This window comes from Triturus cristatus, chromosome 3_2, assembly GCF_964204655.1.
Source record: "Triturus cristatus chromosome 3_2, aTriCri1.1, whole genome shotgun sequence".
NCBI lineage: Eukaryota > Metazoa > Chordata > Amphibia > Caudata > Salamandridae > Triturus > Triturus cristatus.
Window position 1 is genome coordinate 707,147,142 of NC_140584.1, and position 72,089 is coordinate 707,219,230.

Sequence of the window (72,089 nt, forward strand, 5' to 3'; positions counted from 1 at the left end):
TGCCACCACAATAATTTCGCTCCCTGATTCCTGACCAACTTCAAAGGGTTTAGTTTTTCTACTTTCTTTTAACTGACGTAGGTGATCCTCCCACACAATATTGTGGTGTATTTTTAGATGACTTGCTTGTCCTCCGGTACCATAGTTTGTACCAAGCTTACCACGCCGAACACCTTGCCGACAAATTGCGCATATAGCAACGTTCTCCTCCTTGGCGCTAACAGAAAAGAAGTCCCAAACTGGGGAGGAGAACTTTCTGGCACTGCTGGATGTGCCACTTTCAACACCAGATGAACTTGAGGGGGTGCTTGAAAATATGTGACCCTGTCCACCTACACTGTAACTTTTACTACCACTTCCTACTGAGATGGTTGAGCTGGATGTAGGCCCCTGGATGTAGTGCTGGTGTAACCTGTGTTGGTGAGATCCGTGGTACATCCCGCTCAGTAGCAGCCTTTCTGGATAGGGTGAGAATGTCGGTCTCCAATCCCTTTGGGGCGGGAGTAATGTGCGTGATGACTGGCTCGTCTTCATCAACATCATCACCCCCCTCTTCTACATCTACCTCCATAACTCTAAGTTTTTCTGGGACCTTCCTTTTCAGAAGCAATGTCTTGTGGCGTACTTCACTCTCAGACCGAGCTGGTGGGACCCAAGTGTCATCACGATCATCAGAAGCGGGGCTTGAAGAAGAAGATGATGGACTAAGCCTCCTTTTCCTTGCTGGTGGTCTGGAAGACAATTGATCTTCTGAAACAGTGGTTTGACTTCGCTCCACTTTGTCTGCAGGAAGCGCGATTTCCTGAAATGCCCCTACATCAGGAGCAACAACTACTATGGTGGGCTGTTGCGGCGGCTGCTGCTGTTCTGGTTGCGGCGGCTGCTGCTGTTCTGGTTGCGGCGGCTGCTGCTGTTCTGGTTGCGGCGGCTTGACACTGATCTGCTGAGTTTGCGCCTGCGTTGAACTTGATTGTGTACTACTTTGCGGTAATGACATTTCTTCAACATCGCTGCTCGTTAGTAGACTGGCTACCTCTGCGACACTAAAGCCCTTGGGCCTAGGTTGGTGGGGTTGGACCGCTGTGCTGCTCCCAGCTTGGTTCCCGGACAACGCTTTGGTGCCAAAAAAAACATTGGCCGGCACACCACCAGTCGTGGTTAATGGCACTTCCTTTTTCTGTTCCTTCTTCTCACCGGCAACTTTCTTGGTACTGGACCTGGTACCTTTCTTTGGGGCCATCTTCTTCAGATGTCAGGCAGGAGGCAGATGCACAACAAGTTCTGGTCACACGTGGGCGTGATGCGCAGCAGGACTTCTGTCTGGCTGGCAGTACAACGGGTAGCCAGGTGATGCCGATGACACCTCTTACTCTGTCTTTTGTGCACCTAAAAGCAAAGAAGACAGGAGAAGAGCATTAGTGAAATGTTGCATTTGTTTTTGTGGTTCAGTTACTTAGTACTGTACTAGTGCAAACAAAAGATAGTCTAGCCATTTATGACTATTTTTTTTAACTAGAGCTATGTTATACTACTAGTACTGTGTACAGCCACACACTACACTCTCAGGAAGGATAGGAAAGTTAATAATAAACAACAAAATAAAAAACTAATGGAAGCGGGGTGGACCATTGCATTATTTGTGCATCTCAGCATCCATGGAGCTGCTGCTGGCAAAGGGGGTGGATGGATGGAAGCAGTAAGCCAATAGGAAAACCATGCAGGCCTATATGGCAAAAGCAGGACACTAATAACTCCCAACACAAAAAAAGGCCACCAGCCACATGGACACTCACAAATCCCTAACAAGCAGGGGGCCTGGGAAACACCAGGCGCTGACAAAAGGCCTATGAAAGTCAGGTAAAGGATGCATGCTGAAGCACACTGCTCTGCCTTTTTAATGCAACAAAATGCAAATACGAACATTCACAGGCCCCAAAAAGGTCTGCAGGGAGCATGCATCGCACACCAACACTCACCAGACACACACAACAAAAGCATGTCTTTAAGACAACCAACATCAGAAAGCCCACCCCAAAAAAACACACGTCTCCAACTCAATCCAATGCCATCCATGCCCTAAATGATGTCTAAATTCAACAGAGCACACAGAAAACAGTAGATTCATAAAGCTGTGGCTACCTGCTCTGGTCCTAGTGGATGAAAGCAGGCCTGTTGGCAGACAAGGCCAGGCAAGCTTGCAGGCCTAGGCCTCAAAATGGCCACCAGCCACATGGCCAGGCCCAACAACATCAGCAAGGCCACCCCAAAAAACACACTTCCCCAACTCAATCCAATGCCATCCATGCCCTAAATGATGTCTAAATTCAACAGAGCACACAGAAAACAGTAGATTACTAAAGCTGTGGCTACCTGCTCTGGTCCTAGTGGATGAAAGCAGGCCTGTTGGCAGACCAGGCAAGCTTGCAGGCCTAGGCCTCAAAATGGCCACCAGCCACATGGCCAGGCCCAACAACATCAGCAAGGCCACCCCAAAAAACACACTTCCCCAACTCAATCCAATGCCATCCATGCCCTAAATGATGTCTAAATTCAACAGAGCACACAGAAAACAGTAGATTAATAAAGCTGTGGCTACCTGCTCTGGTCCTAGTGGATGAAAGCAGGCCTGTTGGCAGACAAGGCCAGGCAAGCTTGCAGGCCTAGGCCTCAAAATGGCCACCAGCCACATGGCCAGGCCCAACAACATCAGCAAGGCCACCCCAAAAAACACACTTCCCCAACGCAATCCAATGCCATCCATGCCCTAAATGATGTCTAAATTCAACAGAGCACACAGCAAACAGTAGATTACTAAAGCTGTGGCTACCTGCTCTGGTCCTAGTGGATGAAAGCAGGCCTGTTGGCAGACAAGGCCAGGCAAGCTTGCAGGCCTAGGCCTCAAAATGGCCACCAGCCACATGGCCAGGCCCAACAACATCAGCAAGGCCACCCCAAAAAACACACTTCCCCAACTCAATCCAATGCCATCCATGCCCTAAATGATGTCTAAATTCAACAGAGCACACAGAAAACAGTAGATTACTAAAGCTGTGGCTACCTGCTCTGGTCCTAGTGGATGAAAGCAGGCCTGTTGGCAGACAAGGCCAGGCAAGCTTGCAGGCCTAGGCCTCAAAATGGCCACCAGCCACATGGCCAGGCCCAACATCATCAGCAAGGCCACCCCAAAAAACACACTTCCCCAACTCAATCCAATGCCATCCATGCCCTAAATGATGTCTAAATTCAACAGAGCACACAGAAAACAGTAGATTAATAAAGCTGTGGCTACCTGCTCTGGTCCTAGTGGATGAAAGCAGGCCTGTTGGCAGACAAGGCCAGGCAAGCTTGCAGGCCTAGGCCTCAAAATGGCCACCAGCCACATGGCCAGTCCCAACAACATCATCAAGGCCACCCCAAAAAACACACTTCCCCAACTCAATCCAATGCCATCCATGCCCTAAAGGATGTCTAAATTCAACAGAGCACACAGAAAACAGTAGATTACTAAAGCTGTGGCTACCTGCTCTGGTCCTAGTGGATGAAAGCAGGCCTGTTGGCAGACAAGGCCAGGCAAGCTTGCAGGCCTAGGCCTCAAAATGGCCACTAGCCACATGGCCAGGCCCAACAACATCAGCAAGGCCACCCCAAAAAACACACTTCCCCAACTCAATCCAATGCCATCCATGCCCTAAATGATGTCTAAATTCAACAGAGCACACAGAAACCAGTAGATTACTAAAGCTGTGGCTACCTGCTCTGGTCCTAGTGGATGAAAGCAGGCCTGCTGGCAGACAAGGCCAGGCAAGCTTGCAGGCCTAGGCCTCAAAATGGCCACCAGCCACATGGCCAGGCCCAACAACATCAGCAAGGCCACTCCAAAAAACACACTTCCCCAACTCAATCCAATGCCATCCATGCCCTAAATGATGTCTAAATTCAACAGAGCACACATAAAACAGTAGATTAATAAAGCTGTGGCTACCTGCTCTGGTCCTAGTGGATGAAAGCAGGCCTGTTGGCAGACAAGGCCAGGCAAGCTTGCAGGCCTAGGCCTCAAAATGGCCACCAGCCACATGGCCAGGCCCAACAACATCAGCAAGGCCACCCCAAAAAACACAGTTCCCCAACTCAATCCAATGCCATCCATGCCCTAAATGATGTCTAAATTCAACAGAGCACACAGAAAACAGTAGATTACTAAAGCTGTGTCTACCTGCTCTGGTCCTAGTGGATGAAAGCAGGCCTCTTGGCAGACAAGGCCAGGCAAGCTAGCAGGCCTAGGCCTCAAAATGGCCACCAGCCACATGGCCAGGCCCAACAACATCACAAAGGCCACCCCAAAAAACACACTTCCCCAACTCAATCCAATGCCATCCATCCTCTAAATGTGCTTGAAAATGAAATATATTCAAAAAACAAAAGGAACAGTTGCTTCATCATGCACACACACACCCATGAGGCCATGCCCATGGCTAGCTCGGGCCTACTACTACAACCCACAAAATTAAAAAAAAAAAAAAGGAATGATGATAATTAATTAACAAAAATAAATTGTAGTTACACAACAACTGCAATGCCCACAATCAAACACAACAACCACTTACTTGTAAAATATCCTATTCCAAAAATCCTGAAATCCAATTGCAATGATGCAGCAGACAAAAAGAGTGATCTTTCCAGCTCCAAATCCAAAGGCAGAATGAGCAGGAGATGGACAAAGCACTGGGAGGAGCCTGCTGGACAGGAACAGGAAGTTGGAGATTCTGTGTCACTTCCTTCCTCTCTCCACCTTGTAAAAAAATGACTCCTTGCACAAAAAAGGAAAGCCAAATGTCAATGTAAGGAGTTCTTTTCATCCAAAATCAGTATTTGCAGATGGTTTCATGCTGCTAGAGCCAATATTCCTCTCCAAATTGTAAATTTTACGTTGTTGAGTTCTCGAGCTTCACATTATTTCCGCCGGCGTGTCGAAAACGATATGATCGCGTTCTCTTCTTTGTCCCTGTCGCGTTGGATATGACGTGTTCGCGGTCTCTTTCTCCTGTTTCACGTGCCCGCGTCCTCATCCTCTGGCTCGCGATGTAGAATGACATGTTCGAGATCTCAATCTTCTCATACTCGCGCGGTGCATGATCGCGAGAAGAAAGACGTGATCGCGCGACAAAGGACGTGATCGCGTGAAAAATGACGTTAATGCGGCCGCGAACTCTCGCGAGACAGCGCAAAATGGCTACCAAAATCCAACATCTCGTGGAGAACGCGACCGGGTCAAGAAAACTTGTCGGAGAACGCAGGGATTCAGGTAAGGCGATCGCGCGCGCGCGAGAATGTATTATTTTACAGCGCGAGCAAGAAAGAAATTATCGCTAAGCTGCGGAATGCGGAAATTTTGACATTTTCGCGCTTTCCGCGGAACGCGAAAATGCCAAAATATCGCAATTTCCGCGAACGGAACGGAATTTTGGCCCAGGCCTACTCTGAACACCGCTCTGCAATGCAGCTCCCTGACGCATACTGGAGGTACCTGGTGGGCTAGTTGGCCCCCAGGGGACCACACGATTGAAAAGGAATTAATTCCCCAACTTAAAACGCGCCACAGGGCGTGTTTGCACACGTCACCTCAGGCCCCGCCCCCTTCCTTTACCATTGTATAAATATTCCTCTAAAATCAGCCGAACTACGAATTCCGATTTACTCACCTGTTATCAGAAGAGAACCCAGGGCTTCATCTTTTAGCCCAGCACTGACACTGAAAAATAATTCTATGCGTACTTACCAGTAACTTGTATTTCCTTCCATAGGAATCCATTGTGTGGTTTTCACCAGAAAATGTTCTAAGTGTCCATTTTTGAAACGTACAAATATTCCTCTAAAATCAGCCGAGCTACGAATTCCGATTTACTCACCTGTAATCAGGAGAGAACCCAGTGCTGCATCTTTTAGCCCAGCACTGACCCTGAAAAGTAATTCTAAACGTACTTACCAGTAACTTGTATTTCCTTCCATAGGAATCCATTGTGTGGTTTTCACCAGAAAATTTTCTGTGTCCATTTTTGAAACGTAGAAATATTCCTCCAAAATCAGCCGAACTACGAATTCTGATTTACTCACCTTTAATCAGAAGAGGACCCAGTGCTGCATCTTTTAGCCCATTACAGACCCTGAAAAGTAATTCTAAGCGTACTTACCAGTAACTTGTATTTCCTTCCATAGGAATCCATTGTGTGGTTTTCACCAGAAAATTTTCAGTGTCCATTTTTGAAACGTACAAATATTCCTCTAAAATCAGCCGAACTACGAATTCCGATTTACTCACTTGTTATCAGGAGAGAACCCAGGGCTGCATCTTTTAGCCCAGCACTGACCCGGAAGAGTAATTCTAAGCGTACTTACCAGTAACTTGTATTTCCATCCGTAGGAATCCATTGTGTGGTTTTCACCAGAAAAGTTTCTGTCTATTTTCACAAACTAAAAATATTCCTAAAAAATCGTCTGTATGACTTAAACACATTCTTTCACCTGTTTACAGGAGGTTGGCCAGTGCTGGATCCAGGATCTACCGCTGAGTAAGAAAAAGTAATGATAACACTACTTACCTGCTAAGTGAATTTTCTGCCATAGGATAACATTGGTGATTCTATGTGAAAAAATGTCTAAGTGTCAACTTTTAAAATACAATAATATTCCTTAAAAATAACTACTGTAACCAAAGCGCTTTTACTCAACTGTTTGCAGGAGATGTTCAAGGACTGAATCTAGGATCCAGTCCTGTGGTTAGAAAAGTAATCCATAAAGTAACTAATTGCATTTCACTAGAAATGCACATTGAGCTCAATGTTACTTTGTGTTTGAAATTGTGTTGCCCATTGCAACAACTGTAACTACTGTACTTAAAAGTCTGTTGCCTATTTGCCAAGTATTTAAACTAAAGTAATTCATTCTGAGAAAGTATATTTTGTATTGTAATGTATAATGTAATTATAATGTAATTAAAAAAAATATATCTAAAAATAAATAGTTTAAAAAATATAGTAAATTAGTATCAAAAAATTCATTATAACAATTAATACATTCAAAATTGTCATTTACAAAACCTTTGAAATTCACTGAAAAAACCATAGGTTTCAGGCCTGATATAGTTAGGAATTAGCATTTAAAAAACCTTTGAAATTCACTGAAAAAACCATAGGTTTCAGGGGCGTTATAGTAAGGAATTGGCATTTTAAAAACCTTAGAAATTCACTGAGAAAACCATAGGTTTCAGGGGCGTTATAGTTAGCTGGACATTTCCCTCGTTCAAAACCCTAGAAATTCCCCCGTTATAGTTAGTTCAGCTAACTATAACTCGCGCCCCTGCAATGCACTGCTGATGACGTCACATATTACATCACTCATGACATGGTCAGTGACATCACTGATGACATCACTGATGACATCTGAAATGACATCACTGATGACATCACTGATGACGTCATCCAGTGAGTGTGTGTTTCTGTAAATTTTAAATATGTTTAATATATATATAGGGAAAAACCTATGGAAGAATGAGTGGGTGTATACGTGTGAATGGATGATTTAGTAGGTGCGTGACTGACTCTATAAGTGAGTCATTAAACGTATCTTACTCCAGACTAGTGACTAAACTGTGTGAATGTCTGTATCTGTCTGTCTGTTGGTGTATAAGCGGCTGCATGGTTTTGTGAATAGCTATATGAGAGTTTCCATGGGTTATTGACTGGTTGTCTGAGTATCTGTTTGGGTGCCTGAGTGTTTGTGTGGGTGGGGTGTGTGTGACTCTGTGCATACATATGTGAGTGGGTGATTCTATGGGTGCATGGTTTTAAGAGTGCATCTGTGATGGAGTGTATGGTTGGGCGAGTGTATGTATGGGTGCGTTAGTGATTGAATGTATATCTCAGTGGTACATGTGTGAGTAACTACATATGTGAAAGGCAGTATATATGTGTGTAAGAGTATATAAGTGAGTATATGTGAGAGTGTGTGATTGTTAGAGTGGCTGTATGGATGAGTGTGTGCTTGTATCAGTGATTGTATAAGAGCGTAAGAATGTGGTACTATTTTTATGAGTAAGTGAACTTGTGTGTATATAACTGCATAGGTGAGTAAATGGGAGTGTGATTAATTATTTGCATGACTGACTAGGTGTGAGAGTACCTCTATGGATGATTGGTGGTGTGTGAGTGTCTATGTAGATGTATAAATGCATATGATAGTCCTGTACTGAGTGACTGTAAGAATGAGTGACTGTACAGGTGAGTGAGTGGATGTGTGTGTAGATCTAAGAGTCAATGAGTGGGTATGTAGTTATTGGTATTGGAGTATCTATGGTTTTGAGAATGGACAAAGGGTGTGAGAAGATGCACTAATTTATCACATGGATGATGTCATCAGTGATGTCATTTCAGATGTCATCAGTGATGTCACTGACCAGGTCATGAGTGATGTAATATGTGACGTCATCAGCAGTGCATTGCGGGGGCGCGAGTTATAGTTAGCTGAATTAACTAGGCCTGGGCTAAATTTCTGTTCCGCTCGCGGAAATTGCGATAATTTGACATTTTCGCGTTCCGCGGAGAGCGCGAAAAAGTCAAAATTTCCGCATTCCGCAGCTGAGCGATAATTTGTTTCTTGCTTGCGCTGTAAAATAATACATTCTCACGCGCGCGCGATCGCCTTACCTGAATCCCCGCGTTTGCCGACAAGTTTTCCCGATCCGGTCGCGTTTTCCACGAGATGTTGGATTGCTGGTAGCCATTTGCGCTGTCTCGCGACAGTTCGCGCCCGCAGTAATGTCATTGGTCGCGCGATCACGTCTTTCTTCTCGCGATCATGCACCGCGAGAAGAGTGAAAACAAGACGGCCGCACCCGCGATCAACCGCATGGGTAAGTAGGTGAGCTGCGACCACGCAGAAAATACCCCCAACAGGCAGGGAAAAAACTTCCGCATCTTCGCGATATTTCCGCTTGTTTGCGGAGATTTTTAACATTTTTGCGATAATTTGCGAAAGTCACTTTCGCAAATTCCACCCACCCCTAGAACTAACTATAACGGGGGAATTTCTATGGTTTTGTACGAAGGAAATGTCCAGCTAGCTAAAACGCCCCTGAAACCTATGGTTTTTTCAGTGAATTTATATATCTATATATATATATATATATATATATATATAGATATATATATATATAAATCCCAACAGTTGCCTGCTGAAGAAAATGCCTCGCCACAAGGAAATAATTGCCAAATCTGTTTTAATGCAGGAAGCTGCAGCAAGAACAACGCTGGACCAACGCGGTACAGCCTCCAGTCCCAACGCGTTTCGTTCATCACTTCATCATGGGCTTAGGAGAAGAAAGAGACAGCGGGGCAATGTTGGCGGCATCCATTTATATTCAAACACCTCGCCTCAGTGGGCGTGGCCAGACTCTGGCCTGCTGGTACTTGTGGTTTTGCCGTTATTCTCTTGTGAGCTGCCTGCTCTTCTCTTTCCAAAGTTTCAAAAATAAAATCACAGTGGATCGTGGTGCCAAGCTAATGTTCACTATATAGATGTATATATATTACCTACTGGCGGTCGCCAGTAGGTAGTTATAGTTAGGACCACGTTTCCATAGGAAAACCTCAACATTCTATTTTGAATAACTTTGGCGCCGGTCGACGAATCCTCGCGAATTTCTCAAAATAGGTGGGGCGCTACGCTCCGCTCCTACCCTGAAAGTCTCGGGGGGATTCGTCAAGCGGGGGCTGAGATAAAAGGGGGGTCCCAAAACGCATTTTTCCCATGCATTTTTCCATAGGACCTTTAGAACGAGCTACAGCCCGAACGGCTGCACAGAATTACTTGAAATTTGGCAGAGAGGTAGTCCTCAGGTCAAGGAAGTGCCTTTTGTAGGTTTGGTGTAAATCTGTTCAGTAGATTCTGAGAAAATAGCCTTTAAATCAATATATATATCTGAGCCCGCTTACGGTACGCTTACCGTACGCTTACGGTAAGCGTACGGCGGCGTGCGCGAGCGCGATTCTGATTGGCTGTTAGATCTTAGTAAACATTCGAATCGGTCGAAACCAGGAAGCGGCGGCCGCCATTTTGTGTATTTCACTCTGAAAAAAAAGAGTGAAAACAAGGAAAGGGGGCAATGAGGAGAGTTACAGACCCCCTAACATTTGTAAGGGGGTCAAAGAAGGACAGAAAAGTACAAAAAAAACATTTATTGATTTAAAAAAAAATCACGGGGTACGCGTACGGTAAGCTTACGGTAAGCGTATGGTAAAAAAAAAAAAAAAAGATAAATGAAAAGCAGATTTAAGAGTTTAGAAATTAGGGAGCTCTAAAAAGAGCTGTTGTGTTTATGAAGTCATTTTTTTAGTGGTACCTACAAGTAAGTACCGATGCAGAGTCTAAGGTTCAAGAGGAAGACTCTGTTCCCTTCATCATTGAAGTGCACACCATCTCCTCTATAAATGTCTTGCATGTCATAATGCAAGTTGTTGTGGTAAATGGCACCCATACCATAGTCACGGAGGAAAGCAGAAACAGATTTGTTGACGTGCTTTCTTGCTTTGTCATCGCACCGCGTGCCCACCGTGCGTGCACGGCACTAACTGCGTAAAGTGGGCGCGCGGTGCGCGAAGCGCACCGTGTGCTCACTGTGCGCGCACGGTGCGCGAAGCGCACCGTGCGCGCACGGAACGAACTGCGTTAAGTGGGTGCGCACGCCACGAATGGCGTAAAGTAACTTAGCATTTAAAAAAACGTACAAATTCACTGAAAAAACCATAGGTTTCACACACGTTATAGTTAGGAATTAGCATTTAAAAAACCTTGCAAATTCACTGAAAAAACCATAGGTTTCACACATGTTATAGTTAGCGGAAATTTTACTGATAAAAAACCAATGAAATTCCCCCGTTATAGTTAGTGCAGGCAACTATAACTCACGCGACCGCAATCTTCTGCTGATGACATATGTGTCTTTATGAAAAAAAAATATTTGTAATATATGTATAGCTAAAAATGTATGGAAGAAGACATGGGCAAATAAGTGTCTAAATACAGTATTAGCATCAGCAGAGGATTGCGGTCGCGTGAGTTATAGTTGCCTGCACTAACTATAACGGGGGAATTTCATTGGTTTTTTATCAGTAAAATTTCCGCTAACTATAACATGTGTGAAACCTATGGTTTTTTCAGTGAATATATATATATATATATATCCACACAACAGTTCTCCACTTTGCTAGGAGCCCCCGTCCCTGCAGGGCGGCCTCGTAGGAACAGGCAAGGAGTCTCCTGTCTTTCAAAACTGCACACAAGAAGAGATGTCGAGGCTTCAAGTCCGTGAATTGCAAGCTTTATTTCAGTAACACAGAGGCAGCATTCCACTCTTTTCCTGACGCGTTTCGACAAATGATTGCCTTGTATATATATTGCCTTGTACTATATACCGCATACATACATACCTTGCCATTTCAATGATTCACCTTGCGGTGTCATGCACTTATCGAGTGTCATGATTTTATCGAGTAGCGTGTTTTGTCCCTTTGTGGGCTTTTAGAGCGGCGCTTTCTTTTTAATAACACACTAAGCCCTACTAGTTCCAAGCTTTTTCCATCTGCTTTTAAACAGTGAGTTATCTACATCCATCGGATGTGAAGCGGCTGCCGTATAGTTCGCATATACTCCTGTAAGCTTTCCACTGCACCACTTGTAACAGCTATTGTGGAGAGTCAGACAGAGTTTTCCATACGATAGATTTGGCTACTGGGTCCGTAGCATTGATTTTATTTCTCCTCTACTTTGATTCCTAGATTGATTCTCTTACGGTGATCGAGTGGATGTGACACCCCTCGACTTGCCGCAGCCCATTTTGATTCATCCATGGCTGTACACAGACATTAATCCAATTGATAAGGGATTGATTTCACCTTGGCTAAGTAAGTTTGACGCCGACGCTTGTTGTATAGTGGGACCTCGAATCTTTATGAGGCCTATACTAATTAGCCCCTCATTTTTCTAGGTGGCCATCGCTCTCACCCAAGTACCGCTGGGCGACTTATGACCCCTTTTCTTTGACGACTTCCTGCGTCTCAGAATCCTGCCAACCCAGGCAGTAACGGTAATTTCTTGAAACTTTAATGTATTTGTGTTTCCTTAGACGTCGGTACATCAAGTTTAGAACTGACACACTTTATTTTCCATATTATTCACTATAGGTGCCCTTCCACTTTTTCACCCTTCACCCACGTCCTGAGGAAGACCCCATTTTGTCAGGTCCCGAAGAAAACCTACACGAACCAGGGGGTCGAAACGTCGACATAATCTACCTACCAGTAACATCAACAGTGCATGCTGCGCTGTGATTTTCAGTCTACATGGCAACTTATAGGCATAGTGTATTATATCTCGTGATTAGTCTCATGTATAATATGTGGCATTAAGAGAAACATGCCTGTCAATTTGATTGTCAATGAAATTACATTCTGTCCTCTTCACTTGTTCTTCTGATTCCACACTAATTCACAGAATTTTTCTTTCCCACTTTTTCTCTGTTTGGGCTCACTTGATCTATTCCGTGAAGTGTTTTTTGCTGAAATGTTTAAGTTGTATACATGAAATTGGATGTTCAGTGTGATTAAATATCACTTGAACTCTCTCTTTTTGCTTTAATTTTTGTTTACCTAATGTTCGTTTTGTATTGTTTATGGTGTGCTGGGACCATTTTTTACTATGTAGTCCATTGGCATCACATTTACAATGTAAGCCTCACTTTTTAACACTGCAGGATGTAATCAAATGGGAGAGTGATTGGGCTAGCGAAAATGTAAATGCATTCAGCCTAAATGCCTCTGGACATCCCAAATCAACGATATCCTAAGAAGCTAGATACCTTTTTTCTCATTTTAACATACCACTCGCAAAATTACAAAGTGAAATGATAGCTACTCCATTGCAACTCATGGAAATATATCCTCTCACACAACACTTGACAGGCATAATAAATGCCACAGTAGAACCTTTGTTTTATTCTTTCTAGTCACCCTTCTCCATCTGTTTTGGTCCCTATACAACATATTGTAGACTATATCAGAGCATGATTATACCTTGCCCTTGATAAATTGATTAGGAATTTGCTCTAAGTGAGATGCGTCTGGCTCCCTTCTTTTTAGACCAGATCTCAAATTGTTGCATTTCTTTATGAAATATTGGAGACAATCAAAAACAAGAATTGCCCACCCAATTTGTTTCACACATGGAGAGCCCTTGTGGTGCCATTTTGAAATGGATTTTCAAATAAAGAACAGCCATTCCACGATGGTGGCTAATGCATGCACATGCTTGTGCACCAACAAATTTATTGACATTTTCCATTTAAAATTCCAGTGAGGCCAATGGCAATTTTATATTGGTAAATTACATAAAGAAATATAGTGCACTAGGACAAAAAGAAAGAAGCTGTTGACCCCCCAAAAATGATAAATAAAACATACTAAAGCAGGGTATAGGTAAAGTCAGTGAAGGTGGTGTGATGAGATGGGAGAAAGGGGTGTACGGATGGCTGTCAACCACTCAGAAAATGGTTATGATGAAATGCAGCTGGGGCTGGACTAAAACAAGCATTTGGAAGAAAGACATCAAATAAGGGAACTTAGGTAGATAATAAAACCATCTGGTTATCACCAAGTGACTGACCTAAAGCACATTCTGGACATTTGTTTAGGTAATAGGTCCACAATATCTGACCTGTAAAGCAGTCTGTAATGCAAGACATACAAATTATGTTAAATGGACTATGCAATGCTTAATCAGACAATTCTTTCCAATTTGATGACAAACAGAAGCGAGTAAGTAATGTGTTCACTACTGTGTCTAAGACGAAATGTTCTTGTATTGCAATAAGTATACAGACCCTTGTGAAGCTAAAAGTGCTTTTTTGCTCTGCATCCAGTAAAAGCTGTGGTAAGAAGGACCTGAGGCCTAGTGCCTTTCTGTTGTCTTTTAATCCAAACTTCCCAATTTGTGAGATCATGTGCCAATCACTAAGGTCCCTATTACAAGTTTGGTGGTCCGAGGACCGCCAGACTCGTGGTGGTGTGGCGGTGACAGATTTAGCCCCTGACTGCCCGATTGCGACTTGCGCAGTCGGACCACCCTGGGAGCAGCGGTCAAAGGTCGCAATATGCCTGGCTTGACCGCCACGGTCCTGTCAAGCATATCACAAGTTTCCTCTCCACCAGGGTTTTCATGGCAGTGGATCCGCCATGGATCCGCCATGAAAACCCTGGTGGTGAGGAATCAATGGAGGCTCTACAGGCCCCCCTGTACCTCAAACATGTGTGCATGCACACCGGGGGGCATAACATGTGCCCCCTTGTGTGCATACACAAAGGTTCCTGCATCACACGGACTTTCAATCCATCCCATTCAAGAACCTTGGGAGGCATTGCCATTGCGATGCCTTTTCAAAAGTAATCGCTGCCTTTGAGGGGAACTGCCACGCTGCTTTCCTACCAGACCACTGAAAAGTAGTAATCTGACGGGCGACGGTGACCTTTGGTGGAGCAGTGGGGAGGCGGCTTCACCGCTGTGCTACAGCTCTGCTGAAAGGTTGTAATAGGGCCCTTAGTCTTCCTGTGCCTCAGTTTGTATATCAGAAATACTTGGAGAACTTTGAAATTGTCTGTCAGTTGTTGTTACAAAAACTGGCCCATATAGTTTTGTGAAGTTTGGATGTCTATAAGGGGGAACACCAAAAGTCTAATTGAATTATTCAAGACTATTAATTAATGATGTCCACACAATGGCCCTTCATTTAAAATGTTTGGGATCATGCAGTCTGCATGAAAAGAACCTATGGCCGTTGTCCAAAACTGAGTTACTGGTTCTGGGAGGTGAAAACCCTACTCAGACAGCAATCTCAATCCTTGTCAGGGTGAAGTCACAAGCAAACCCCAAATTAACCTGTGCTCAGACCTTTGGTAGCTTAGCACAGAACAGTCAGGCTTAACTTCGATGTGTAAAGTATTTATGCAGCTATTCAAACAGTGATAAAGTTAAAAACAACACAAGAAAAATGTCCCACACTAATTTAGAAAAATAGAATAACGTGTAATAAACATTTTAAGGCCAAAACGACAAAAGCCCAATCAGTGGAACCGGACATATGCAATTTATAAAAATGTAAGTAAAAATATCACCAAAAAGCACAAAGAGACACCTGTGGTTATCTGGCCATGCTGTCAAGTTCAGGCTGACCGCAATGGAGGGTGGGCTGATTACACAGACACAGTTAGTCCAGGTGAACAAAGTACCTTAAATTCTGGTTTGCAGTTTTGGTTAGTGTGTTTGTTGTAAGTACATTTTAGATTATTCAATAGACCAAGCATTATGTATGAGAATGGAGTATTGTGTATGTACAATTTTTAGTCTGTGGCACCTTGCATAAAATGTTTTAAATTGCCGTGGAAATAGTATATGTAACTATTTAGGGGCCGGTTCCGATCCTGTAAAAAGGCCCTACAAATCATCGTACGGAGCGTTTTCTCCGTACGACTCGTACCCGGTAAACTGTCCGTACAACCTAGGAAGTACGATTCGTACAGAAAGCCTATTTCCGTACGAATCGTACAAAAGACCGTACGGGTAAAAAAACCCTACGAATCTGATCCGGAACAGCCTGTACGCGACGTCTGTATGTATGTAAGCAGCGTTTTACGTCCCAGCAAGTACGATTCATACCTACGTCACTCCGTACGGCTCTTATTTTTACAGAAGTCCATAACAGCCGTGAAAGCTGAGTCCCCAGGGGTACGAGTCATACAGGCCCCCGCGTATGTACGCACCGTACCCCCCACGTATGTACGCACCGTACCCCCAGCGCGTATGTATGCACCGTACCCCCGCGTATGTACGCACCGTACCCCCAGCGCGTACACGCTGGGAATACGGTGCGTAAATATGCAGGGGTGTACGGTGCATACATACATGGGGTACGGTGCGTACATACGCGGGGGGTACGGTGCGTACATACGCGGGGGACTGTATGCCTCGTACCACGGGAACAACTTTTCCCGGGCTACGAGTCGTACAAACTTTGCTTTGTAGCGGGTAGAGTTATTACCCGTGTACGGGACGTTTTCCGTACGATTCGTAAATTGCGATTCTCCTATTACCATGACTAGAGAATCTGGATTTCATTAAAGACACGGAGGCTAACATTATGCATATTTCTTTTAATGCAGACTCCAAGCCGCATACATCATAAAGCAAAAGTTCCAGAACATTAACAATAATAAAAGGCATGAGCCCATAGCAATCTGCCTCTTTTAAATGAAGTGTAGAGCAGGATAAGTTCCAGGGAAGGAGTAGATAACTTCGATAATCAACAGTGAAAGGACTTGAACAGTAGTGAAGAACATCCGAGCATCAGAAACTTGAAGATTAAGAAAGATTATCTGTAAAAAAGAGAGAGATGCAAGTAAATCTGTAATAAAGAAGGATGAAGTGAGGAAGCAAACAATTTGGTTAGGCATAGGTAAAACAAAGGACATTCACCAATAGAATAAAAGGACATTCATCAATAGAATTCTCAATACATTGAATGTAAAATATCACAAAATGTATGAACTTAAAATATATAATTAATGTTAAAATAATCAAAGGGAAGCGGAGGGGGGGATAATGTTAGCCTCCGTGTCTTTAATGAAATCCAGATTCTCTAGTCATGGTAATAGGAGAATCGCAATTTCATTACAAGACCGGAGGCTACCATTATGCATGTTGGTAGCTTTGAAAGACTACGTCAGACATATGAGAAATTGGTTTGCAATAATGGTGAGCGAAGGTGCTAGCATTGGACCAGTCGGCGGCTTTGAGAATATCGTCCAACTTACCTCCTGACCAGAAGGACTTACTGGCCATGGCACCTCGGATGGAATGGGGTTTGAATACATTTAGATCTATACCTGCTAAGCTCATGGCAATTTTAACCCATCTAGCGATAGAAGCAGAGGAGATAGCTTTGTGAGGTTTAATGAAGGAGATTAGAAGTTGATTTACGTCAGGGGGGCGAAGAGAGTTCATTCTGCGGTCGTACTCTTTCAGACAATCTACGACACAAAGTTTTGGGCACGAGTCAAAGCGCGGATAAAAAATAGAGTCAGACATCGTCTTGGTTCTTCTAAATATATCAAAATTGACTCCAAACATGTTGTAGGATCTATTGGAGATTTCGAGGGCTTTAACATCCGAGACCCTACGGCAAGAAACTAGGCAAAGAAGGGTTGCGAGTTTAATAGAAAGATTTTTATTATTCAAGAGTGTATTATCAGGCCAGTTGGAGAAGAGATTGAGGATCAAATTCACATCCCATAGAGATTGATATCTAGGTTTAGGAGGTCTCCTAAGTCTAATACTTTTGAGAACTCTACAAATGATGTTATTTTTACCAACGGTTTTACCATTAACGAGAGCGTGACCAGCGGAGATAGCAGATCTATAACAATTGATAGATCTATAACTAAGTCCCCTTTCGAATTGTTCCACGAGGAAGTTAACTATGTCAACAATAGGTGCCTCCACGGAATCCAGGTTCCTCTCCAGGCACCAACGAACCCATAATTTCCAGATGTTATTATACCGGTAGTGAGTACCGGGAGCCCAGGATTCTCCGAGGAGAGTAGAAGCTGTTGGCGAAAGCCCTGAGAGATGGTTGGATCGCCTGACACTCTCCAGGCAAGAAGGTTCAGATTCCCGGAATGAACCAGGGGATGAATTCGACCGTCTACGTCTGTAAGGAGGTCCCCGAGGGGAGGAATTAGGAAGGGAAGGTCGTAGGCAAGCTCCAGCGTTGTTGGAAACCAGGCCTGGGAGGGCCAGAAGGGAGTAATTAGGACGATGGAACAGCGTTCGTGTCTGATTTTCTGGAGAACTCTCTGAATCATGGAGAAAGTAGGGAAGGCATAACCCTTGGTTCCAATCCAGGGTTGAAGAAAGGCATTTACTGCTAGAGCACCCGGGTCTGGCATCCAGCTGTAGTAGTTCTTTACTTGGAAAGTTAGTCTGCTTGCAAAGAGATCTAATTCCAGGGGACCCCAGGAAATGTTGAGAGAGTCGAAGACAGAGGGATTGAGTTTCCAATCTGTGTGGTCCAGGAGGAACCTTGTGTTCCAATCCGCCGAGATGTTTGTCTTGCCTGGGAGGTATTCGGCTCTTAGTGATATCTTGTGTTCTAGACAAAACATCCAAAGTTTCTTGGCTAGGTTTGAAAGATCTACAGATTTTGTTCCGCCTAGGCGATTTATATAAGCAACTGCGGACATATTGTCCATCTTTAGAATGACAGATCTCCCTTGAAGGGAATGCTTGAAGCTCATTAAGGCATAGAGTCTCGCGGTCAATTCTAGGAAATTTATATGATGGGAAGATTTTTCCAGAGACCAGACTCCACCCGTGTTCTGATCTAAGAAACAGGCTCCCCAGCCATGGAGACTCGCATCGGATTCTAAGACAAATTCCGGAGTTGAGCCAAAAATTGCTTTCCCATTCCAAGCATCCAGGTTTTCTAACCACCAATTCAGTTCTAAAATCGCTTCTTGATCTAGGGAGACGCGATCTCCGTACCAGAGACCTGAATGAAGGGCTTTCAATTTTATTCTCTGAAGAGCACGATAGTTTAGAGGACCCGGAAAGATAGCTTGGATAGAAGAGGAGAGGAGACCGAGTAACCTGGCTAATTCCCTTAGGGATAAGAACTGTTGAATCAGAACATGTCTTATCTCTTTCTTGATTTTTGATATCTTCTTCTGAGGAAGAAGAAGGAGACATTTCGTGGTATCTACCGTGAAACCCAGAAATTCCAAAGATCTTGAGGGGAAGAGTATTGACTTCTCTTTGTTTATAATGAAACCCAGGTTTTCTAGTAGGTCTATTACAGTATTCAGGTCCTGAATGATTTGAGACTGGTCTTGAGAAAGAATAAGAATATCGTCGAGGTAAATGATCATCCGAATACCCTTTTCCCTTAGTGAAGATGCGACTGATCTCATCACTTTGGTGAAGCACCATGGTGCTGAAGAGAGACCGAAGGGGAGAGCTTGGAATTGAAAGAGATGCTTTTTCCACATGAATTGTAGGAAGGGTTGATGACACCTGGCCATAGGGATGGTAAAGTAAGCGTCTTTTAGATCTAATTTGACTAACCAATCTCCCTCTAGAAGTAGGTCTCTGAGAAGGTGAATACCTTCCATCTTGAAATGTCTGTAGACAAGGTATTTGTTGGTTGAGTTCCCTTAAGTTTATAACAGGTCTCCAACCCTTGTCTTTTTTCTTGACGAGAAAGAGTGTGCTTATGAATCTTAACATTTCTAAGGGTACTTCTCTGATGGCGCCTTTCTGAAGCATTGAGGAAATCTCCTCTTCTATTATTTTTTCCTGATCTATGGTGAGAGGGATATCTCTTGGGAAATAAGATTGAGTCGGAATTTGTGTAAAGTCTAACATAAATCCCTTCACAGTATTTAAGACCCATGGGTCTTGGGTTATTAATTTCCAATTCTGGAGGAAGAATTTGAGTCTCCCTCCCACTTTGGTTGGAAGAGGAGCGAAAGGGAAAGAATGAGAAATTATACTTACTTTGAGGGGTGCTGTCGTTAGAGGGACCGCGAGATCTGAAGCCCCTGGATCGAAATCCTCTTCCTCTTTGTGGAAAGAACTGAGGGATGTTGGAGGGTTGGTACCCTCTTCCTCCATATCCTCTGGATCTAGGGTAGGGCCTTCGGTTGAACCGGCCGGAAGGGAGGCCCCTTCTTCCGGCCCTTCCAAAAAGGTTGTTGGTATTAAAGACCTTTTTCATGTTTTGATGGGCCTTGTCTAAGGCAGTGAAAGTAGACACGTATTTGCCTAGAGTCTTGATAAGGTCTTCACCAAAAAGAAGCCCTGTAGGGTTCAGGGAGGGTTCCTTATCAGCAAGGTTGTTTAGTTTAGGAGAGATCCTATTAAGGACCACTCTCCTCCTTTCTGAGTTAAGGCTGGCATTGGCGTTATCCAATAGAATCAAGGCTCTCTGGCTTAAGCCTCTAATTAAGTCAGTATTAAGGGGGGTCCCATTAATGTGACTGTCTTCTGCTGTATCGATAAACCTAGCTAGTGGGCCAAGGATATCGAGGACCCGGTATTGGCATCCCTTTAGGGATCTCTCCATCCCTTTCCTTGGGTCCCTTATTTGATAAGTTCAGGGTCCAAATTTGGGGTTTGGCAGGTTTTGTCATCTATTTCAGGTCTTGAGCATTCAGCTCTCAATAAATTACGGGTATTTCTTTCTAGGGGAAATCTTAACCATTTTTTGATGAATTTACTGACATGTTCTTGGGGAAACCATTCAGAACTCCTAGGGTGTTTTAAATTGAGGAGAGAAAACATTTCTTCGCCAAGAGGATCTCTAATATTATCGTCAGAAGTAGATGGCGTTTCTTCGTCAAGTGGTTGTGAATTAAACTCTTGGTCATCTTCGTCGAGGTCCAGGATATATTCATCTGGGGGGTCAGAGGAATCGTTATCGGTATCCTGGAATTCCTCATCTCCAAATAGGAGATCATATTTATGAGCACTCCGATAATTTGTGCCGCGAGGGACACCCTGATAGTTTGTGCCGCTGAGGACACCTTTAAGATTTGTGCCGCTAAGGACACCCATTGAGTTTGAGGTGCGGTGACCTCCCGTAAGGGTAGAGGTGCTGAGACCTTCCATAGTGCTCTTGGGGGTTGCATGATCAATATTCTTATTCTTCTTAATTCTTTTCCCCCTTATCTCACTGAGATCTTCGTTAGGTAGGGATAGATAACTCTCAGTGGTATCGTATTCATGAGACCTTTTAGAGGTTATGGCTTTCGAAAGTGTTTGAAACATACAAGATCTCATTTCTTTGTGGATCATGCTTTTGATTCTGTCGTTGTCCATGATAGGTATAGAGTTACCTTCGTCAGATTCAACGTCAGACATAATGTAGATGACCAGGAGTATTCAAAATTGTTAAAACCCCTAAATTTCCCCCTTTTTTTTTTTTTTTTATTATTTTATATTATTATTTTATTTATTCTTATTATTTTATTTAAATTTGGGTATTTTTATTTAAATTTGGGTATGAATGAGGGTTTTAGTCATGTGAGCTGACTAAAAATATTTTAAATAATAAATTTAATTATCTCCGTGTAGGGAAGGTAAAACGAGTGGAGAGCTGAGCTAACGTGGCAATATATTGAATAATCTCCGTGTATGGAGCTAACCAGGCGTCAGTTGAAGGGCTTCTGCGATCAAGTAGATCAACCGACAGAAGCTCGCAGGGTGAGTGTAAAGGAGGAATGCACCTTAGCGGAGAGGCTACGCAACGCGTGCGTTGCTAAGGTGCATTCCTCTAAAGGCAGTCTCCGTGAAGAATGGTGTCAACGGACGGCGCTTAATCGGGGAATTTGAGATGCGTGAAAGCGGGTGAGAAACGAGGGGAGAGCCTTCAATTTAAAAATAAACAATTAAACAGAGAAATAAATAAATAAAAATTAATTCATTTTTAATATTACTTAAAAAATGTACATCATATTTAAATAGTATTGTGTTCTGTACATTTTCCACTTATATTTTCACTGATCAACATTTTTTTAAATGTCTTAAATTGTTTTATGTACATACTTTCAATATCATTTTAACATACGTTTTTTAGTGTATATTAAATATTTGTATATATTTTATCCTAATATTTAAATCATGCTTAGCATTTTCTTATATTGTTTACAGAAATTTTTGAAATGTTTTAGATGTTTAATATTTTTTTAATTTTTTAATATATTCATCCAACATTTTTAAATGATTTCCAATTAGTTTCTATGGGGAGTTAGTATTTTTTTTGTTTCATTTAGAAGTCTTATTTTTTTACTGCTGCCTATTTGTGTAATTTTTTATTTAAATCTGTTTTTATTTTCAAAGGAGAGCCAGAGAGAAAGCCTTCATATACACAGCGTGTCGCCTACAACCCTGTGAAGGGCCGGCCGCATAATTTTAGATAAATATGTAAAGCGTAGGTAATTGTTATCGGTGCAGATGTTACACAGCAAGTCACCTACAACCCATGATGGGCCGGCCGTGTAGTAAAAGAGGCACTGCTTAGAAGTTCAATTATGAGGAGCCTCTAGTCAGGAGGAACAAGAAAACCCAAAATCAACATGAATAGGAAAAAAGAGATAAACCTGGAGAAAGACATAGAGGAAGATTAAATGACAGGGGAGTTTAGGGAGGAGAAGAGAGTAGAAAAAGAGAGGGGACTAAGATGGAGGGGTTGAAGACAAATAGAAAGATACAGGGAGAAGAAGCCGAAACGATTGTCAGGTCCAAGAGTAGTGACCAGGAACAGTAGCGAAAAGGAGTCAAGTGGCAGGATGGGGGAGGGCGGATGTGTAAAGGTGTAGAATAGTCAGGTCACCCTTCGGGGTGCACTGTGGTGGTCGAGGGATGGGGCCGGACTGGTTATGTAGATAATATTTCAGGTTTGGGGGGTACACAGCGTCTTCAAAGAGGCGTAGAGCCCGGAGCTTCGGGGGCTGAATACGCGTGCGTTCCATTTTACAAAGGTAGGTGACCAGCGGCTGCCATAATTTGGTGAAGTGGATGTCGCGAGACTGCAAGCACACGGTAAGCAATTCCATAGTCACTGTATGCCACAAACGCGTGAACCAGATGTTAATTGGAGGGGGTCTCTGCTTTTTTCCAGTACAAGGCAATGAGTTGTTTAGCGGCGCCTAACATGTGGAGGGCGATATGCCAATCGCTGTGGGTCAGTGCACGCAGATTGTCAGGTTTAAGGCCTAGGAGTGTTGTGACTGGAGTTTCAGGCAGGGGGAAGGCAAGCCCCATTTTAATATGGATAAGAACCTCTTTCTAATATAGAGTCAAGAGCAGACAGGCCCACCATATATGAATAACATCACCCGGGAAGCTCGGGCATCTCCAGCACAGAGGAGAGGAGGTAGGGAACATCTTGTGCAGTCGAAGGGGGGTATAGTACCAGTGCGTCATAATCTTATATGCAGTTTCCTGTTGAGAGATGCTGCAATAGACTTTCGGGATATCCCGCCACAGGCGGTTCCATTGGGCGGGGGAGATTTCAGAAGAAGCGGTCGATTGCTATTGGCGTTTTTCACTAGAGTGTGATTGCGGGTTTTCGCGTACTGTTTTAGTAATGTATTGTTATGTTATGTTACTTATTTTATAAGTGTAATATATATGAACATTTGGAAATGTGAAGTGTTTTGCAGGTCAGTTTTCTTTTTTACTCTGCAGGTCTTTGTCTACAAACCTGTCCTATGAGCCTTAGGTGTTACTGATTAGGAATGACTCACCAGGCAATGGGCTGCTGCTGCCATGTTAGTGGTGTTATTGTTCCCTGCCTTAGTAGGCCGCTGCAGGCTCTCCGCTTCACAGTCCCTTCTCCGAGCTCAAATTCAGGTCACGACTCTGCCAGCTCCGCATGCTGGCTGGGCCCCATGCCACAGAACTGCTGGAAATTCGACCGGTTCCTCTATCGTGCACAGGTCTCGGCTCGTCTGCTCCTGTACCCTGAGGACTGTGCAGGGGGAACGTCTCTTACTGCTCAACTCGTCTCTCCCCCTTCGCTACAAACTGGAGGCACACTCGCCCCGTGAGATCCCATTGCAGCCGGCCCTTGGTCTTCCCTCTGCGGCTGCCTTTGGCCCTGGTCCCCACAATAAGTAACTGCCAGAGCTTTCTCACATCCAGACCGCTCCGGACTTACCCAGTGTCGCAGGTAGTTCACAGGACCAGGCCAGTGGGGATTTCCGGCATCCCACTACAAATTTGTCCGCCCTATTAATCCGTGGGCGCCATCTTGTTTTTGCCACATATATCCCAGTTTGGCAAAATATGCAGTGTAATTCACTTTCCTCGGGCTGTAGGAGCCTGCCATTCTTATGTTCGTGCTCCGGGGACCCTCTGGTGCGCAAATTTAATTGAGTTTCTACACCCGGGGCTCAGGACATTTATGAACGGGGGATACATTGGTCAGAGCTCCCCAGACCGCGTTCGCTCACATCGACTCCAGGCCACGCCCACCTCTCAAGAGATCTCATGACTGCATTGATTCCACATTCCAATTGGAATCTTCACTCATGAAGCTTTTTGAAAATCCAGCAGTTTTCATCTGTGCAGCCACTGAGTAAACCACCTTGTACTACCTGAGGAAGGTGGAAGATTAAATGTTGTATTGGAAATATAGGTTTGTTCTTTGGTAAGTTCATCTGCTTGAGTCACTTCTTTCTTGAAAATGTATATATATATATATATATATATATATACATATATATATATATGTTGCAGTTTGTCAAAGATGATGCAGAGCACTCACAGGCTGTAGAATCCAGTAATTATTTTATTAACGTGCAACCGTCGATGTGGGGGATCCACAAAGCTACACTTGGATTCGGATTAATAGAGATGTGTATAATGCGAGTATTGAAGCCTTCCACAGAATGCTCAGAAATTGGTGGGATAATCTTGAAGAAGATGAATACCAGTTCTTGAGGGTGGATCACCTGGTTCTATCCACTTTTTACCATCTACCCAAAGTGCATAAAGACCGACTAAGACTACCGGGAAGCCTCATTGTTTCATCTAAGAGAAGTCTTCTGGAAAAAGCCTTGAGCTCTGTTGTCTCTTTCCCATTCCACATCGTCCAGGATTTGAGCTTAAATATTCAGGACATCACAGACTTTATCCGATTGGTGCAGAACATATAATGTAATGATGATCTTATACTAATCACATTAGACATTACCAGCTTGATCATTTGCATAATACATTGAAAGGGACTATTGGCATTGGATTTTTTTGTCTTAAGAATAGGCCTTTGAAATATTAGGAGCATAATGTGATGTTGCTACAAATTACTTCCTTCCACCTCAACAATAACTTCTTTCCGTTCTCTGGACCATTATATTTGCAGACAAAGGGAACTGCCATGGCATATTCTTTGCCCTCAGTTATGCAATTTTCTTCGTGGGTTGGTAGGAGAAGCATGAGAACCCAATAAGCAAATGGTAGAGAAAGTGGCCCTTTGGTCCAGATACATCGATGATCTCTTCAAAGTCTAGCGAGGCACTCAGTTATAAGTAGAGAAAAATATCTCAATCCTCAATGACAACAATCTGAATTTGAGGTTTACCAGCTATATCACTAAAACGGAGGTGCCGGTTTTGGATCTGGTGGCGTTTGTGGCTAATAACAAATTATGTACTAACGTATTTAGAAAACCCACATACGGAAACACAGTGTTACATAAACAGAGCCAGCACCCACGCAGTCTTATCAACAGCATCTGTTTTGGTGAACTCTTGCAAGTCAAACACAACTGTTTTCTATCGGATGACTATGCTGAGGCAGAGAGAGTGGGTCTCAGTAGATTTAGAGAAAATGGATACTCAAGGATGACATTGAGAGAGGCAGCTGAGAAGGTCCACAAGAGAGAGAGTGAGACAGGATCTCCTGATTCGAAAACAGAAAAAGCAAGTGGAGGAAAATGAAGATACCAAAGTAAGATTGAGACTAAATTTCTCTGCTGAGTTGAGTCAGATCTGTGAAGCAATACAGAAACAATGGAGCATTCTCCAAACAGATGATGTGCAGGGAAATGCGCTGTTATGTGGACTAGACATCACTTATAGAAAAGGTTTGTCCTTATAGGACATCTTGGTTCACAGACACTATATAGACAACCCAGTGAGGAAGACATAAATTACTGGCTTTTACCCTTGCACTAAGTGTAGCTTGCAGCAGCAGTACTAAAGTAGAAGCCTATGAGATTTTGGATAAAAACAAGAGAAGAAGTATAAATAAACTGCTAAACTGCAACTCAAATTTTGTGATTTACTCCCTAGTATGCCCTTGTGGCATGCAATATAGAGGCAGTACGGTGCATCAGGCCAAGAAACTGGTCCTTGAGCTTGCCAGGGCTATCACAAATTGGGAGAACACATATCTGGAAGGGAGACATTTCGCCGAGGTGCATCAAAGCAGAAGTGACAAGTTGCGTTTCTTCTACATTGATCAGATGATTCACACGGAAAGAGGTGGTGACAGAATTAGACTCTTGAGACAGCTGGAATTGAGATATATTGTGGTAATGAGAACCTGAATACCATAGGGTCTTAATAGCAAGGAAGAATAGTGGACACATGTAGGATAGATATGGCCTGTCTGAGTGTATTGTCAAATGATAGCCATATAAATTCTCAACTGTACTGACTATTTCAATAAGCGCATCAATATGGAATAGTCCACATAGAAATATAGAACTTGGGACTTGCATAGGATTATATGCCACAGTTAAAAATAAGAAGGCTGTAGACACAATCAGCTGCTTTTCTAGTTAATGTAACAACCCAAGAGACTCCTTTATTAATACATCAAATTAAATGGTTATGCCTTCAGCATTACTGTGATTGTGACAAAAATGTCATGATTATGGTGGGATAGACATTTATGCATATGTATTGATTTTGCAAAAAAAAAAAAATATTGTTTCTGATTTTTATTTGAACTCAGATTTTGGTTTGATCACTCTGATATATTTTATCAATAGTAAGCCCATTCAGCACTTGATTGACAGAGCAGGAGTGTTTACTGAAGTCATTAACTTTTCCAGGTAAAATTACACTGTCTAGCTTCCACATGAAATGAATGTTTTCTCTTTTGATGAATTTGAACCAACAAAATCATTATTTTAGCTTGCAGGAAGTGCAATGTTTTCATGCTTAATATATGCATTAAAAACAATGGCCAATGCATGTTACAAAATAGCCCTCATGAGCAATGCTGATGGAATGCAATTTGCACCTTAGCCTCTTATGGGTGTTTACACTGACCGAGCTGCCCAATGAAATGAATCATCGTTGTTATAAGGCGATGTTTCACGGGGGTTAACTGACATTGACTAAGGGCCGAAACATGTTTTTTATTGATGGTTGCACATTAATAAAATCATTACTGGATTCTACAACCTGTGAGTGCTCAGCATCATCTTTGACAAACTGCAGTGTGTGCGCGAGTCCGTCCTCGAGTGCTGAGGCACACGCTGCATTGAGAGCGGTGGCTTTGGTGGAGAACGACATTGAATATATATCTGCCGAGAATGTCATTGAAAATATTTATATCCATCCGAAAAAGAAAACCGTAGTAGCCAAATTTCAAACTTACAATTGTTTATTCACAAAATGAAATGGCAGCATGCATTTCTTCTGCTTAATCCTTACTCGTTTCAGCTCACATCTTGAGCCTTGTTCACAGGTGCAAAAGGTTACTGTGTAAAGTGACCATATGCCTTTATATGTTGGCTACGATGTACCTGAGTAGTCCATTAATACTACAAAAACCAACATGTATTGCAAGTAAAATACTGAAGTTCCATTGTGCTGGCTGTGCTTTTAACTACAGGATAAACGCCATCAAAAGCAATGCGGCGCCAACATGTCCAAATCATAGCAAAGCTGGCAGCATGTGTAATAAAAGTGTCTTAGTGCATTTAAAATAATAATCTATGTGCATGATTTTGTCGCTAAAAAATATAATTTCAACACTGAAGAAGTCCAAACTTGGAGAAAAGAGTGCCATGCCATTTCCTTCTCCCTTGCTCACCTCATGTAATGCAAAATCCCAGGCAAATCCTTTACATGCAACCGAGGTGAGCAAATCGAGCTCCCACCCACATATTGTACACCATACATCAATGAATCCTCCATTTAGGGAGAGCCAAAGACCCTGCAGGGTGGCTTCCTACACAGGAAGGGAGTATCCGTAAACAATCCATCCAAAAAAGAAAACCGTAGGAGCCAAATGTCAAACTTCCTGTTGTTTATTCACAAAATTAAGTGGCAGCATTCATTTCTTTTGCTTAATTGTTACGCATTTCAGCTCGAATCCTCCAGAGCCTTATTCACAGGTGAAAAAGGTTACTGTGTAAAGTGACTACGTGCCTTTACATGCTGGCTACGATGTACCTGAGTAGTCCATTGATACTACAAAAACCAACATGCCTTGCAAGTAAAATACTGAAGTAACTGAAGTTCCATCGTGCTTGCTGTGCTTTCAAGTCCAGGATATATGTCATCATAAGCACTGCGGCGCTAAAATTTCCAAATCACAGCAATGCAAATGATTTTGCCACTAAAAAATATAATTTCAAAACTTAAGAAGTCTAAATAGATAGATAGATAGATAGATAGATAGATAGATAGATAGATAGATAGATAGATAGATAGATAGATAGATAGATAGATAGATAGATAGATAGATAGATAGATAGATAGATAGATAGATAGATAGATAGATAGATAGATAGATAGATAGATAGATAGATAGATAGATAGATAGATAGATAGATAGATAGATAGATAGATAGTTAGTTAGTTGGTTAGTCCCGGACCTCTAAGATGGGACCCGGCGACTACATCTATCTATCTATCTATCTATCTATCTATCTATCTATCTATCTATCTATCTATCTATCTATCTATCTATCTATCTATCTATCTATCTATCTATCTATCTATCTATCTATCTATCTATCTATCTATCTATCTATCTATCTATCTATCTATCTATCTATCTATCTACCTTTCTATCTACCTTTCTATCTATATTTTCACTGAGAAAACAAAGGTTAGAGGGACGTTTTAGTTAGGAAATGAAATACAAAAGACCTCGTACAAAAACCAGAGCAATTAAGCAGTTATAGTTAGCTGAGCTAACTATAACTCATGCCCTCGCAATGGACTGCTTATGACCTCACTCATGAAGTGGTCAGTCACATCACTGATCGCATCTGAAATGACATCACTGATGATATCACTTATTACATCATCCAGTGACTGTGATTGTTTTTAAAGAGTTTATGGGTGTTACATTTATAGACCAAGGTGTACTGGTGAATCAGTGGGTGTATGAGTGTCTGCATGAATGTCTCATTGGGTGCATGACTGGCGAATAATGAGTGATTAGGTGTTTCAATAAATGAATGGGTGAGTGACTAGTTGTATGAATGTCTGGAACAGTCTGTCAGTTGGTGTCTAAGTGGCTGTATGGGTGTGTGAGTGGCTGAATGATTGGTTTTCTGAGTATCTGTATGGATATCTGCTGTCTGTGTGATTAGGTGACGGCGTGTGTGACTGCCTGTGACTTGTGAGTCAGTGGCTATATGGGTTAGTGAGTATGTGTGTGAGGGGCTATATGGGTGAGTGAGTGTGTGTATGACTGTGTGAATGAGTGAGTGGATGTTTCATTAGTATATCGGTGAGTAACTGGGTATGTGAAAGACAGTATAGGTGAGTGATGGGGTATATAAGTGACATAATGAGTGAGTGAGTGAATGTGAGAGTCGCTGTATAGGTGAATGTGTGCTTGTGTCAGTGACTGTATAGGTGAGTGAGTACATGTTAGTATATGGATGAGTAATTGAGTGCCTGTTTGTATATCTGTATGGGTGAGTAAGTGGCTATGCGATTGACTATATGGGTGAGTGAGTAGGTGTGTGAGTAGCTCTATGGGTGACTGACTCAATGTGTGAGTGGCTGTAGGGGTGAATGAGTGGGTGTAGCTGTGGCTGTATGGGTGAGTGGGTGGATGCGTGTGTAGATTTATGAATCAGTGAATCGCTGTATAAGCACTGGTATGGGTCTGTGAATGGGTTTGTGAATGGTTGTGTGGGAGTGGGAGTGGGTCTATGAAAGGTTTTATGAGGGTGTGAGTGGGTGCATCAGTTATTCTGTGGATGATGTCTTCAGTGATGTCATCAGTGATGCCATTTGGGATGTCAGCAGTGATGTCATCAGTGATGTCACTGACCGTGTCATAAGTGATGTAATAAGTGAGGTCATAAGCAGTGCATTGCAGGGGCATGAGTTATAATTAGCTCAGCTAAATACACCTGCAAAATGTCTCTGGTTGTGTACAAATGAAATGTGAGCCTAACTATAACATCGCTGTAACCTTTGTTTTTTCAGTGAATTTCCAAGGTTTTTTTAAATGCAATGTCCTAACTATAACGTGCTTGTAACCTTTGATTTTTTTCAGTGAATTTCCATAGTATTATAAGTAGTAGTCACGTTTGCAGAGTGTTGGAGAAAGGGGCCCGGGTCTTCGGCCAGCTCTCAGGAATCCCAATGTGAAGGAGTTACTGGAGGTTCCAGGAGTGCTTGTTGGCCCTCAAAGTCTATTGGAATTCATCCTCCAACCACTAGTGCACCAGGAGGTGTGTTTGCAGAGTGGTGGAGAAAGGGCCATGGCCTCTGATGACCTCTTAGCAATCTTGCTGTGTGGAACTTGATGGAAGTAACAGGAGGGGTTGTTTCCCCCAGGTACCCTCAGTAGTCAAGGGGACTTCATTCCCCAACTACTAGTGCATCAGGAGGCTAATTTGCAGAGCAGTGGAGAAAGGGGGCGTGTCCACCGACAGCCTCTCAGAAATCTCGCTGTATGGGACTTACTTGAGATAACAGAAGGGGTAGTTGGCCCCCAAGGACCTTCAGGAGTAAAGTGGACTTCATTCTCCAATAAGTAGTGTGCCAGGAGGCGTGTTTGCAGAGTAGTAGGGAAGGGGGGCAGGCCTCCAGGGTCTTGCCGGTCTTGCATTTTTTTTTTCTTTTTTTATGCGGCCAGCTCTTTTTTCAAAGGGGCAAGGGGGCAGCGTGGCCCTCCTCCCAGGACCAATTTCGGCAAAGGATTTTTTGCCATTTGGATTTTCTACATTTTGCCAAAATGAGAGAGCAGGGTGGGGCCAGTGTGTCATTGCTGCAGAGTGGCAGCAATGATGAGTGGCCCCTTCAGTATGAATTGTGCATGTCGGTTTGGTTGGCCACCTTGCTACTGTCAAGCCGACATGCACAATTCAAACTTTCAAAGCAGGCATCGGCCTCCAGTGCTCATCAGAACGCTGAGGCAGCCTGCTCCAGCCAATCCAGATGCTTCACTCAGAGAGCAGCTGCTGGATTTGATAAGGACCTGTGAGAGCTGTGTAACCCTGCCTTTGAAGGAGTCTGGAGCTGGGGACAGGACGTTCTGCAAGTTAAGGTAAGTTTCTTTTCTTTTTTAAATTTTTAAATGTTTGTTTATTTGTATATATTTTTATGTAATCTGTTTGTGTTGAATCACCATTTTTACCAGCCACCAACCGCCACTGAAATTCATTGGTGAAAGAGTCAGGGGTCACCCTATGCCAGTGCCTTGTAGCATGTTTAGAGGTTTTAAGGTTTTAGTAAAGGTTTTACTAATTGTTACAGTGGGAATCTGAAAACCAATTAGTAAGTGATTAGTCCAGAGCAGAGGTCAAGAGGAGTTGCAGGTTAAAAGTGCTGATTTTTTAGTGCAGGTCGAGAAAGGCTAAATCTGAGATGAGCTGTGCAGTTTCCACATTGAGCAGATCATCGCCATGATAGTTAAAATCAACCAGCAGAAGAAAATGTTGGGATGACAAAACATAGGTAGCAATAAAGTCGGTTAGGCGCTCACTAAACTCTCTAGAGCACCCGTCCTACAATATTTGGGTGAGAAATCAAGCTTAAAAATACATATCTCGGCCCGCCTGCCTGTAAGGTGTCTATAAGTGAGAGTTTGATGGTGTCTTTAAACACAATTGCTATACCTCCACCTGTCCTCCCTACTCTGTCCAGTATATGCATGCAGTAGTTGTCATGTAACAGCCATTAAATAGTTAGAATTTATCAAATTTTCAGTAAGGAAACCAACCTCTGTTGACAAGGAAGAAAACAAGTCCTATGGCTCTATCGCGTGTTTTGGCAGAGACCTGACATTTGCAGAGAAGGTTGACAAGCTGCTTGGGCGCGAATGAATATTAGCCAGGAGACGAGGTGTTTTTGCCTGGCTAGTTAACCTACACATTGCACTGGAAGCATAGGTTTCTTAGAAATTCTTAACTTTTAATAGAGCTTCTGAAGAGTTTGTAATCCTAGTGAGGTACCTGAGTTTATTGATGAAATAGGCAGGGGTTTGTGTTCCTGGTGATGATCAGACGCGGACAGGCACAGACGGGCTTGCCTCTGGTGCGCCTACTTTGTGCCTACCATACATGACTGCTGCGCATTGGCATCGGCTTTATGTAGCATACCAGATCTAAGCAGCTAAACTGCTGAGCTCATTAACAATCAAGCAGGAAGTGAGGAAATTAAATGCTTTCTCCACACAAGCAGTAAATGCTGTGGTAGACAGGAAAGCATAAACGCTGCAAATTAGAAGCACAAAGCAGTGTTTTACACAAAGTAACAAATAGGGTAGAAAAATATATAGGGTTTTTTAGATACAGTAACTTTCTATACATATTTTATAACTGGCAGACTCCTCTGTTTCTTTAATAAAATCATGGCATTCCTTTACTAACATGTAGGAATGCCTGCATTCTACTTGCTAAATAGAAATACTAACTGAAATTAGGAAAAACCATTAAACAATAATAACAACTTCTAAGATGCAGTTGGAATTTACTGAAATTGTCTTCAGGGAAGCGAGGGATGTAGAAAAAAACACGTTAGAAGAGGGATTCAGTAGGAACCATAGTGGGTGGCCAGCTGTAATGTCTAGCAGAATTGCAATTAACATGGTCCTGTGATGTGCCCCAGGTACAATATGTTACATATGCCAATTTCTCCATATAGTGTTATACCATTCCCAGCACAGGAACCTATGAAACGAGTGTGCTAATTTGCTGTAACACAGGTGCTAAAAGACGGCACATTTAATTGTTATATTTAAGTTTCCAATGTGTGTGTCCAGTACAGTGTAAAATTGTTATAGTTAATAGAACAGTGCATTTTCTTCTAGTACTGTACCTTTTCGTTCGTTCAAGAGGAAAACATGAAATGTACTGACCCTTTTACTAGATTTCAAAAGACCTGCATCTTCTTCTAATGTATGCCCCTATGTCCATTGGGTTTGTACATAGAAAAGGGTCACATTTCTTCTATAATAAGTACCTGTTTCCTGCCTTCATCTAGTAGAAACAATCCACTTCACAAACATGTAAAAGGAAAAAGAAGTCTATTACACCTTTCACTGACATACATTCCTTGCAAAATCTATTGAAACACCTAAAATAAGTAGAGTGCTTGTGACGGCTTATCTTGATGTTTAATCAATGATAGCTCTGCCAATGGTTGCCTTTATGAGCTATAAAGGCCCAACTTGATTTACTGAATACTGAGTACTACAGAAGTGATTCTAGGTGCATGGGTGATTTTTAACACAAAGCTAAAAATATATATGTTGTGTGTTTATTTAGAAGCCTATAGTTGTGTTCTGTTTACTAACAAGTCAATACAGAAAAATAAAACAATATATTTACAGCCAAATCAGCAACTCTCATAATACTGGTATGAGTGAATTCAAACTAATCACAGATCCTATTTTATGTTTTTTTCACATTGCACTTTGCATCACTTCACACATTTTTTAAAATAGAAGCGCTACAGCATGAGCGATGTGCGGCATTGCAAAAACTGCAGCCCGGTTTCTGTAAATTATACGCCTAATCCCTGGTTTGGACATGTCCGCTGATGTGATTTGGACAGATACGCAGATTGAAAAATTAATCTGTTATTGCATATTTTATGTTATTCTTAACTGATTTCAAATGCAATATCTGTCCGCGGTATGAATCATGACAATGTAAAGGAAAAACACTGAGTAAAGGTATGCATAATGAAAACGTCTTAAAAATGCCCTGCTGAGAATAAAACTCTAAAAGCAAGGTATCACAAAGATGCGGAAAAGCTTTATCAACAGAGAAAAATCTGGGGGGCGTGGCTTGGCGCCGAAAGCGATGGGCGCTTAGCGCTCTCGCTCCGCCGCAGCCGGGGCATCTAAACCCAGTAAAATCCGTCAAAATCCGCCCATGTGGAAGGAGAGCAACGCCCCAGGTGTCGGAGGGGGCCCAGACACCAGATATCCTACCACAGTCTGCTGGACACCAGGACCGCGGCTCGGGAGAGCCGGGGAAGTGAGCCGGCAGCGTCACAACTGAGAGCCGGCGCCTGAGCGGACGGCGTGGGGACCCGAGAGACACGAGAGGCCCCGGCAGCTGAGCGCCGGAGGCCGCGAGGACTGTGGCAGCTGTGGGAACCCCGCGGCTCGTTCCTACGCTCCGCCGCGGGACGGCCAGCTTGCGGGAGACCCCGGACTCGGATCGGAGAGCTGGGCAGCGGGGAGGCAGAGCACTGAGCAGACGGGGCGGAGGGCCCGGCTGGGCCTTTGCAGCAGCAAAGAACGTGGTCAGCGAGCATTTGCAGAGGACAAACCCAGCGAGGTGTGCAGAGCACGTGGAGCTGACACCGACGACACGGTGGTGAGCAGGATCAGGGAAGATCAGGAGTCTGTCGGCCTGCGGGGAGTGAGATAGCGCCGTGGCCTGATCATTGCGGCGGCGGGAGCCTGGCCTGGCCATGCGGGGGCCTATTCCGGAACCACTGGAGAGCACACGGTAGGGCGCTGCCACCGGGACATTTGGAGACGCACAGAGGGACTTCAGCACTGACAGGCAAGCAGAGGGAAAGTGGGTTCCGAAACCAAGGGGTTGCCCAGTGTGTGGGACAGCGGAGTGGTGGACGGGACGTGCTCCTGAGGCGGCGGAGGGGAACGCGCGCTACGGGCCTCAGCTGCGGTGGGAAGCGGCCCCTTGGTGCCACATACCTGGCCACTGGCTGGTGCAACGGCGGCAGGGAGGGCGCCACGCTAACTGTAAGAAGGCCTGGAGAAAAATTGGAAGACACGTGGCTCACCGGCCCGAGCGACGAACCTGCGCCGCGGGCTACCGGAGCCGGACCATGAGGCCTAAACAGGGCGGAGCAGTGCAATCGAACAAACTAGACAAATACGCCCTCCCTAGGACGACGAAGCAGCCGGACGACGTGCAGGGGGGACCCCAGGAGGAGCCGGAGCCGTCCCTGCAATCCATTATGGCGGCCATAAAAGGATTGGGGACCACGCTTGAGACAAAAATGGATAAAATGTCGATTGAGATGAACCTTATGAGGGCCGATATGACCAAGACCACGGACAGGGTCAAGGAGACTGAGAGACATGTCACTGATCTTCAGACCACTACTAAACGCCTGGAAGAGAAAATTAGCGTCCTAACCCACCAACACCGTCAGATGGCGATGAAGCTCGAGGACCAAGAAGGGAGGGCCCGGCGCAGCAATGTACGAGTGGTGGGGGTCCCAGAGGGACGGGAAGGACCAAGCGTTGACCTCTTCTTGGAGGACTTAATCCTAAACCACCTTAAGCCCGCCAGGCTCTCGTCAATCTTCACAGTGGAAAGGGCACACAGAGCGCCGGTGCCCAGGCCAAAGCCGGGAGCGCCTCCTAGAACCATTATTGCGAAGATACTAAATTACAGGGACCGAGATGCAATATTACAGGCAGCCAGATCCCGGGGGGACATCAAATTGGACAATGCCACCATTAGATTCTTTCCGGACTTCACTCTGAAGGTGCAACAGGAGAGGCGTTCCTTTGAGGGCGTGAAAGCGACCTTGCGACAGAGAGGGATCAAATATATGATGTTCTTCCCTGCGAAGTTAAAAATCCTTGTGGACGGGAAGTCCCTCTTCTTTACCGAGCCCAAAGAGGTCCATGACCGGCTGGAGGGACGTCCGGCCCGCGGTACGGGGCCCGGAACCACGACACGGCGGGCGGACTCGGGCCCTCGTGAGGATGCATCCACGGGTGAACTCCTGGACCGGGAGCAGGGTGCGGGGCGCACGTGGAGGTCGAGGTCCAGCAGCCCGAGCCCGGCGACCTGATGAGAGCTCCGAGGGAGCCGGCGCGGACATGACCCGCCAGGGACGGATGGCGAAAAATTGTAATGTATAACTTGGGGGTGCGACCCGGGGGGGCAGTGGGATTTGGCCTTGATGTGATGAGTGCGGGACACATGTTTATGGTGCTGGAATTTGGGGAGGCTGCACGTGCTCTTGCACTCCGAGGCGCCTGGTGGCGGAAGCACCGCCCTATTCCACATGACTGGCATTTACGCTACTGTGATACGGGGGATTCGGCTGCGGACGGCTGTAGCCCGCCACGGACCGCGGCCCCCAGACATAGTTGTTCACCTGTTGGGGCGATAGGCGCTCTGCTGATTGCGGATGTGGGTAGTTTGGAACCTACGTGGCAGGGTAGCAGGGAGGGGGGAGTGGAGGGCAGAGTTCTTAAGTTTGTTGTTGAGGTATGTTGGGCGGTGGGGGGGAGGGTAGGGGGAGAAGAGAGGTTGTTTATTTGTCATGTGAATCCGAAGCTATCAAACAACGCGGGGGGGGCAGGGCACACGGCTGGCTTGAGGCACACATCTGTTATCGCGACCATGTACTGGGACAAAAGTCTTAAACTAATCAGTTGGAATGTCAACGGGCTGGGGGACAAAATCAAGAGAAGTATTGTATTACAACATCTTAGGCGGCACTCCCCGGATGTGGCGTTGCTGCAGGAAACCCACTTACTGGGCAACTCCTGCAAAGCACTTAATCGGTTGGGATTCCGGCTGGCTGCTCATGCAGGGTTCACTACGGGCTCTAGGGGAGTGGGAGTCTTGATGCGCCACAGCTTCCCCTTCGAGGTCCAACAACAGTGGGCTGACCCACTGGGCCGATTCGTGGCGGTGGCGGGGAGATGGGAAGGTCATGCACTGGGGCTCGTGGCAGTATACATTCCGCCTGGACTACAAGCCCAATCCTATAGGGACCTGGGCACCTTTCTCCTGGGACTTCCGGAGGGCCGCCTGATAATTGGAGGCGATTTCAACGCAGTTGTGTCGGGGGAGTTGGATAGGTTTCCCCCCCGGGGCATGGCGCCGGGACAGCAGTGGCTTTCTGCCTTTCTTGACGCCTTCGGTTTTGTGGATCTTTGGAGAGGGAGGCACCCTAATAGTAAAGAATACACGTTCTTGTCGGGTGCCCATCATACGCTCTCGCGCATTGACTACGTTCTGTCTCCTGTCCAGGCTGACATGCGAACTACGGACGTCAAACATCTCCCTAGGGGCATTTCTGACCATGCACCATTATGGGTTCATCTCACGATTGGGGATCAACGAGGGGAGGGTATCCCACGTGTTAATCCCTGGTACCTACAGGGGCAAAAAACTAGAGCGGCACTGGGTAGAGTAGTGGAGCAATATTTCCTCGATAATGAGGGCACAGTGGACTCCCCCGCTACTCTGTGGGAGGCGTTCAAGACGGTACTGAGGGGCCAGGCCCTCTCGGTCATCGCTGGCCGGCGGGCAGATAAAGAAAAGCAGCTAAGGGAGATCGAAAGTGAAATCATCAAGCTCGAGGCAGGTGTGGGGAGCGGCCCGGAGGGCGATCTCACACATCAACTGCAGCTAAGGGCAGCGGAGTACAGGGCTGTAGCCACTGATGAGGCGCAGGCGTTAGCGCGCCAAAAGGAGGGGCGCATATACGACCAGGGTGATAAGGCGGGTAAACTGATAGCCTGGCTAGATAAAAAAGAGCAGGCACACCGAGTTGTATCTGAGCTAAAGAGTGCAACGGGTGCCCTCCTCACAGAGCCCAGTGACATAGCGGAAGAATTTGCGAGGCATTTTGAGCGAATATATCGGGGGACTTCGGAGCTCACGGAGAACGACTCGACCGAGTTCTTGGCGGACATAAGACTGCCTAATCTCTCTGTGGGCGACTGCGAGGCGCTGAAGGGTGACCTCACGGCAGAAGAACTGGCTAAGGCCATGGGGGACCTTAAAATAGGCAAGGCGATGGGCCCAAATGGCCTTCATATCGAACTCTACAAACTTAAACCGGATAAAATAGTCCCATACATGAAGGCCATGTTCGAGCACAGTAAGAAACTCGGGCGGTTGCCGAGAGATCAGCGCATTGCGACGCTGGTCACCATTCCGAAGCCTGGGAAGCCTAGAAACGAGTGCGCCTCCTATAGGCCCATATCCCTTCTAAACGCGGAGCCAAAGATTCTCGCGAAGGTGTTAGCAAACAGACTCCGGCTTGTCATCACGAAGCTGGTGCACCCAGACCAATCGGGATTTATACCACATAGGAATACTGCCCTCAACCTACGGCGCCTGCACGGCGTTCTGGGGCGGTGCCCTGGAATACAGGACGATGCGGTTGTGGTCTCGTTGGATGCCACCATGGCATTTGACACATTGGAATGGGCATACCTCTTTGCTGTGCTTCGGAAGATGGGTTTTGGACCTAGTTTCGTGGGGTGGGTCTGCCTCCTATATACAGACCCGTTGGCCCAAGTAGCGGTCAATAACAAACGGTCGGAGGTGTTTCCCTGGGAAGGGGAACCAGGCAGGGTTGCCCCCTTTCCCCGTTGCTGTTTGCCATCTCCCTTGAGCCGCTCGCGGCGTGGATCCGGAGAGATCTCTCCATCCGCGGGCTTCGCTGGACCGAGGGATGGGAGGATAAAATCTCGCTCTATGCAGATGACATCCTTCTTTACCTTTCCTCCCCTGCGCGCTCGCTGAGGGTGGTCCTGGACATTTTTACCAGTTTCGGGCACAACTCTGGGTTCCGGATCAACTGGGGCAAGTCGACAATCTACGTACTTCATGGGACGGCGCCCGTCCTCCCTAGAGACTGCGAGATACAGGTTGCAGCGGAGGGTTTTCGATACCTGGGCGTCTATATCACTACCGATCCCAAACGGAGATACGAGGAGAACTTACTCCCCCCCCCTGCGGCGGCTTAGAAGGGATGTTGAGGTCTGGAAGGGGCTGCCCCTGTCCCTGCTGGGGAGGGCTGCACTGTTTAAGATGATGGCCCTACCCCGATTCCTATATGCCCTCCAGAACTACCCAGACATGGTACCGCGGGCCTTTTTTCAGGAAGTAGAGACCCTGCAGAGGGAACTGTTATGGGATGGCAGACCACGGATAGCGCTGGGGAAGCTCACGCTCGGTTGGTATGACGGAGGAATCGCCCTCCCCGACATCAAAAAATACTACTGGGCGGCGCAACTGGCCGCTATCAACCAATGCCAGTACGGGAGTGGAGATGACCCAGCATATGGCATGGACAGGTGGCTATTGCCCGGGGGTGACTTCACGAGGGCGCTCTATTCCAAATCTACCAGGTTCACGCTTACGCGACCCCCGAAGCACGCAGTGCAGCTGTGGCACCTCGTTACCAAAGCGTTGGGGTGGGATGGCAAGCTCACCATGGCCACCCCTCTCTGGGATGCGGAACAACTGGGCACATTGGGGTGCACGAAAGGCTTTGACAAATGGGATCTAATAGGTATCTCGTGCATCGGGGACCTCTGGGAACGGACGGGAGTAATTCCCTTCCCTACATTGCAACAGACATACGACTTGGCTGACTCGGAGCAATTCAGGTATACACAAATTAAACATTCACTGCAGGCTAATATCCCCTCCGGTACGACCTTACCTGAGTCCGCTCCACTAGAGGATCGCCTGCTCGACGGGCACATACCTGATAAAACTATCTCGCTCACATACAAGAAGCTCGTTAATAACACCCCAGATCCCCTCACCGCGCTGCGGGAGAAGTGGGTGAGAGATGGCCTTGAAATGGATGACGAGGACTGGCAGGTGGCAGTATCATCACCAAGGGAGGTGGCCATCTCCGCTAAGCTCGAAATGGATGACGAGGACTGGCAGGTGGCAGTATCATCACCAAGGGAGGTGGCCATCTCCGCTAAGCTCTGCCTAATTCAGCTAAAAATCCTACACAGGGCATACCTCTCGGAGACACAATTGATGGTGATGGGCAGAAGTGCGGACGGGCATTGTAGGAGACGATGTGGGATGGACGGTAGCTTTATGCACATTCTATGGGAATGCCCGCTCATTCAATCTTACTGGGGGAAAGTACTAAATTGCATGAGTGAGATCTGGGATGTTCCACTTACACCTGAGGCCAGGCGATGCCTATTGAATATTTGGGAGCCTACGGACCTCCATATACGGGGGAGGCTGTGGGTCACTTTGGGGCAGATGATTGCAAAACGAAACATAGCACAGGCATGGGGGGCCTCCTCGCCGCCCAAACTAAAGAAGTGGAAAGAGGACATGGACTGGTGCATGTTGAGGGAGAAAACGGTCTATGTTGCTCGGGGATGCCCAAAAAAATGGATTGAAATATGGACTAAATGGAATGTATATCGGGGAGGACTGTGTGAGCCCCCGGATGTCCCCACGCCTGAAGACCACTGTATGATATAACCACCATGACCTGGCCAGGGAATACTCTGGGACAAGCTTAGAAACTGTGTGCAAGCCTTTTAAACCCTGTGTAACAGTATATCCTTTGAAACAGAAATATGTAATCATGACAAAGTTGTTAACTTTCAATAAAAATAAGTTTTTTTAAAAAAAAGATAAAAATCTTGAGAACCATTCATAAAAATAAGTTACATTTTTTAAAGTGTTCGGTATTGTAGTCTGCCATACTATACACAGCTGGAAAATGTAAGAGGATGCTTGGCTACCTTAGTAGAAAGTCTACATTCCTCGTTTTCGAATCGTTAGTTAGAGTCTTCTAGGATGTAGACATATAGAAAGATCTTTTAACAAGGGGTACTAGCATGGGCTTAGCATATATTTGTTCATGTTGCATGTGATGGAGGAGTATTTCTCACCACTGAAATTAAATTTCCTTATCGTCTTGTTTACTGTGTGTACACTTATAGATGTTTATATTTTTGGTTTATTCTTGTGAATATGTTCAACCAAAGAACGCCTGTAATTTAAAAGGTGGGATTGTTGCAGGAGGAATGGGATATGAGTTTTTTCTGGTAGTTCAGAAAGTTTCTTAAAGTGATTTTTCATAACCTTCATTTGGGATTTGAAGTGGTAGAGTAAATCATGATAGAAGGAACTGATGTTACCTTCTTTCAGTAGCTCACAGAGCTTTCCTTTCAGCATTGTTAACTATTGCACAAACGTTTATGTCTCTTTCTGCCTACAATTTTACACGCCTACAAATGCCTGCACAACACAGGACCCCAATATCTCAACAAAAGAATCTCCTTCCAGTACCCAAGAGAAACCTCCGATCCGCCGACCTTGCCCTCACCAAGGCCCCACACATCCGCAGAGCAAGAATGGGTGAAAGACCCTTCTCCTACATCGCGGCTAAAACCTAGAACGAGCTCCCGATCGACATCAGATGTGCCCCCACTCTGCACCCTCAAGACCTGGCTCTTCGACTGACAGGAGCTGCTCCACCCCCACTGCCACCGCCCTGGCGCCTTGATACCCTCATGGGTGAGTAGCACGCTTCACAATTCCCTAATTGATTGGTTTATGAGGAGATATGAATCTTTAAAAATGCAGGACACCATAATTTGATAGCAGCCAATAAATAACCATAGACTCTATGCCATTTGTATGACAGAATCTGGATTTCAAAATCTCGAAATAGAAAAAAATAATATACACCTATATAGACACCCCCACAAATCACATTACTCATGACATCATCTTTTATTTTGTATTCAACAGACGCATGCTTTGGCATACTCCGCATGTTAAATACATTTCTTCCACTGCTATCACCAGACAGTAGAAAGATTGTGGTACAAGCCCTGGTGACATCTAACCTTGACTATGTCAACAGTTTGTACTTCGGTATACCAAAATGTCTCATCCAGCACTTGCAAGTGGTGCAAAACGCAGCAGACAGAGCTAACGTGAGCTGCAAACCCAGATCAACTATGACCCCCATTCTAAGGTCTCTGCATTGGCTACGTATAAAGGAACGGATCGACTTCAAAGCGATGCTCATCTTTTTTAAAGCTTTCTACGGCTTAGGAGCTGGCTACCTGAATAAACGTGTTAACAGCTACATTCCAACTAGATCCCTAAGATCCACAAATGCTAACCAGGCCCTCGTGCCCAAAATATGCCATGCACGCATGGAGGGGTAAATCGTTTGGTTTCCTTGTTACAAGGATGTAGAACAGTCTTCCAGAACCTCTGAGACTAACCACAGACCTGTTGACTTTTAGAAAGAAGCTGAAAACCTGGCTTTTTAAAAACTAACCAGTTCCTAACTTCCAACCACTCTTCCCGCTGTTTTCAGGCCAGGACACTCTAGTTTGAGTAGCTGTGCGTTATATTAAATGTGCTATTTCATTCATTTTGACTGCAACATTTACTGGAAAATTACTGATGAGAAAACTGTGCATGGGGAGGGAGCGAGTTATAGTTACCTTAGGGTACAAGTTCTAGTTACTTGAGATAACTCTAACTAAAGCTGCTGAATTTCTATGTTTTTCTGTGTATAAAACCTGAACCTAACTATAATGTCCCGGTAACCTTTGTTTTTTTTACACACACTGAAAAAAACAAAGGTTACAGGGGCAGTATAGTTAGGAATTAATATTTTTTTTAAAACCTTAGCAATTCACTGAAAAAACCAAAGGTTACAGGGATGTTATAGTTAGGCTGATGTTTCACTCGGATAAAACCAGAGAAATCCAGTCATTATAGATAGTGAGATAACTATAACTCGTGCCCCCACAATGCACTGCTTATGACCCTTACATTGTACATCACTCATGACATTGTCAGTGACATCACTCATGACATCACTAAGTACATCTCAAATGACATTACTAGTGACATCACTGATGACATCATCTTGTGCCAGTGACTGTTTTTTCAAAATGTTTGCAAGTGAAATGATATACCAAAGTTTATTGGTGAATTATTGGGTGTATGAGTGCCTGATTTGATGATTCAGTGGGTGCGTGACTAACTGTATAAGTGAGTGATTATGTGTCTCAGTGAATGTATGGGTGAGTGACTGGTTGTGTGAATGTTTGTATCTGTCTGTCAGTTGGTGTCTAAGTGGCCGTAAGGCTGTCTGAAAGTGTATGTGAGTTTCTTTATAGGTGAGCGATTGATTGAGTATCTCTATGGATGTGTGGGAGGAGTGAGTGGGTGAGTCAGTGGCTGTTTGGGTTTGTGAGTGCGTGTGTGTGGGGCTGTATGGGTCAGTGAGTATGTATGGCAGTGTCAGTGAATGAGTGCATGTGGTATATGGTTGAGTAACAGGGTATGTGAAAGACAGTATAGGTGAGTGATAAGGTATATGAGTGACTGTATGGGTGAGTGAGTGAATGTGAGGGTGGCTGTATAATATGTGAGGTAATAAGTTAGCTCACTAACTTTAACGGCTGAATTTCTCTGGTTTTGTATGAGTGAAACGTCAGCTAACTATAACATCCCTGTAACCTTTGTTTTTTTAGTGAATTTCTAAGGTTTTTCAAATGTTAGTTTCTAATTGTAAAATATCTCTATGCTTTAGTTTTCAAATTGAATAATAGATTTTCTCATTATGTTTTCTATATAGAACGTTCATTTGACATATTATTTCTTAGTAAATATTTGTAACTTATATTTTCTGTTAAATGTATTTTGAAACTGTATTGTATTGCATATATTTTTTTATCAACTAAATAGTTTGAACGTTTTAAAACTATAAATTGATTTAAGAAAGTTTTTATTTATAAAAAGTAACTAAATGTTTTTTATTTTTAAACTTTGATATGTAGCAAAATTGGTGACAGTGATTGTACAGTGGAATACATTATTGTGTAATAGAGTGTATGTATAAATATGTAAGTATTTTATAGTATATGTTAATGAAATTGTTTTAATATTGTCTGGGGTAATTTAATGCATTAGTTTAAGTGTTTCAGTAATAAGTATATATGTTTTTAAGGAACATTGTATTGTTGGTTGTATACAGTTTTTTTTATTTTTCTATAGATGGTTTGCATACTAGGCATGAATCCCTGCGTATGGTACGCAACTCCGGTGCAGTGTAGCTATTAAAAATATATACTTATGGTAACATTTTCAAAATTAGTTTAAAGTGAGACGATTATTAATATAGTAAATACTAAAATATAGTTTGCAACAAATAATAAAGTTTTGATGATTATCACTAATTTCGAAAAGTTGCAATGGTGTTGCGCACCGTTTTCAGGATTTGCTTCGGGTACACAATTCCAAGGCAGTGTTGACACTATTAATACAGATATATATATGTATTTATGTTCTTCATTTTTAGATTATAGTTTTAATTATGCACTAATAAAAATAATATTTTAATTTGAGTAGGTTTTATTGTTTTACAAAAAATCATTTAGTGGAACCGTGATACCATCGTGCTTCGTATACTTTGTAAATGTGTGTAAAAGAATCGGCATGGATCACTTTCTGGTTATTATACAGGGCAGCAGGGTATAAAGCTGTGGGTTCAAGTGCTTCCATGAGGCCTTCGTAGCAAACAGATCCCTGTTTCTTTCACTAAAAGGTGAAATATCTCTAGCAATATTTGCCCGGGGTATTATAGAATGTATAGTTTTTAAGTTAGGATCATCAGCTGCATCACACATGTCAGACTACATGTAGAACTACAGACATACCTGAAATATGGAATCAGTCAGATATTCCAACTTGACAGCATACATTTTCAATTCCAAGCACACACATCACTGTCTATGGCCTATTTGCAGTGTACATTTGTAAAGACGTATATGGACTAGGATACAGGTTAATACACTTGGTACCATATTTTAAATATCACAATCCTCTACCACTTTGTTCAAAGAGAGATGTCACTGTGCCAGGCCTAACATAAAATGAGAGGGCAGGTCCTGTCATGTCACTCATATTACTGTCAGCATCTTTCTAAAGACGTCAATGAGAGTGCCTGCGCAATTTATGGGTAAGATGACACATGTAAAGTAGGGAATAGGTACTAGACTAACTTTGTTTCACACCACATGGTCTGTAAATGGCTGTAGAAGAAACTACATGGGTCACCTTCTGATCATTATACAGAGCAGCCTTGTATGAAGCTGTGTGTTCAAGTGCTTACATGAGGTCTACCTAGCCAACAGATCTGGGACTGAAAGGTGAAGTAGGTATGACAATATTTGTCCAGGAGTATATACCTGCAGTAAACACGCAGTTGGGGACATGTGCACATGGACGGGGACATGTGTGCGCACAGGGACCTGTGAATGCACGGGGACCATGTACAGCCAACCACAAGGAGGGTCTGCACTCTAAATGGAGAGCATCGAGACCCAGCCTGAGGTACATCAAAAAATATGGTAAGCTCTCCTGGTATGATCGCTTTAATAACCCAGAGACTTACTGTTTTTTGTTTAATTCCCTGCAGCCCCCCACAACGTTGCAAAATTGCTTGGTGAGCCTGTACCTCTTTTAAGGAATTCACTAGAAGTAACACATATAGAGAAAAGATGCCCTCAGGCATTTTATTAAAGCAGTGCCACTCATTTATCGTTCATTTTTTAAACTTTTTTTTTTCTTTCTGGGTGTCCACCAAAGACATCCACATTTTTTTATGTTTGGGGGCCGCGGGAGCAGCCCTATTACCCCTGCGCCCCCAGTCAAAATTGTGGTGGGAGCCAGCCAATGTATTACATTTTCATTGGGTGCCCCGATGCTCGCCTGGGGCACCCACACTCCTGCCTTTGATGTGGCCATGGTGGGACCATAGTGGGCACTGGCATGAGCCAGCACCTTTTCATTTCTCCCGCCCTGCAGGAGCAGCTGTTTTAAACTGCACCCTCCGGGCGGGAGAAAAGTGGAATTACCCGCCCCAGAGTGTGCGAGCAGGGTATGCTGACTTTCAAACCCCAGTATTACAGTTTTATATACTGTTCTAGGATGCAATGTCCATCACTGCAATGCTTGTTTTCACATGTACTCCCAGTTTAAAAAACCTATTGTCATGTAGGTATTAGGATTTCCCCAGTATGTGAGACACATAATCATGCACGCTTCTGTATTTTCCCAGTATGTAAAGCACAATTACCATGAGATCCTACAGATATACCCCATTATAAAGTACTGTTCTTAGCATACTTCCCTCCCTTCAGTTTCTCCTCCCTCACCCTGCTCCTCCCCTACACATACTGGCCTCTGTAGCAGTGGTGGATAGTGCATGCCAGTAGATTCCAGATTCTCCTGAGGGTGCAATGTCCATCCACCCAGAGAGATTGTTGCCCTCCATTTTTCTTCTCGAGTAAATGAGTTCTGGTAGCGAGCAGGCTTTTTAGCTAATGGCACAGGCGGTGTTTATAGATGAAATCAGCAGTTTCACATCAAGAAGTGTTGAAAATTCATCCGCCCATATAACTCTAACATTAGCATAGCAGACAGCAACAAGACCCGGTGCTTTATTGAAAAACAATGTAAATGTGAAAGGTGTCTTTTTACTCTGCTCTGGCAAAAACTCTGGTTCTTAGCCATACGGTTGCTTTGTTTTTTTATCAAATAACACTTGTAAAGCAAGCATCAGGTTGCCAAGTCAGGGAACATGGAGTCAACCCCAATGCAAACATTCACTATAGTACAAACATGACAATTATTTTTGATTTAGTCGCTATTATCCAATTTCATCACATTAGACTAATAAAGTTCTGAATGTTTGTGCTAACAAAGGCACTCATTTAGAGGGCCAATTAGCACCAAACTTATTGGTCCTGACTAACCGATAAGCTTGGTGCCCTGCTGTCCAACCCTGAATTCCTAAAGTCCCACAAGGGCCGTGGTAGTGCTTAAGGTACCCTAGTACTCAGGGCAGTGACCAGCGAGGGAGTAATGAACCACCATCCAGTTGGCTGACCGGACCCCAGCTGCAAGGAGAGATCATAGGCTAGCATCTCTCCCACTGTTCGACCTTTGAGAGCCTCAAACAAAAGATATGGAGTAGCATAATTTTTGCTTCACCCTCATTATTATTTATTTGGCCACATGTATGTTTATCGAGGGCCTTGTGTGCACTTAAAGCCATATAGAAATTGCATTTACCATGTAACCTCAACATTTATATATGTGTGTACACCAATGATCCTTTTACAGTAGCAACAGATTGCAGTTCTCAAACATGATTGTACGAGTGTGTTTCAATAATATTGATTAACCTTCATGACTTCAAATATACATTCAAAGGTATTCTGTATTGACTGCATAATGGCACATGTATCTATCAGAATTGCATTTTACACTTACAACATGACTGTACTTTGTATTTACAATCACACATTTACAACATGCATTAAAATATTAGCTTTGCTAACTTAACCAAACCGTAAGCATTTGGATTTTGCAATGTTTAACCTTCAACTTGAATGTTTTCTTGTGGTGGAATGTTTTCTTTCCTGTGCAGGTGCCTGGTTCATGATCTAATGAATGGAGAAAGGCACATTGTGTGAACAAGGTAGGGAAACGTAACGGGAATCGAGGGTGATAAAAATCAACAAACAGCAGGAAGGACTACTGTCTGTGTGGAATACAGAGATGGAATCCAAGGTCACTATGAATATATGGATCAATGAAGAAGAATTACAAACATGTTTGTCAAACAGTATTGTTTGAAGGTGGCCACAAATTGAACCTTTGACTCTGTTCTAGAAGGGTCTTTTGTGGGTATAATTGGGGAATACTCTTTAGCTTTGTTAAGATTCCTTCAGACTAGGCTTGGTACAAACCTCTAAGCTCTATTCTCATTTCAATGGCTTAATGCTATGTGCATCTGTTGATACAATGATTATCTTTTCGATGAGTATTTGACATCTACTCGCACCCGTTTGCATCATGTCCTAGTATCTTTTAGCACCTTGCATGACCGTGTTTAAATTTCACGTTGCCAAGACGCTTTATTTCATCGCCATGCTTATAATTGAGCTCTTTAGTAGTCGCATGTGGCTCTTGCCGCCTCGTTGTACGGTGTGCTTGAACCATTGATTACCATAACATCACTATCTTATTAACATAGCACTCGTGAATACATCGGATAAAACCACTTATCTACAGCACTACGCACATTTTTCTTTTCTTTGTCATTTTGCAACTTTATTTATAAGAGGCACGTGATCATTCACTGGTCACTGCCCTGAGTACTAGGGTACCTTAAGCACTACCAGGGCCCTTGTGGGACTTTGGGAATTCAGGGTTGGACAGCAGGGTTCACCAACGATAACTCTTTCGACGGACACACTAACTCACACTGTACATCTATGAATATTTAGAGCGGCATTCTAGCCCTTGAATAAACAGCAAAACATACTTTTTTGATTTATTATAGGGAGAACCCCCTGAGGAAGGGCTTGACCCGAAATGCATTGGGGTATTGTATATCTCCACTGTGTTGTCCTAAACGGATTTTGAAATTTCAAGATTTAATGAAAATGAAACATTGAAACTAACCTAATTGGAAAGATGATTATTTCTATGGATTATGTCGTTAATAAACCATAATGAACTGAACATTTAAACTTGGAATCATTGAAGACGAATAGTCGCATCTACGGAAGTCAGAGTGTGGCATGCACCCCTTCTGCCTAGGGGTGACAGGCCCAGCTGGACTTCTGCGATCTTCCGGCTCCAGCCTCTCAAGTCCTGCCACTGTTTCCGACAGTGGCCACTGCACCAACGTGTGGTCCCAGGGTCTGCACATTCCAGGCAATGGTCCTCCACAGGAACACTACACTTTCTGATGGGCATTGGCCTGTATGGATGCAATGGATTGAGACAGTAGGCATGCAAAATGTACGTCATCTCCTATGGTGTCACATAGGTCATACATAGCTAGCTTAACCATCTAACACGATAGCAGGCTTTACTTGTTTGCAGTGCACATGGTGACCAAAACAATAAACATTTTCACCACATGTCAAGGTCCCATTAGTGCCACCCTTCATCCCAACCTTGACCATATTAAGTACACCAGCACACTTACTTCACATAGCATGGGACCAGACCACAGGTGGAATAACTAATCACACAAAATAGAGTTCACATTCCATATCTCCAATGACTCTGACATACAACTTTTGAACTGCTGACAATCAATCAATACTATCAAAATTTTAATAAATCCAAAAGTTTTATTAACAATGAAAATATGTCATAAAAGCCAGTAACAAACTATTTATAGAACTCATACTAAATTACCTCAAAAGCTAAAACTCTATCTATGCATCCTAACTATGGGTAACCTACCTAACATAATTTACCTTATCCTAAGCTAAACATGTATCACGTTAGACCACTAAATATCAGCCCCCACCCACCCTTAACACATCAATTGACAATAGACATACACATACTTATCTTATACACAAACTAAGATGTAAACTTGTAAAACACATATACTTTTTTATATGAAAGAAGGAACAACACATTAGATCACCCACCCACCCCAAAGTTTAGGAAAAACAGATCATAACTAAAATTGAAACGTATCAAGAATTTAGATAAACAACTACCCTACCTAACACTACCTAATACAACTATGCTACACCTACACTATGACTAATCCTAAGTATAATAACAACAGAAGCTATAAAAACTTTATACAATTTGGCCACTAGAATTGGCTCATGAGATGGCCCATACACTGCTGCATGTAGCATTTTTTTCAACAATGTGGCCATCTGTAATTCCAGGCCACGTATTTTTTATTTGAAAAAATCCACATCTTGGTCGAACATCCCCTGGCTGTAAGACCGTCCAGAAGTCGAGGGTACAGCAAGTCTGGGTGCTGGGGCTGGTGTTGGTGCTTGAGATGGTCCTGTCTGCAGAACAGTTCCACCTCCATTGCTGATCTCCTTTGAGGCCGCCTTTCCATTTCCACTGTTTTTTTTCATCCCAGGAACATTTGAAAGCCATGTCTTGCCAGCCTTCTGCTTTTCATATAGACAGGACATCCACCGGAAACCCTTAGCCACCTCACAGATGTGCGAAGACCTTGTTTTATGAATACAGAAATTCCTTTCCTCCTCTGCAGTCATGTTATCTTTTGGAAAAGTTCACATGTGTCTGTCAATGTGTACATAACTGACAAAATGTAGATAGACAATGCATGTGTTCATTTCAGATGACTCTAAAAATTGTGACATTCATCCGATCACTGTGCAAAAGCATACTGCAAAGTTTGTGCATCACATACTGTGCTATCTGCTAAACCTCATGTTTCCAAGTAAATCTTTGTTACTCATGAATAAAAATAATATCAACACTCAGAGACATGAGAAACCAGTTAACATACATCATATTCTCAGATCAGTTCTATAAAAAAAATGATTATGTGGCTCACCAGGTTACATTCATGTAGTCATGTGATCATTGAGCTGAAACAACTGCTGTAATCAGACAGTGTCACAGTGTGTTTAATATGAGGTTCATATTTGCAAGCCATTTGACCAGCATGTACGTTCATTTCACACATTTACAGTTATGCACTGTCGTTGCAAGTGCCTTTGTAAGAAGATGCCACATCTAATAAATGACACTACTTATGTTGACTGACATGCAGCATGCCATGTTGTACTAGCAGGGGGAACTAAACATGAGCATTTGATTTTGGGATACATGCCCCTACCTGGGAAGATAGATCCATGGTATTGTGTACATTGTGCATTCAACAAGACATACAAATATTGCTACAGTTACTGTCAGACAGGTGAGGCCTAATGTCTACTTTCAACAGCAGTAGATTTTCCACTGCTGTCTTTTTTCAAGGGTCATGTGGATCAGGTGGGAGGTGCTGCCTTACTGTCACACATTCATGCTGAAACTTTGACGAATATGTGACAATAAAGCAGCACCTCCTATCTGATTTGCATGTCCCTTGAAAAAAGACAGCAGTGGAAACTATACTGCAGATGAAAAGATGACAGGTGAGAGCATTAGGCCTCATGATAGTGCACGGAGTGCGTTAACAATATAGCAGTAGGGATAAGCAGGGGCGGTTCCTGCATGAGGGCGTAGGGGGCGGAGCCCCACCAGTCTTGAGGGAAGGAGAAGAAGATTAAAAGACTGCTCTGAAGCAGTACTGTCAGGTCAGGAAGTAGCAGTGCAGCCCAGCTGTGTACAAACACAGGCTGCGCATGCAAGGTGGACGACTTCAATATCGCCCAAATCCCGCATGTGCAGTGTACACCTGTGAGGCAGAGGTGAGGGCAACGAGGTGCTGCCTAAAGCAGCAGTTTTTCCAGGGCTCCGGTTGCGCACTCAGCTCGCCCGGATCTGTGACGTATTTGAGAATATCCTTCTAGGATCCCGCCTCCTCCTCGGACTGGCTGACCCTTGATACTGTCAGCCTATGAGAATAGAAGGCAGGAGGTGGGATTTTCACGTCCCTTACGGAAGGCTTTTGCCTCGAGTCCTGTTCGACCTTTGGATCTCTGGTGTTGTCTCCAGCCAGCCCTTAGTGCGGCCCATTAGAGTCCCGACTCAAATGCTACCAGAGCACGGAGCATTCGATGAGGTCAACTACAAGCTGAAAGGTGAGAACAAGTGCGCCTTGCCTCCTCATCTTTCAAGCTGCCTTAGAGGTCTCTGCCTCATTTCATGTGCTTTCGTTTTTTGTTTCCTGACCATATTTCTCCCTAATCTCCCCACAGGTCCCTAATCTTTCCCATCGGGATTCATGAACCTTATCAGCTCCCCTGAGGCCCCCTTTGTCATCTTGCTATCGCATCACAGATCCCCCCTCCTTGCCACGGCTGTTCTGACTGGCACTGCTAGGTAGGTGAGGCCTAGCGCCGCGTGGTCCCTGGCTGGAAGTTCCTCGGGGCACGGGGGCAGCCTTGAGCAGTAAGCAGTGAGTTAAAAATCACTGCTTGTTTAAAAAAAAGTTTGAAAAAAAAAAAATCACTGCTTGTACATCGGGAGAGTTACATAGTCTGGGTATGGGATGTGTGCAGTGAATGTGTGTTTAATATGCGTGGGTCACAGTGAGATGCAAGCTTACAAACGTGAATATTAGCAGTGCCCGGCCTTTTGAACTGTTAGGTATTGGAAGAGGAGACCACAAAATGTTTTTCTTTTAACCTTTTCAATGTTGTTGTTAAAGGAAAACATTTGTGATTTACTATGGAGTACTTTTTCTGTGCGTAGTGGTGATGGGCTTTTGACTGGCATTTTACCTGCTTGCCAATGAAGTGAAAAGTATGCTTTTATTATTTATAGCTGTGGTCGGACACTTCAAGGTAAGTAGGAAAATATTTTATTTTTAAATATGGGTTGCGCTCGAGTATTCAGCCCACATAGAAAAACAATGGAAGATAAACAGCGGGGTGCTTGCTGAGGGTCTGCACAGTTACTAAGAACTGCTAATGACTATCAGGCAGTGATGATAGACAATGGGATTTTCTAAAGTTAAATACATTTTTGTATACCTTGCACAATGAACTTCATTGCATTGTTAAAATTACATAGCGCTTTAAACACTTGACCACCAGGCCTAATTTGTAACAGGTTCCTCAATGTCCTTTTCATGTCCTAACGGCCTGCACTTGTGATGAATTGTGCAGCACCCACAAAACAGTTTGTCCCTTGCTGTGAAATATTTTCCCAACTGCAAAGGCATGCACTGTATGGATTAACACAATGGTGAGCCTTCCTTGCCTGAGTTAAAACGTTTAAAGAAGGGGCTCAACCCACTGAGTTACCTGCTCAGCACATTAATGCTTCTCTGTTAAATTTCGGTTGGCACCAGATGTGTTGGCATAATCACAGTTTATCCACTAGACCCAAAAAATGTAATTCCTTCGCGTATCAGGGAATCTGATTTTAATCATTTGTATCAGAGGGCACTGCCATGGCTATTTCATAATATCTGTAGAGGAAATGTATCATATATATTGCTAAAGGTTCAATGATCTGACCACAACTGCTGTCTGATCTCTGACCAGATATAATCTCTCTGGGCCTGTGATAATTTGAGTATTGGCATTTCTCCCCGAGCCTATACATTTTTGTTTGTCTTTGGTGTGCATGGCTTTTGCTTTGTATATCCTATGATAGGCAATTTTACCTTGCATAAACGCAGCTTCTAAGAAGCCTGTAATACACATAACTCATTTTCACACCATATAACAAAAAACAAAATAGCGGGAAGAAACTGAGGGAAGTCAGGCTAGGACTGGTACTTACGCTCTCCACTTTCAAAGTTCACCAGCCGCCGCTGGGGATAAGAACATAGATATATAGCCGTGATGAAGGCCCCAGGCCCACTTGGGCTCCAAGCACGGGTCGAAACATGTTGGCACTTTGAAAGGGGTACAACTGAACAATGACATTCAGTAAAACTCAATAAATTCACATTTTTATTCGTACCCTAGGTACCCTCGGTATAAAACATAGTATTTGGGTATACCTAGAGGTAATTTTAAACATCACTCATCTGGATCCCTGCATGTCCAGTATTGCTTTATCTAAGAACTTCCATCTTTTGTTGAGTCCGTTCGGGTAGTATCATATTACCCGGGTGTGGATAGGCGCCGATGATGAAGCATGTCACGACAACTGAGTGAGGCATCTACTCCAAAATCTTTGGATACCTATTCCATCGAAGCATAAGCAGAGGAAGTCCATCACATCCTGACAGAGTATTATTTAATAAACAATTCCAGAGTTCCCAAGGAGAATTCTCAAGGCAGCGGTTGCTTATATGTGTTAAGATGAGATGTTACATGTCATGAGAACAATTTACATGTTATGTATTTGTATCATATGCCCTGTATATAAAATGGACACAAAGGTGAATCTCTGAATGTTTTTTTGTTGTTGTGACATTAGTGCATATTGGCACAAATGTTGACTAGGAACATCATGTGAAGAATTGAGTGACAATGTGAGTGTGACATCCTATCCCTGCAGCAGTACTGAGTATGGCTCGTCCTTCTGCTTCAGATCCATCATCACCATCATCCATTTGTTCAGAGGGCTGTTTGTCTTCATCCCAGAGAACATTTGTTCTGACACATATGTTATGTAGTATTGCACATAACATGATCATCTTGCACACCATTTCTGGTGAATAGAGTAGCCTTCCACCTGATAAATCTAGGCAGCGAAACCTGGGCTTGAGCATTCCAAAGCTTCTTTCTATGATGTTTCTAGTTCGTCTATGTGCATGGTTGTATGCCTTTTGCGGATAAGTCTGGGGATTGCCAAATGGTGTCATCAACCACTTCTGTGGGCTATATCCTTGATCAGCTGTACGTGGAAAGTAAGATAAATGTGTTAACTTTAGTGGGAATTCAGTATACATGGCATGTGTTGTACGTCATGTTTGTAAACATTTTAATTGTGATTTCTGTTTGTGATGATTAGATGTTGTGTTTAACATTGAGTTTCCCATTGTTTGTGACACAAATCACTTGAGTTGCTGCCTATCAATTGATGTGCATGACAGGGGACAGTGCTTTGCAGTGCATGAATTGTTGAGTGAAAGGTGTGTGGTGTTGCAATTTGTAAGTGATACCTGTGTAATTATTGTTTGATGCACACTTTCCCAGATTGTGCATGGCACATCTAGGCACATTTAAATATGGGAGTGCAGCAATTGATTTGTCTGTGCATCAGTGAGTCAGTTGCAAGTCATAGTGATGCAACATATTTAGATTTTATTTTGGTTCAATGTCTTTCCCCCTGTGTTGTCAGACATTCGGTTGACATGGCCCTGCACAGGCACCCTTGTCCCATGGTGCACTAATACCTGTATCCTGTGTATGATATATTTGAACACAAAGGGACACCTTAAAGCACGGACACTTTCAAAATCCTCACTCACGCCTACAAATACCTACACAACAACGGACCCAAATACGTCAACGACAGAATCAACTTTCACGTACCCAAAAGAAACCTCCGATCTTCCAACCTTGCACTGGCCGAAACCCTGTGCATCCACAGAGCCAGAGCAGGTGGAAGATCCTTCTCTCACATTGCAGCCAAGACCTGGAATGAGCTAACAGCAGACGTACCCCCTCCCTGAACACCTTCAGGAAGACCCTCAAGACCTGGCTCTTTGGCTAAACAGATCTGCGGACCCCCCCTCAGTGCCTTGAGACCCCCACGGGTGAGTAGCGCGCTTACAATTCCCTGATTGATCGGTTGATTGACACATTCCATTTGGCTGGATAGCTATTGCCATGCATGGTTTACAATGCATTACGCATTTTAATAGGAAAATTGAATTAGATGAGATGTGTGCATATGTCGACAGTGTGACTTATTAGTCTTCACAACTTTCTGTAGGATATTTGCTTGCATTTCTATCTGGTATACCTTAGCACTTTCTGTTATGCTGCTATGTATGTATGCAGCTTTTGACTGTATGTTATATGATTATGGTGTATATGTGGGTTGGCATTTTTGCATTCACTTATTGCGTCATTCTGATACAAGGGCACGTAATGTGCCAGAGGGCCAGCTATCCTTACAGAGTATTGTTATGTATTAATTGATTGATGCTTCCCTACAAGGAGCCCATTGCCATATTGTCCAGCAGCAGACTCGACTACGGAAACACCCTCTACGCGGGAGCCCCGACCAAGCTCATCAAACGACTACAAGGTATCCAAAACGCCTCGGCACGACTGATCCTCGACGTACCACGCCACGGCCACATCACCCCCACCTGAGGGACCTGCACTGGGTCCCCGTCAGCAAGAGGATATCCTTCAAGCTCCTCATCCACGCACACAAGGCACTCCACAAGACCGGCCCAGCCAACATCAACAGACGGCTCTCCTTCTACATCCCCAACCACCAGCTACGCTCCGCCGACCTCTCACTCGCCACCGTCCCGCGCATCCGAAGAACAACCACCGGCGGGAGATCCTTCTCCCACCTCGCCGCCAAGACATGGAACACGCTCCCACTGAGCCTACGACAGACCCAAGACCTGCTGACCTTCAGGAGAATGCTCAAGACCTGGCTGTTCGAACAGTAGAGCCCCCCCCAGCACCTTGAGACCCTCGCGGGTATGTAGTGCGCTTTACAAATGACTGATTGATTGATTGATTGCTAAAAAGAAAAACACTGATGCGTCACATAAAGTGAAGCAACAGTGGCGAAAGGGACTTGTAAATCTGCTCCAATGTGTCTAGCCTATAGCAAGGTATGAAGATGATAGGAAAATGGTCGTTACGGCTCTGATTTTGTCAAAAATTGACTACTGTAACTCACTCTACCTTGGAGCCAAAAAGAGTGTGATACATAAGCTACAGACTTTGCAAAATGCGGCCGCCCGGCTACTACTAAAGCTACCCAAATTCAGTCCCATTAGTCAAATCATTCGAGAACAACTGCACTGGTTGCTCATTTCGACTAGGATCCAGTTTAAATCTATGTGTATCCTAAACAAGACTCTGCACTGGGTGGGACCCGTGCAGATCAGCCAATACATTAAGCGCTACACCCCACAGAGATGCCTCCAATCAGCATCGGCGTCTCTGCTTGTAGTCCCAAGGGTAAAAACGCTGAAATGGGGCGGCAGATGTTTCCGATACTTAGCCCCAAGGCTATGGAATTCCATGCCCCTGCACCTCAGAACCCAAAACAACCTACTGCAGTTCCGGAAGGAACTTAAAACGTGGTTATTTACTTGCACCTAATCGGCGGGTTGATTTTCTGGTTGCACTCTATAGCAGCAAGCGCAAAGACGCCACGGCAAACATGCGCTCTACAAAAACCCATTTTTCATTTCATTTCATTTCATTTCAGTATGACGTAAAGTACATAACAGTACTGTCACACATACACCAGTACATATGTGCCTAACATTTCCTAACACAGAATGATACAAATATAACACTGAAGCCTGCCTGGGTCTCATTGCCACAATCTGCCCCATGTGTATGGATACCTGACATGTAGGTTAGTACATTTTGCATAAATAGTACTCACCTGCAACTCTCATGTGCCTTTGAACTGCTTCTAAAGGGGGAAGGACCGCATCTACCAGGGTCTCCAGCACCTCATGTGTTAAGGCAGGGGCCCTGCTCCCTGTAGAGTCTGGCATTGCAGCTCCCAGAGGATAAAAACAGCAGCTGGCAGATGGGGAGGAGTGAAAAGCAGCAGCTTCTGGAGGCAAATGAGTTGATTTGCAAATCACTACATATCAGTAGACTGCATAAGCAGTCTTCTGCGTAGGCAGTCAAAAAGATTGGTCCATATTGGTCGCATTTTCTGACTTTATCTAATGGCCGTGAATGCCGTGTGCCACTTGCCCACAGTGCATTTCAAAATACCTGACTGTCCGCGATGCAGCATGCTCCATTGGCAAGTGTCTCCACTGTAGGTGGACCCATCCAATGAGCTGCGACTGTCACTATAACAAATAACAGCCTATGACTGTGTCTGCCTGGGGTTGACGCCATCTACCGTGACTTTTAGAATAGGCTGCAGGCGGAGCACCTGCATTGGCCATTGGTGTGGTTTAGGCCTCAAACATGTCAGGATCCCCATTACTATGTGTAAAAGGAACATCTAAGTGAATCTCCCCCACTCCCTTAACAAAGTCACCTTGAGAGGAGCCTACAACACACAGTGGCAGGTGAAACGAGCAGGAAAGCACTGCCTACAGTATTTTTAGCCTCGTTTCTGTAGGCAGTAAGCAGCCCATGTCTATTAAGATGTGTGAATACAACAAAGGATATTGGGTCAAGCCTCTATAACCCAATGTTAATTCTGCATGATGGAGAGGGGTGTGTGCTGGATGAGATAAAGAATGCCTACTTGCCAGAGGACCCAAACCCTCAAAGTCCCCACACCCTCCTCACACAGTGGTATTAACTTGAACAATGGCAGTGATACTTGTTTTTCATAGTAAGTGTGCATGTGCAGCCTTTTACAAATGTACAGTGCATACCAAAAGTGACTGTCATTGTATGTGCAATGCAGACTTAACAACATGACAGTGTCCACCATACCACATTTGTAGGTATGATGTGCTCAGTGCAATTCCAGACATATGTGGATTACAGAATGTTGGTCATTGCAGGAACTTACTGTGATTATAATTGCCCTTTGTCAACCTGTGAACATCTGTATAGCATGTATAATCTGCTGGAATTATTTGGACTGTTTACTGCTTGGATTTGCCTCTCTAAAGACTGTTGCAACTAGTGAAATATGAGTCTACTGTAATTTTATTCTAGGCATTTACACAAATTGCCTCATGAATGGAAATGGTATGCATGCTTTTGTATGTCATGTGTACATGATTTGAAATGCTGGTTCCCTCTAACATATACTGGTATGTGTGGTTATTACATGGCTTTTTGTGTGTGTCTAAGTGCATGTTACTGTGGACAATGTGTCGTAACTGCTGATGTATATACACTCCACACATAGGTACCACAGCGGAGGAGTAAGACAGCCTCCCATCTACTGGCTGGTTCCAGACCCTCAAACTATGGAACAAAGAGACATGATCAGAAAATACCATATTGATAGGCAGACAATCAATGATTTGTGCCAGCAGTTGGAACCTTTATTACATCTGCATAGAAACTATCCAACATTTTCTGACACCAACACGAAAGGTGATGGCAGTACTACATTAGCCACGGGTTCCTTCCAGTACACTGTAACAACATCTGGTTGAATGTCACAACCTATGTTCAGCAATGTTCTTCGTGATGTACAATCAGCAATGAGACACATGAAAAGCTAAATTGAATTTCCCAAGCGTGCAGAATTGGCCAATGTAAAAGCTGACTTTTATGGATTTAATTGAATGCCCCATGTGTTTGGAGTTATTGATGGCACACAAAATGCCTTTATACCACCATTACCAGTGAACAGGTGTATAGAAACAGGTTGCACTTCCATTTAATCAATGTGGAAAATTGTGGATGAATAGTCAACAAAGTGAAGGGCTTGTACACATAGGAGGAAATCAGAGGCATGTTTCTTGCTGGCTGTGAAGACCTGAGGCTTCGTATTACAGAGCAGGCCAATATCCGCGGGAGCGAAGAATGTGCCTTTCCTCTCCCCAGAGACAACTCCCCCTTGCCTATTAAAGTAGCAAGAAGAGAGAGATATCTGAGGAGCGAAGAGACCGGAATGAGCCACCTGGAGGATTTCTATGTCTGTGAGGGAACACGAGGAGACGAAATATAACCCTGCAGCAAAGGAAGACAAACAACAAAGCATAGGTTAGAACTAGGGTCTTCTATCACGTGTGCTTATAATCTATCTAAACATGTACCCTTGTGTACCATCACACACTTACACAGGTTAGGTATGCCAGTAGGTTTCGAAGAAGATTCGTACTTGCTGTGAACTTAATCCAAAGGCGTCAATATACAAACTTTAACAGGATAGTAAGTTCCAGTTCGTTAAAAAGAAAAAATATAACTGGTCTACGGCATACTCTCAATGTGATGCATAACTTTGTGCCTCTGATTCTAGTTGCAAATGTCTATACCATATTATGTCCAGAAATGCACTTACTTGAAGCCAACTATGCAAGAGGCGATACGAACCAGGGCTTCTCTGTGCTCCTTCTATCCCAATAGGGCGTCACTGGTGCTCCCAACAACCAAGGACAAAGTTTTAGCGCGTCCTAGCGCTGTATACAACTAAATTGCTATTTGTTTCATAGCGTGCCCCAGTACTGTGGCAAAAAATATCAAATAAAAATAATTGGTCTCCATGTATCGCAATTCCCAGGATTTCGTTGGGAGCAGGAAAACACGAACGCTACCTAGCGCCCGTCAATGTCAGCAAAAGGTGTTCTGCAAATAACGCTTGCTCGCGCTAGTATCGTGAATGCAGGACAGCTGTTCTCGTTAGCGCTACCGCGCGCTACCACATCCAGGGGAGAGTTACTAAGCAGGAACTGACAGCGCGCCCTCGCGCTGATGCTGAGAAAGTCAAAAACAAAGCCGTCTCCAGCGCTATTTCGCGCTAGTTTAACAAGGAGAGGTTTGTCGGGGAAAAACGAACAGCGCATCCACACTCTCAAAAAAAGGAAGTTCCAGGCAGACTCGGAAGAACAAAGAGCGTGTCCTCACGCTCAAAACGGAAAGTCCCAGGCAGACTCGGTAATTCTTGATATACACCAAACCAGAGATTCCTCACTGCGTCCTCGTAGCAGGAGAAGGTCTGAGGAGAAGGCGTGGCCCAGATAGCAGGAAGCAAAGCCAAGCACCTGGGAGCAGTTGCTGCCTGCTTATAAGCTGTTCAAGTCAGCTGATAGAGTCCCAGTGTAATGTGGGAAGGCACACAAGTCGTCTACCTGCATAGTGCATTATGGGAGATGTAGTCCTACATCTTAACACTGGCGGTGGTGTGTGTCTTGCCATTCAGCTGTCTGGGTTGTTTTCTTGGATGTCGAGTGGGTTTTGGCTCTTCAACTCCTGATTTGACAGTGGTGCCAAGGAGATGTTGTGGCCTGTGCTGTATTGTGTGGTTGTTGGGGTAGGGGTCAACTGCATACTTTGCACCCTGGACATGGTGACATTATATACTAATATTCTGCAGGATGAGAGGATTAGTGCTATCTGAAATCTCCTTGACTCGATGGCCCCGCCCCCACTCGGTCCTCGCTCCATTTATTCTACACTTACTCAAGATCTGCTTGTCTCGCAATGTCTTCACATTCAATGGCACCTTCTAACAACAAATCAAGAGGACATCCATGGGAGCCGTTTTTGCGCCCAACTTTGCCATCCCTTACATGGATTGGCTTGAAACCAATACGATCCTGTCCATGGCTAATCCTTTTGCACCTAACACCATGGAGTGGAAGAGATATATAGATTGCATCTTTCTAATTTGGAAGGAACATGAGGCCGCCTTGCTGTTATTCCCAGAGTGGCTAAATGCCCATTGTAATGGTCTGAAGTTTACATTGACACACAGCAAAAAGCAGGTTGCCTTTCTTGACCTATTGATCATATCCTAGGAGGGTAAACTATACACTACTCTCTTCCATAAACCTACTGAGAAAAACACCTACCTCTCCTATAGCAGCCATCATCCCCTTGCACTACGAGACTCCCTACCTTACTCTCAGTTCCTACGCATTAGAAGGAATTGTTTCTTCAAAAAGGATTATTTTTAAGAAGCACAAACTCTATCTAGGAAATTGATTATTAGAAGCTATCCCTGCAAACTTGTCAAAAACTCACTCAAACGAGCATGGTACTGCCCCCATGAGGTACTCCTCAATCCCAAGCCTAAAAATAATAGTGACTGAATGGTATGTGTGACAACATTTTCCCCAATTTCCAATCAGGTTAAAAAATGTATCATGAAACACTGGCCAATTTTATTTCAAACTCTGTTTATTAGAATTTTCTTTGAGAGTGAGACAGAAAGCATTACATATGCAACATTGGTCAACAAATCAGTCCAGAGTTACAGATCTCACATGTAGTTTACAGCTTCTTCACGAGGTCTGTGGCAAATCAACTTTAAGAAAAATCAGCACAGTCATGACATGTTGCAATCCATCCGCCGGCTAGGAACGTCACTCTACCCTCCCAAGAGAGAGGACTGAGAAGGAAGCTCAAACATATAAAAAAAAAAAAAAACTATGTCATGGTGCAAAATGAAAATAAGGTGATCATTGGAGAGGAGTCACTTGGGCCTCCACACAGGTGTGTTTTGGACTGCGTGGTGTCCCCATTACCATGGTGTGATTAAATGTGGAACAGGTTGAGGGCCCAAAGCCGTGGGGCGCAGGCCGTCAAGGAAGCTCCTCCGAAAGGAGGCTCACCAACGGAGACCAAATATAGTCGCTTCCTTTTTTGGCGTCGTCCACTATTTCGACCATGCACTCCATAGCCAATGCCACCCACAATCTCACGTAGCATTAGGTTAGAGATGGCACCTCTTGTTTCTTCCACGGAGCAGCAACTGCCATTTTGGCTGCTCTCAGACATAGCCACATAACTGACCTGTCACTCTGTGTTTGGCGTTTCAAGGAAGGGTCTCGTATCCCCAGTAACGTATGTTCCAGAGAGCTGGGAATAGGATAACCCAGGATAAGTTTGATTTGGGACAGTATTTCTTTCCGGAAAGGATGTATGGAGGGACAGTCCCACCAGATGTGTCGAAAGTCACCTAATAGACCACAGCACCTCCAGCACCTGTCTGACGCAGTGGGGAAAATCTTGTGGTCTTGTGGAGTTTCTGAGGGTATAAGTACCAGTACATGATCTTATAATGCGCCTCCCTTAAGAACATGGAGCAATTGTATTTCACTATGTCTCTACTTACATGTTCCCATTGCTTATCTTTCAAAGGAGTATCCAATAGATCATCCCAGAAGCGTTTAAAGCGCGGGGTTGATCTGGGGCTCAGAGCTTGTAACAGGGCATATAAGAGGTGGACCCAGACTGAGCAAATTTCTTAATGGGGAGCAAGGCACTTGTGGTGGCCAGCCGCACCAGGGGCTGCTGCACTCAATGTTTCGTCTGCAAGTAGTGATATTCTTCTTTGGCATCAGTGTGAATTGTGTTTTGCATGCTTGAAATGTGAGGATGACACCACTGTCAAATAGATGAGAGATCATATGGCACCCTCCTTCCGTCCAAGCCTCAAAGGGTCCCCCCAGTAGTGCAGGGGGAACGCAGCGTTAAAGTGTATAGGTGTGTAGGGGGAAGGGAAGGTCGTAAGTTGTAGTTTCTTAGTGAGGACGTCCCAAACCCTCAAGGTGGTGGAAGTGGGTGTGCTAATGTAGGCGTTGAGTGGTCTGTCCTGCTTTGGTTTCCATAGAAGATCCCAGATGGTGCGCCCTGTTTTTTGTCTGTCTATGTGAAGCCAATTCTTCTCCAAGGCTCATAGCGACCACTCCGTGATCACCTGCAATTGAGCCGCTCGGTAATATGCTTGAAAGTCCGGTAACGCCAGGTCACCCTCCTTGCGTGGTCACGTGATCAGGCCATAGGGCAGGCGTGCCCTCTTCCCCAGCCAGATAAATTTGGTAAGTATGCGTCGCAATACTCTAAAGAGGCCTCCCTCCACTGGAATAGGCAGCGCTTGAAAGAGGTAAATCAAGCAAGGGAGCACATTCATTTTGATAGCATTAATCCTGCCCAGCCAGGGGATATAGGCCATGCTCCACTTACCTAAATCAGTTTTCAATTGGCGGAGAAGGGGGGGAATTAGCTTTATCAAGATCTTGTATACGGGGGATGAGCTTGACTCCTAAATAGGTGATCTCTTTAGTGGTGCAGCAGAAAGGGGACACACCCTCCACCCGCCACCAATCTTCTTTGGGTAGGGTTAAATTCAAAAAGAAGGATTTATTTAGCCAGGTTAATCTTAAATCCCGCAACCTGCTCGAACAGTGCAAGTTCCTCTTAAATAGCTGGTAGGGAGATTAGAGATTCTGTGACTGCAAGGAGAACGTAATCGGCGAAAAGCGAAATCTTATGATCGTCAGTGCCAAAGCGTATCCCCCAAATGGTCAGATTTCCTCTGATCCTGTGAGCCAGGGGTTCTTTGCTCAAGGCGAAAAGGAGAGGGGATAATGGGCAACACTGTCTCATCCAGTGAGCCAGTCCAAAAGGGCGGGAAGCAACTCCATTGACCAGGACCCGGGAATTAGGAGAATGATAATTGGCGCAAATCATCCCTATAAAAGTCTTGTTAAAGCCAAAGCGCTGAAGCACTCTAAACAAAAAGGTTCATTCCACGCGGTCAAATGCTTTCTCCGCATCTAGCAAGAGAAGTGCTGCGGGAATGTTTTTCTTCTGAGCCTTTTCAATTAAGTGGATGATGCGATGCAGGTTATCATGGGTCTGTCGACCCTTAATGAATCCCGATTGGTCCTGGTCTATGAGATCGGAAGTATTGATTCTAAACGGGTGGCTAGTATTTTTGAGTAAATCTTAGCATCTAGGTTCAGCAGAGCTATTGGGCGGTAAGAAGAACAGGCTGTGGGGTCCTTACCTGGCTTAGGGATCACTGCCACAATCGCCTCACCCATGGAGGGGGTGACTTGCTGCATAGAGGCAATGAAGTTAAATAGAAGAGTTAAGAAGGGAACTAGCTCTGGCGCGAAGTAGAAATGTGCAAAAAAATCGTTTGGCCCTGGCGCTTTCTGAAGTTTAAGTGAGTCAATCGCTTTCTGCCCTTCTTCAGTGGTTATGGGTTTCCCAGATTTTCATTGGAACTAGCTGCGACTTGAGGGAGGTCTAAAGAATCTAGATACCCCATTTGGTCCTACGATCGAGGGAGTTCAGAGGTGAAAAGATTTCGGTAATATTCCTCAAAGGCCTGGGCCTTCCCCTATTCTGTTTTATGAGAGATGCCCTCCCCATCTACAATGAGTTTGATATATTCCTTTTCCTGTTTAGCCCGTAGTTTTCGAGCTAGTAGGGACCCCACTTTGTTGCCTCCCTAATAACCCCTGGTCCGTAGGATGTTTTTTTCTGCTCTATAGGTATAAATAGCCCGAAGTTTCCCCTTAAGGGCTGTGACTTTCCGCATTGTCGGGATCGAGGGGCTGGCCTTATGGGCCTGCTCTGCGGACACTAAATCCCGTTCTAACTTGAGGCGTTTCTCGCATTGCTGTGATCTCAAGGTAGTGGTCAATTCGATGCATTTTTCCTTGGACCACTACTTTGAGGGCATGCCAGGTGATTGCATGGGAAGTAGCCTCTGGGTCGTTATTTTCAAAGTATTCCTTAATAGTCTTCCTGAGGTCATCACGGAGAGGTCTATCTCTGCAGAGGAAGTTGGGGAAATACCAGGGTGCATGTTTTGAACTCGGGTTCGGCCTAGTGAGCGTTATCTCTAGGGGGGCGTGGTCTGACAGGCAAATTGGGTGGAAGTGTGTTTGCAGTATCGAGGGGAGCAGGGATTGGCTCATGAAAATGTGGTCAATGTGGGAGTCGGTTCTGTGAGAGTGGTAGAAAAAGGAATAGTCTCGAATTGTGGGGTTGGCATCCCTCCACACGTCTACCAATCCCAAGAGCTGGAGCTGTGACTTGAGTGCTGAACCAAAAAAAAACCCTGATGCTCTCTGTGAGTGTGTCGAGTACATCCCCTGGTCCCAAACAAGATTAAAGTCTCCCAATAATAGAATATCCCCCTGTGCAAAATTCTACAAAGTCATAAGGAAGGAGAGAATTAAATCCTGCTGACCTGTATTTGGCGCATAAATGACTGCAAATGTCCACTGTCGACCCCTAAAGTCCCCCCGTACCATAATGAACCTCCCATCTTTGTCCGCTTTTGTGTCCTGTGCTTGGAACGGGACCCCAGAATGAAATATCAGTGCCACCCCGTTTTGTTTCAAGGAGTGTGAAGATCTAAATATAAGAGGAAAAGCTTTATGGTGCAACCGGTGTTCCTCGGATTTTTTAAGATGCGTCTCCTGAAGTGCCGCCACTTGAACATTGTGATCGAGCAGGTATTTCCAGAAGCGTTGGCGCTTGTTAGGGGAATTTAAGCCCCGGGCGTTCCAGGTTATAGTCCTGACCGCCATTATTATCTGGGTGGCAATTTACCCTCCTTGCAAGAGTCTGCGCTTAAATGGCGCTCCTGAGCTCCCCTCCTCCACCCCTTTCGGCCCATAAACAATTTAAAAAAGGCACCATGACATCGTACTAAATTAACTAACCAGAACAGTAAAATTGAGTGTGGCAAATCCCCCTCCCAGAGGGGAATCCCCTATCTAAGCCGCACTTGAGGAATGTTACCATTTCTGTTCCCTCAACCCCAATAGCAGCAAAAATCAAGGCAAATGCTTTATGACAAAATACAGCGAATTAACAGATTAACATTTGGCTGAAGAACCCTGCAGTAGATACACATATCAAAGAGTCTTGGCTATACCGCAGGCTACCAGTAAGATGTAACTCCTCCGCCATCACTACCCTCCGGTTGGAAACCCCTTACAGCAGCGGGCATAGAACAGTTCCCACAACCTCACGCAGCAGGCACCAAGCTTCCATGTGGCACTGGTGACAAGCTCTGAGTCCAACGCTTTTGTGTAGTGACTAGACACCTGGGGCCTCCATTGGGACGTGGCTTGCAAGCCCTCCGCTCCATCCATCTCTCCATAGCTTCATCAGGTCGTCCCCGAGGAAAGAGGCCTGGCGCGAACTTATCTCAGTCAAGATAAATGCAACCTTTTCGCTCCATCTTGGTCTCTTAATGTCAGCATAACGTTTCGGGGTTTCTCCGTCTTCTAAAGAACTCGTGTGATGCAACATAGGGTTTCCCAGGCCGTAGCTTAACCCCGTGGTTTTCTTACCCCCTGAGCCCATTGTCCACCACTGGTCCCTGCCTTGTGTGCCTGCACCGCCGTTTACCCTTGATCCCCAGCAGGTCTGCAGCTTCTTTGAGCTCCATGCAATGGTGATATTTGTTGTCCCATTGAAAGGTGATGCCAATGGGGTATGTCCATCGATATCTGGTCCTTTTTTCTCTCAGGAAATCGGTTACCGGGCGGAACTGTTGGCGCCGCAGGAGTGTGGCCTGTACCACGTCTTATTAGACTGCACATGTGACATTTTGGGAGGTAACCTTGTCGACGGCTCATGCTGTTTGGAGGACCATTTCCTTGACTTTAAATGAGCTAAACTACCAGCACATCACAGGGCCTTCGATTCTCTCCCAACAGGCACGGACCAACTCTATGGACTCTCTCCAGCCGAATCTCAGGGCCATCCTCCCACAACACCGAGGAGAACAAGCCCACCATGAACGCCTCCAAATCGGGTCCCTCACAGTCTTCCTCTAGTCCTCTCACTCGGATGTTGTCGTGTGGGGAGCAATTTTCTAAGTATTCGTATTTAAGCAGGGTGGCTCGCAGTTGGCCACTCAGGTCCGCCGAGCTTTCTTCCAAGGGTGTGAGATGGTCAGCCAGCTCTTGGTATTTTGCTTCAAGGTCTAGGGTTCTGGTGCCCACCGAGTCCACATCTGCCTCCTTGGACACCATTTTCTCTCTCATTTCGGCTCAGAAAGACTCAAAGGAAGCGTCCATATCAGCCTTGATGTCTGCCCTTAGTTCCTTTTTGAATTCCCGCAGGGAAGACAGAAGGTCCTCTCTAGTTAGCGTCATGGTCTCCGATGAAGATGTCGCCTCTTTGCCAGGCGCTTCGTGCCCGTTGCCGCAAAGTAGTTAGAGACCTTGTTGTTGGGGGCCTTTTTGGATGGCATAAGGGGGCAACTTCCTGGTCAGCACCTGACCACCTCTTCTGGCTCTCAAAACTAATACAGAACGACTGTGGTCACAGGCGGGCCCCAGGCCACCTCTCTTCCCGTGCAGGGGGTCCCCTCCGTCCTCCAGTCCTGTTGTCACGTAACCTGTCCACTGGGTGTCTCAACGTCCTTGCTATGCCCCTCAGTGCACCAGAACTCCAGATCGTCCCTGTCAGCGCCCTGTAAGCAGGGGGACCCACCTGGTATTTCACAAGGTGCTGCAGGTTGGCCTTTATTGGGGTGTTTGTCACAGTGTGGCGGCTATGTTAAGGCCAGGCACCAGGCATCAGTAAATTCATCAGAGTGGGGGCCACCGGGTGTCCCTCCCAGTGGTTATTACTTGTTCATGGCGACCGCCCTGCCGGATCACCCCCATGCTGCCCTTTGAGTGCACTTGCCTTATATTAGTCAGTGGTGTGGAGCCCCCGTCACTTGCTTCATGTCAGCCGCTAATGGTCGGAGTCTTGGACCCCCTCTGCAAACAGTGGTTGTTAAACTGAGGTTGTGTAGGTGGGGAGGTGTCTGGCCCGGAGTCAGGAAATCGATGCTACCGCACCTCTGGGGACCGAGCCGCAGCTGAGTGTTCCCCCGTCAGCGTGCTGGGCCACCATTTTGCAGGCTTGAGTCGTCTTTAGCCGCGTCTTCTCCCGCTGTCCCCGCCATTTTTCAGGACACCTAGAGGCGTCGGAATTGCACACAGGGCGCCTTACCTGCGGTCAGCAATCAACCGGGCCCCCTGATTCAGCAAGAGGGGTGCCAGGGGCTCAAGCAGCACGCTGCCCGTGGTCTGCTGCATTGCATGGCACCATTTTCTGTTTTGTTCATGTGCTGAGCACCGCAAAATCTGCAAGAGCGAAGTTCCTCACTTGCAGTCACCCTACGGCAGATTTGTGGCGCTCCTCGTCTCCCCCCTTTTCTGAGGTGCTCCACCACAGCCCATGGGATGAGCAGGTATGCCTTATTTCATCCTTTTGTGTGAGGTCTGAGCCGGAGCTGATCGAGATCACGTCCGAACGGCCATGTTAGTCGGCCACACCTCCACACTGGCCAATTTTTAATGCTGGCAATATGACACTGGAACGCCCTCTCTTTGCATTCCGCAAAAACAAAAACATAAAAGATCACCTGGTCAGAGCATTACCAACCAAAAAGATTTCCCAAACACTGACTGAGATATGGGGCCTACCACCAATGCTCGGCCACTATCGTTGTGGGGGGTGCAGTGTGTGCACCCTGACCACTGGAAGCAAAACAATTGTCTATGGGAATATTTATGTAGCCCTAAACCATTTTTCTAACTGTATCACCAACAATGTTGTATATACGATTATATGCCCATGTGATCAAATTTATATTGGTCTAAGCAAGCAGAAAGTCAGGTTTAGAATCTGCCAATACCGAAGCAGGCTGAGATGCCAAACACTGAACGCAGCTTTGGTGGAACACTTCACAAGTCAAGGACACATGGAGGATGATCTAAAGTGGCAAGTTATCAATGTGGTCCTACCACCACCTCGGAGCACAGACATTAATAGAATCCTCAATAAGGAGGAATTTAAATGGATTTTACGCACCAATAGCATCCATACTGGACTAAATTGCACGGAGGATTGGAGTTACCTGGTCTAAACCACAAATTTTTCCTAGTGGTCTTTCATAATCTCTGTTTTCTCTACCAATTCCCTTTTTTTTAAAAAGTTTTTGGGCTTCTTATTCTTAATGTTGTCTAATTCACGTCATTGCTGGCCCACTTGTTGAGTACCCTAAGCCTCTGTACTGTTGCTCGCACAGCGCGTCAATCAGGGTTGTCTGATGTTCTGAATCCTGCAAGTGTTGGTACCAGCTATGAATTATTGATCACAATACCCTATGGATGATTGACATGTAATTATGGTTCTATACTATGCTTAATCCTACTCTGCTCCAGAGTCACCTGGTTCAAATTCTGTTTGCGTCTCTTCCCATATGTGATTCTTTTTACAAAGTATTTCCATGCTGCTACGTTATGCTTTGAAATTTTTAGCAATGCGATTTTCCTTTGCCTATCCAATCTATATAATTCCTCATATCCCTACCAGCCCTTCTCCCTTCATGAGGCGCTCAACATGGCGCCCTTGGTTCTCCACACTCCTATCGGTCCCTATAGTCGTCACCCCTGAAGCACGTGCGCATTCGTGTCAGGCATTGTCTTACTTATTAAGGGCACCGGCACACACATATGGCATTCCTTGGCTCCCGTTCCTAGGTTACCATTTTCTATCCGCACGTTAATCAAGACCCTTGGGGTGAGCACAATAACCGGACATTCACCCACCACCCTTGGCCCCCACAACTATTAGACTCGTTGAGCATTAATTAGCTTAATTTGACCATTTCAGGATACCTGCCAATATCCGCTTGACTCCGACCTTTCAGAGTAGGACGGTATGGGCAGGACATTGATCCGCGGCCCTTTTGACCCTGCATTATTCTGTTACCCCATAGGAAAGCGGTCTCACTGGGCACCCTTGGTCAACACACCCTGTCATATGGGACTCGCCGATCCTTACTCACTTTTTTCAGATCATTCTCATCGCCTCACGACCCCGTGCCTTGGCACCCGGATGCCACTGGCAGATCCTTCACCCTCCTGCCCTCGCGGTCCACCTCTTGGGCAGGCAGTAAGTTCAGCTTTTTTTCCAGCGCTGTTCTTGCGGGTTATTTTCCTATTCACCATTAGGTCTCCTCCACTGATAATTACTAGATCTATCCATTTTTGGAGGCCCATCACTCGCCGCATTTCACCTTCAGTCTTGGACCAGCAACTCCACCTTGGACATCACTTCCATTCCATGACCCTCACTTAGCATGGCCCTACCTTCCCACTCTTATGCCTACCTGCACAATTGGACAGCCGATTTTAAGGGTGGTTCATTGCAACACCACCCAACGCACATCCCCAATAAACCCCAGCTCCAATTTTAACTAATCACTGAATTGTTAATTACCTACCCATACCTTCAAAACTTGTTTTAATTCCCTTTTCCTCTCTTTTCATCTGCCCCTTTTTCACCTCCCTAACCCCTTCCTTTTGTTCCTTGTTCCCCTAAGCCCTCCCCCCTGCCTTACATAGACTACCACTCAGGCATTCCGATTTTTCTGTGCTGATGATGATCCCCGACCAGAGTTAGGGATCGAAACATCGTCGACAACTACATCTTGACTCAAGCCTTTTGCTTATGTTATATGTGGAGCATAAGATGTTTACTTCATTGTGACTAATGTAACAAATGTATCACTGAAAGTCACTTGGGAAGCAAATGCCTGAGGTCTGGAAATCTGGTGATTACCAAACCTCGCCACCTCTTGCTCACTGCATTAGATGATATGCTTTTTGTGATCACTGAATGTTTAAATAAATACATTGTTTCTATTTGGATACATACCCACACAGCCCGTATTAATGGCGTGGGCACAAGAGTCAATCATGCATTTAAGAAGTGCAGTGAAAGTGCCCTACAGAAAGGTGGCATACTTTCATTTCCCCTCCTAAAGGAAACCCTCTGGCGGGGAAGGTGGTTCCCATGGACACCTTAGACATTCCCCTGCAAGTGAGTGTAGTCATTCAGTGTACCCGCCTGCAGGGGAATCTCTAATCCCCCTTAAAAGTTCACTTGGGTTACCGCCTGCACAGTAAAACACAGAGTACCTTTTAAACAGGTGCTCCAAATTTCCCTTGAATGCCAGTTCATGGCTGCCCTGGAGGCAGAGCCTTCATTCTACTATGGTGCACTTTCCTTGTTTGCGCAGTGTACACCTTTTGAAAGATGTGCTGTGGTGCAAACAAGGAAAGTGCCCCTTAGTCATAATACGGCCCTGATACAAATTTAGCATATTTTCCTTGCCAGAATGTAGATACAGCACAGAAATTGCTGCTGGAACCACAATCCAGCAGCAACCCCTATTTTGCAGCACTGTTTATCACCATCAGATGAGGTAACTTATTACCACCATGGATCTACTAGTAAGTTGGATACCAGTCAGTCTATGACCATGTCACAGAACAAGACTTAAGGTAATGCTTTATGTGACCCAGAAACACTCTATTGCTAGTGCTTAATGTGAGCCGATGGTTGCAGGTGAGGCACACCAGCACATATTTGTGTTCACCAACACTTATTTTTCCTCATCAGACTTGGCACGGATCAAGAGAGAGAAAAGCACATAAGGGGTAAAGAAGGAGGAAGAGAAAGGCAGGAAAACAATGATGCATGAGGTGAAATCACGAATGTGCAGTCAATGTATTTGGCGTCATGACCTTCAACAGCGTAGACTAAACTTTCTTATCAAAAGTTTGTGCCCAGCACATATCATTTTACAAATTAACCCCTGTCTACTCCCCATCGATCTTTGCTTATCGGAGAACTTTAAGCACAATATAATGATGCTAATGATGCAACTCTTAAATATTGCCCAACACTGAGCAAGCATGAAGACGCTGTATGAGGAAATGCAAGACAATATGCAGATCAGTTATCACAATGTGCCTGTGCCTAGTAGTATTAGTCTGAATACTGGTGCTTTTCATCTCATACTGATACACAAAGTCGTACAAAATCAAACACCCTTCAAATATATTTTAAACAGGCCTCTAAACAGGCCTTTTTAAATATGTCTAAGTTGTGCCATGGCAGTGTGTGCAGCTTAAAACTGCCATTTGAGCTGGCAAAATAAACCTTTTGGCAGGTCTACACCTTCCTTTTTAAAACATATGTTACCCCTAGAGTAGGTCCTAAACAGCCCACGGGACAGGGTGCATTGTATTTTAAAAGCTGGACATGTACTTTTAAGTTTGACATATCATGGCAGTGAAAAACTCAAATCTGTTCACTATTGCAAGGCCTACCTCTTCCAAGTTAACATTGGGTATCCTTATTACATTTCAGAAGTGCTAACGTTTGTTTGGGAGCAGGTGGGAATCTCATGATTGGGATATGTAGTTGTAATGTAAAGG